The sequence below is a fragment of the Glycine max genome, chromosome 7, assembly GCF_000004515.6.
Source record: "Glycine max cultivar Williams 82 chromosome 7, Glycine_max_v4.0, whole genome shotgun sequence".
Taxonomy (NCBI): Eukaryota; Viridiplantae; Streptophyta; class Magnoliopsida; order Fabales; family Fabaceae; genus Glycine; species Glycine max.
Genome location: NC_038243.2, coordinates 4,052,730 through 4,118,800, shown reverse-complemented (window position 1 = coordinate 4,118,800; position 66,071 = coordinate 4,052,730). Strand labels below are relative to the sequence as shown.

Sequence of the window (66,071 nt, the reverse complement as noted above, 5' to 3'; positions counted from 1 at the left end):
TTTCTGAACGTAGTGTATATATATATATATATATATATATATACACCCTATTAGAGGAACTGATTAATTTGACCTTAAATTCTTAATGAGATTGGTTGTCTTTCTTGACTCTGCAAGAGATATATATTAACTTTTTATATACCAAAAAATTCGATACACCTTATTTCAGAAACAAATTACTCCGTAATTTGACGGATTTCCCTAATCTATCCGACTATTAGTATTAACAATTAATATCCCAACTGGATCGAGAGTCACGTTTATCTTCCTTTTACAAAAAAATAGGTTAGAGACGTGGAAGTAATTGCTAATTAGTAATAGTAATTAATTAATTTGAATATCGCATGCTAAAAAGAGAAAGACACACCTAGATAATTTATAATAGTACTAGTAAAGCCTAAACAGATGTCAGCTAGTGAGTTCCATTACAACGATTCTGACATTACGAAAACAAATAAATTATAACTATTATGTGTTGAAGAATGGTTCTAAATACTTATACAACTAATTTTCTTATACTTTTAAACGCATTTATTTTTTTATAAGATAGTTGGAGCTAGAGTTTGAAAAAAGATGAAATATAATGTTACCCTTTTTTTGTATTTTTTTCCTCTCTTAGATGACATAATTAACATTTAATATTTCAAAGTTGAGGGCACAAAATACCTGAATTTGGTCACCAATATTGACAATGAAGGTGTTAGGGACAGGATTGACGGTTAGCCACTTGCCATCATAGAGGACTTGCAAGCCTGGGACCTCATTTTGGAGCAGAATAGTAATTGCATTTGGGTCAGCATGAGCTGGCAAACCATACGTTAACTCTGGCTCAGGACATGGAGGGTAGTAGTTTATGGCCAGGTGCTGCCCATGTTTCCCCAGTGCTTTGTCTATGTAATCCCTTTCCAAACCCAAACTCTCTGAGATTGCCTCAAGCAATTTCAGTGATAACCCTCTCATCTTTCTACTATACTCCGCCACATCTTCCCTGAAATATTTAATAACATCCATCACAAATTAAATTAAATATAATGATAAGCTATTTTTTACAGTAATTATCCTTAAAATCATTAAATTTTTCATAAATCATGTAATTTGACATTTTTGTTCAAGATGAATATAATTATTATGGACAGTACTAAAACTTTCTCTCGGTATGTCTACATATTTCAATTCAAAAACTCTTAAACATTAGTTAAATTGAAACAGCCTTCTGTCAGTTAATTAATCGGCTGATACTAAATAATATCTATCATTTTTTTGATTAATTGATAGTATATAAGTTTTTGTCATGGTAGTAGTCTATAAAAATTAACTCAAAAAATAAAACATATATATAATATAGTACTTAATTAACCTGAAAGATGGAGGGTTGCCAGGCCATTCCTGAATGTAATCCTCAAGGGGATGACAGTGAAGTCTCAAGAAGTCTCTCCAGTTGGAAACTTTCTCAGTCTTGACATTGAAACTGGTGGAGAGTCTTGTTGTCTTGGATGGGTCATCAGAGAAATTCTTCAGCCTCTCACTCTCCGGCAAACCAAAGAACTCTTTTGACACATTCACCATCTTGCTCACCACCTCCTCCTGAATCCCATGGTTCACAATCTTGAAAAATTAAACCACCCACAAGCAAAAATATTACTTTTTGTATAATTGAGGGTAACAATAATAATGAAATTTCATCAAACCAAAGTAATAAAATTATAAGTTATAACAATATATGACTATATACATGCATGCAGTGTATATAGTTTGATATGTACTTGAAAGAAGCCATAAGTTTGGCAAGCATGCGCAATGTTTTGGATGATTTGGGAATGATTGGAGCCACCAAGGCCTTGAAGGTCGATGATGGGAATAGAAGCAAGGGAGGAGTGAAGTTGATGAAGTTTTGGACGGTCACCAATGGGCCTGATGAAGTTAGAGGGAACGCGATCAATGGTGGAGGCTAGGTCGGTTAACAATGGTTTTGTGGCGGCCATTGCTAGCTATGGATGATGATGCTGTGTATGACAACATGATGGGGTTTGTACCTGAATTTATATTGTGGTCATGGGGGGTAATCAATTGTGTTTCAGCCTTACGTAGTATGCATGACTTCAGCACTATACCCCACTGATGATGTAATAATATATAATATCTTCACTACACACATGGTAATGTTTTAAAAACATAAGTTTTATTTCATAAAAAAAAAAAAACAAGTTTTATATTCAAAATTTGTACGAATCCCAAGTCCGTATCTGACATGTCCACTAATGAATCGCAGGGCATATCCTACATCAAAATTATAGCGGCAAAATGGAGTATATTATAAAGTTAGTTAGGCTAATTATGTTTTTAATTTTTTAAATTGGAGGTTTATTTTTGGTTTTTAAATAAAAATTTATACAGATTATAAATAATATTTTAAAAAAATTAAGGAATTAAAAATATATTTTTTTATTTAAGGAACTAAAAAATAGGCACCTTAAATTAAGTGAAAAAAAAACATAATGAAATCATAAAATTATCATATTATATATATATATATATATATCCTCATTTAGTCATTTGCTTTAATCTCATACTTATTTCATATTCTTCTTATATATATTTCCTCTTTTGTTATTATATCACTTATTATATAAATGTCATATACTTTCATTTTCTTTTACTTCCATATACCTTAAGCTATGTTTGAAATGAGTGGGGGAAAAAAATGAAAAGATGGCCTCACAAAGCAGGGTGAAAATAGGTCAAAACAATCTGAATACCTCAAAACAATCAACTTGACCCGGTCTAGAAAATAACTTGGTCTGATAAAAATTTATGGAACAATTCAGATCGGAACAATTACACGGCTAATTAATCAACTCAGTCGGTAATAAGTAACTATACATATGATGCAACGATGTAGGATTTTCTGCAATTCGACCAAGTTCAATTCCATAGATTTCTATACCCATTCCAATTCCATAGCATTTTATACCCATATATTCCAGAAAAGTTCTAAGCTTCAAATAATTAAAAAAAATTGCATATTTTAAATTATTTAATTAAAACTGCGCCAGGCTACCGTTGTTTTAGAAGTCGAAATATTTAAGTGAATTATAATAATTTTATAGAATACAAGTTTACATTTTGTCGGATTCAAGAATAGTTTACATTTTTTTGGATGTTAGGAGTTTTATCAGCCCCGATTAACAACAATTATTTTAAACTAACATAAGTATCAGAAGGCATATACGACACGACAACTGATATAAATGGCAAGATGACAATCTCCTCTTCCTTTTCATTTCTTTGGAGCTAATTAATTCAACTTTTTATTTTCTTTAATGAGGAATATTATAATGTTTAACCATTCTACGTTTAATATACCTGTAATGAGCAGGGGAGGACTAGTAAAATTTTGATAATATTATTTAAGAGACCATGAATAATGTTATAGAGATGACATTTCTTTTACCCCCACAAAAACATTATAATATAAAAAGAATACAATTCATGATACATCATTAAAATGTAATAACTCAATAAACAAATTAAAGAGTATGTACCAAAAAACAAATCAAAGATGGGAGAAAAAATTATTTCTCTTGTGTATGCTATCTCTATATATCCACTTAATATTATTGAATGACCAAACCACATTATATAGAGAGATGAGGAATATGTGGTCAAGATTAAAAAAATGTATATAATTTTTTAAAGTATTCGTGTGATTATTAATTAACTTTTGATGTTAATGATTCGTATATAATTAATTGTATAACTTAAATTTATAATTCTCAATTTTTCATATAAAAAAATTGTTACTTATGAATACATCTTACATAAAATATGTTAAGAAGAAAAGCGAGTTCTGATCTTTGGACGGAGGCTATTTAACAGTAAAACGTTTAATCTTTCTTCAAAAAATTTAATTGAAGTTTTTGAAATAAAATAAACTAATTAAAAATGGCTGAAAATTTTGTCATCTGTACCTGCTGGGAATGGAAATGGGAGGGGTATTTGAGGAGTGGCACGGTATATATTCTTAATTTGCATTGTTTGTGGAATAATTCTAATAATGTTTTTTATTTATTAAAAAGAATTGATATTTTTTATAAAAAAATATTAAATATATTTAGCACTTTAATTGATACATTTATCACAAAATATTAAAATATATAAAAATACAATATTAATTTTGTTATATAATTACTCTATGCCTTTGTTTGGAAATTGGAATTGGTGAAAGGAGGTGAATGATTTTCATTTCTCAAAAGGAAAGAAAACATCTAATTTTTTACCTTGTTTTTTGTTTGGTTTTTTTAGTAAAATTGAAAAGAAGCATCTATGTGGAACCCATACAAAAAAGTGCTTCTTCTCAATTAAAATGGGGAGAAAAGGAACCCAAGATAACTTATTTTGAGAATAATTAAAAACTTATTTTGAGAAAAGGAACCCAAGACTATTAGAGGGGCATTTACAGTGGACCAGTAAATTTTGTGACTATTATTTGAGTCGTTAGATTAACCTGATTATCAGATTATTCTTCCTCAAACTTTCTCCCCCACTCCCCCAACACTCCTGCCGTCAACCACTGCTCGCCTCCGACGGAGAAAATTTCCGACGGTGATATTTCCGTAAACATTGCAAGCGCAAATTTGCCTGAACCACGTTCGTAAACAAAGCCCCACCACCATCAATAGAATTCCAAAACAAAAAATAAGTATATTTGAGAATTAAATTTTTATTATTAAGGTTTGAGTGGTTTAAATATAAATTAAAAAATTATATTTTATTAGATGACACTATTTGAATAGATGTATTAGAATTTATTTTTGTTATAATTTTAAAGAAAATTTATTTATTGTAGTTGATGATAATTTTTATTATAAATAAAAAAAAATAGGAGAGAAAAAACACATGAACAAAATATGTGAGAGAAAAGAGATTTAATGTGAAACAAAATTACTTTGTAAAGAAAAAAATGAAAAAGTGTTATAATTTCTTATAAAAGTTAAGTGAATACTCATGTTTATTATTTAGAATGGATTATAATTTTAGAATATTTTTGTGATAAGAGAATATTTTTAAAACAATTTCGTAAAAGTAAATAAATTAACTTTCTGGTACTGAATCATGTTTGTTATGCAGTGTCTTTTTTCTTAATTTGAATTTGGACAACTTTATATTTCAATACAGAAAATTCTAAGAATCTAAGTGACATCTGAGAAAAATATTTTGAAGATCATGTCAAAAACACCAAAAGGGTGAATTTGCCCATTGTGACATGAAAAGTGCGAAAGCCTTAAAGAAATTTAGAAACAAAAACAAAAAACCGCCATATTCTTGAAGGCATGTGTTCTGTTGGATCTACAACAGCCTTTCCAGAAGGCCTGCAACTACACCGCTGATCAACAATGCTGTTTATTTTTTTTCAGAATTCAGAGTTGGATATATCTATGAAACGGGCCAATAAATTTGTTAGGTAAATAGGTGGGTTTTGCTTTGTGCACCCAGCAGCACAAGATGAACATTCCAATATTACCCTTCCGTAAAGCTAATATGAATTGTAAATCCATAATAATTGCACATGTGACTTTTAAGATATTAACATAACACTCTAACCAATTGAGTTAATAGATCAATTATGTTATAAAATAATTAATGTTGTTATATACAATACTAAATTTTTTAATGTATATTTAATGCACATGTAAATTTACATAATAAATTTTATGACAATTAATTTTGATCTAATTGTTAATTTGTTTACATATATAAATTGTAAATAAAAATCCTAGGTTTAATAAAAATTTATATATGTAAAAAAACAAATTATTAACATAAATCTACTACTGTATTTTTTTGGCCTTATTGTAATTAATTTTGATCTAATAATGTATTTTTTTTACATATATAAATTTTAAATAAAAATCATAGGTTTCATAAAAATTTATATATGTAAAAAAATTAATTATTAGATCAAAATTAATTGTCACAAAATTTATTATGTAAATTTACATGTGCATTAAATATACATTAGTAATTTTAGTGTTATATACAACGACATTAATTATTTTATAACATAATTAACCTATTAACTCAGTTAGTTAGAGCATCGTGCTATTATGGATTGATAATCTGTATGATATACAGATTGTCAATCCATAAGGTTATTACGAATTCACAATCTGTATCAGTTTTATGAAAGGGCAATATTGGAATTGCCAATCTTGTGTTAGGTGCACAAGAAAAGTGTTTGGTGGACAAAGCAAAATCCTAAATAGGTTCATCTCATATTTGAAAATTCCAAGTTGATACATAATTAGTTGGGCTCCCCACTTTTTGGGTTTAGGGTTTAAGCCGAAGACATGGAATGTTGTGGCTACTGCAAACACCAATAATGAGTTAAAAATATATTTTAGATTTAAGAAATGCACTTTTTGTGAGAATTTCTTTCTAACACTCTTTTTATAATTTTTTGAAATCTATTAGGAGGAATCACTAATTTTGGTTGGTTGCACATTTCATTTAATTATTCTCTTTCCTGATTTAGAACTAGGATCCACCAAAACTACTAATTTTTAATAAATTTAAATTAATCATAGAGAATGTTTAAGAGAATGTCGTTAGAATCACTCTTTAGATTTTTATATTATTTTTTTGTTAAAATTAGTCTTACTACTTTTTAAAGGAATGATTTTCTACTATCAAACACATACATAAATTGATATGAGATTGTTTGAACTTAACTAATATTCTTGAGTTTAATTCCTAATTGTGTTATATAACTTTGGGAAAAAAATTTGCTACTTATAACTAGGAGCTTATGACCTAGTCTACATCTTGTTCAAGTAAAAAATAAAATAAATAAAGACTTTTTTTATTGAAGTCTAGTTAGTTAAAATGGTAAAACTTTAGGTCATTCAAAAATTCATATAAACCTAACATGTTGATCAATTTAAATAAATTAAATGAATATTTGTTGTTGGCATTATTATCATATTAAATATGTTATAATGTACTAAAATCTCACATTTATTTATCTTTTTAAATATTAATCATGTTGACCTACATAAAAGAGTCAAATTTAATATTACAAGTTTATTGAAAAGTAAGTTTATGTCTTTTTTATAAGTCTCTTGCAAAACATGTTTAAAAATAAATTGTCTTGATTGTTAAATTAGACCTTAAAATATATTTATATCATGTAACAAGTTGGATGAAATTCTTATAAAACCTAACATACATGTTTTCATCATTATTTGGGCATTAAATTATCTTAAAATACATGTGGTTAAGAGGCTTGCAAGTCAAACCATACTTTTATGCAGTTAGGCCTTAAAAAAAAAGTTTATGACAAGTATGCATATATTTGTTTTGTCATCTAAACTTTGGTTGCAAAAATTTTGGCATACCTAAACAAAGAAGTTATGAAAGAAATGTTTTAACTAACCTATTAAGAATACTTCAAGCATATGCTAAAACGTGTCAGATTAATGTCATGTATGTTTAACTATGTTTAATAAAGTCTAGCTAACATGACCTTATTTGTTTTATTTGTACTTGTAATAATTCTATTTTACTTTTATTATCTTCTGTCAAAGATACCCATAATAATCTCCTAAAAAGTAATGATTTTTGTTGTAATTTTTTTTGTAATTGGTGAATATATGAAAATTAAAATCATTATTTTTAAAATATAGACCAGTCTAATTTTTTTTAATTCTTAACTAAATCATATATGTTAGTTATTTTCTTGAACCCAAACCTTTTCCATTTTTACTTTTGGCATTGTGTTCACCGATGATACTGTGAAGATTGTAGACCGTAGATGAACCACTACCATAACATATCTTTCTATTTTTATTTCACCGTTGATACTAATAACTTTGAGTATGAGTCCTTTTGTTTCTGCTTTCTCTTTTGTTTTGTTGTTGCTGAATGCCACTGCGTTGTTAGCGAATAGCCACTTTTATTCGGTTATAAGATACGTTCATTTATGTATTTTATATAATTTTATTTTTGTGTTTTCAATGAATCATTTAAACTAGCGTCCATCTATTTGTGGTATACAAGAGAAGTTGAACCTTTTTCCCCATTTCTTAAATTCTTTTATGGTACATATGCTTTAATTTTTTGTCTTTTCTTTCAAGTTGGTTTCCTTCTCTTTACGGTTCTTTTATCTTTTTTTGACTTCGTTTAGTGAAGATAACTTGGACTTTTATTTTAAAGAGATGTGAATTTTATTGAACTAAAAAGAATTGAGAGAAAGATAAATTAGAGTAAGAACAAAGAATATATGGAATTATAAAGATTTTTCATAATATTATTTAACCACGTACTATTATACATGATAAATTTATTACTTTTATGATAATTATCTATACTAAAAATAATCTATATATGGTTGATATTGTAAAAAATAATAATTAATTATGCATATCTATTTGAAGTGTAAGACACATTAATAAAGAATGTAACCAACACACACTCATAATGACAAATACACTAACATAAATTAACAAAGAGTAAATACTCTCATATTTCCTATCTCTTTAATTATAAGATCATTTTTAGAAATTTATTTATCCCTTTTTATATTTTTTTTAATTTCTAGGTTATTTATTTCCCTACATATTCTTACTTAATTATACTTTTTCTTTTGGAATGATAATACAATTAATTGATAGATTTAATGTAATTAATTAAATTAATTATTTTTCTTAAAAAATATAAATTAATTGAAAGATTCTTATAATTAAGAATGGAGAGAAAGTAATCAATAATAGCAAATACACTAATTGATAGTAAACACAAAGTAACAATGGCGAACTAAGAGCAGGAATGCATGACACGATAATTTTATAACATTTTAGACTAATTATAATGGTAACTTATTTAGAAAAATATTTTCTATATTAGTTAAAATAAAAACCAATCTAAAGAATTTAGTTTGATTTTTTTTGAAAAAAATGATAAGACATTCACATTCAAGATAAATTGAGAAACCAATTTAGAAAATAAAAAACTTTCAACATCAATTTTTTCATACAAGGTATTCTTTTAAGTTTATTTTTAGTAACTATTTTTTTTATTAAGAATTCAAAATCAATAGTGAAACATTAATTCCTTTAAAACATAAAAAAAAATATTAAAGTAAATTTTACCTTTTTCATTAATATGTTTTCCATGTACATATTAGGAATTGAATTCCTAACGAGATGTTAAAGAGTCAAACTATCTATTAATCGTGTTAAACCTAGTTAATACCAATTAATCTAAAATGTCAATATCAATATTACAAAAATATTCATACATTACATCAATTTTTAGATAACTGATATAGACAATGAATGTGAAAAATAATTTTTTAAACTAGTGACGTATTCACCATGTACGTGCTTTTTAATTCAAATTTTTAGGACAATTTATTATTTGTGATTTTATGTTGTGTTAAGAAATATTCCTTCGCACTATTATTCTTTAGTCATTAAACGAAGGGACAAAAACCAAGAGAAACAAAGTTATAATTTTTGTATTTAATTGAAAAAGTAAACAAAAAATAATTATATTAAATAACTGTTATATATTTTTAATATAATCAACTGTGACTATGTGGTAAAAAAATATGAAATGATTGTTTGAAAGCTTTCTCCTCTTTTTCATTTTATCTTATTTGAGAAGAAATACCTTTTATGTAAATTCTACTATATTTATTTATCCTTTTTTTTATTCAACCAAAATAAAATAAAGTAAAATTTTAATTTTTCTACATCAGCTTCTAATATATAAACACGATTATGGGTATTCAAAATTGAACCAAATCATTCTTAAACCATTAAATCAATCCAACAAAATCAAAAACTACAAAACCCAAAAATCTAAAAAAATCACATAATTTTTTTGTAATTTGGTTTAATTTTCAGATTTTGTTATCAAAGATTGAAGTAAACTGAATAAGTTGCATATTATAATTATATTGATTTTAGTGTGATAATTAATAATAAGTATTAAATAATTTATTATCTTCATATGTTAAAAAGGAATGTATTAATACTGCCAAAATAGTATTAGATATAAATGAAATATGTTAAAAAAAAAGTTAATAATATCATTTTATATTAATGATAAATAAAAGTAAAAATAATAATTTTTAACTAAATTATGTTAAACAAAATTTAATAATAAATAAAATTTATTTTTAAATAATATAGCATAATAATTATGCTTGATAGATTTTAAATTTTGATAATAGAATAAAAAATCACTAAATTGAATTGAATCAAACAGTAAAAACTTGATTTGGTTTGATTTGAATTTAATGTTATATTTAAACCGAATAACATCTTTATTTTATATTTATTTCATATGATTTTTTGTTTAAAAACCAAATCAATCCGTACTGTGAACATCCCTAAACACAATACATGTATTTATTGAAAATTTATTTGTATTAATTTCAGATTTTTTTAAAAAATAAAATAAAATTTCACTTTTGAATATTTTTTTTTTCTTAAGATAAAATATAGGGTAAAATATGTTTGGAGTCTTGTAAAATTTAAAAAATATTAATATCGTACTCATAAGATTTTTTGTATTATTTGATCTTTCTAAAAATAAATCATATTTCTATTGTTCATTAATGGTTACTCCATTAGATGATAATCAGCTCTAACTAATAAACTTATACTTTTAATTTGATTATAAATGAATTAAATCATTTTTTATGGTTAAAAGCTCCAAAATTAATTAAACAATTTTCAATGATTAAAAATCTAAAAAATTCCAAATTTTTGTCATTTCTTAAATGATTGTCTGTCACTTTAAATAAAACAACAATCAATTTTAATATTATTTGAGTGTGCTCGATAGGATAAAGAAATAAAAATAATTATGTATGTTAACCATGTTAAAATATTTCTTTTAACAAAAATATCACTAAGGACTAATAAAAATATATTTTATTTTTAAAGAGATTAAATTAATATAATTTTTTTATAAAAATAAAATAAATATTTTTTAAATTTTATATGAAAACCAATCATATTTTACCCTAAAATACATAAAATAACAAAACATGATAATGATGTACGGATAATTAACCAATATAAGAAAAATTTTCAAACTAGAAAACAAAACCACTGCTAGAACCGTACAGGCTCGCACCTGACACTCACCAAAAACGTGCACGTGTCCACCGCACGCACGAATGGAACACCTACCAATAAAGCCCCAACGAGCTGCCACGTGGCAGTGACCAAAAGTGAGTGGCCACGCTGGCCGGATATCGCCACCACTAGGCCCAAATGGCCCACGCCTCGCGCAACCGGGTGACCGGGTGCAAGCGGTCGACCTCGCCACGTCACCGGAGGGCCCCACCATCACAAGCTGGCGACGCTTTTACGGACCTAAAACCTCAGCCATGGAGTTTGTGGATGAGATTCGAGAGAGATAAAAAAAAGATTAAAAGTTAAAGCGCCATAAAAAAAAAAACAAATAAAAAAAGAAAGTGATAAAAAAATAGGAAAAGTGCAAAGGTAAGAATCAGCACCAACAGCCAGTAACATTGCGCCACTTGTCGCGATCTCACACGCCGAAGCTTCTCCGTCTCAAAAAAAATAACGAGTCGTTAATTTCCGAAAGAAAAAGAAAAAATAAATCCACACGAAATTGTAGTGGCTGAGATTGCTCCTCGCGCTTAAACACTTTCGGGCGAGTGTGTGTAGCAGTTTCGGGTTCTGTTTTTGTTTTCGTTTCAGCAAAACCTCTCTTCTTCTGATTGATTCACTTCTCGATTTTTCTGTTTTCGTTTTCATTTTCGGTTTCCGATCTAATATCGATGCGATTCGCCATTGCCGGAAAATGAGTCCTCCGGCGAGTGTCCGGTGATGATCGCTCTCGAGAGAGGCTGTTGTTGTTGTTCTTCTTCGACGTCATGGTTTTGTTCTGAGGTATTCGTTTTCCTTTTTTATTTATTTATTATTTTAATTTTATATGTTCTGTTTGGTTTCCGAGAAAATTGAACCGAACTGCGAATGGATTTACCTCATCTGGATTTGGATGTAACAGGTGCTGTCAGTGCTCACAGCGCGACGCTGTTGAGTTGAAATTTCGCTGGTTTTGAGTTGCTTTGTGACTATTTTTTTTTCTCGGCAACCAAACAGGAGGATTCAAAATTTGCACTGATTAGTAAAGTATATTTGTGAAAGTGAAGATAGAAATGGTTGTTGTTGTTGATGTTGTGATGTGGTTTTTCTTGTTTCTGTACTAATTGTAGTTTCCCTCTCTTTTCCGCGTTTGAAAGGTTTTGGCGCTCTCGAGTTCGTTTTGGTGAGGATTCTGATTAAGGAAAATTTTCTTTTATTCTTTGGAGGAGAAGCGTCTCTCTCTCTCTCACTTTCTCCCGCGGATGATTTTTGAAATTTGTTGAAATTTTATTTTCCTTTTTCTTCTATGTAGTACTGTTTTATGTGTGACATGTGAATTGGAATGCTTATTCCAGCTTATACAAAACAGAGACGGATCTCTTCCTATTGTTCTCGCTTTGTTTCTTTTGCAGTAACATCATCACCATACCTTGTTCAGATTCTGCTCACTTTCACCAAAACGGCTTTACTATTTACCGCGTTTCGCTTTCGTGTCACCAAAAATAATGAAAGGAGGTGTTCCCTGTATCCACTCCTTGTCAGGGAAGATCTGAAGCAGCGCTAGCTGCTCACGTCCTGTAATGGACGCATACTCCTCCGGCGAAGAAGTGGTTGTTAAGGTTAGACTTATTGTGGTGGTATATGGGGAAAGTTTCTCGTGAAAGGGAGTTAGTAAAGTTTTGTACTGTTGTCTGATGATTAGTTAAGTGGCTTTTTGCAGACGAGAAAACCATATACAATCACTAAGCAAAGGGAACGATGGACAGAGGAGGAGCATAATAGGTTTCTTGAAGCTTTGAAACTACACGGGCGAGCATGGCAGCGCATAGAAGGTGATAGTGTGTTTATCATTTCTACTTGAAGATCTTCTCTTTTTCTTCCTTTCTAAACATTGGTGTAACATTCTAGTAGAAAATGGATCTTCATATTTGATTTATTCTTGATTGGATCTGTCTTTTTCTTTATTCCATGGCTTGGCCCCCTTCTTGGTGTTTCACTTCTGCTGTACAGAGCATATAGGAACAAAGACTGCCGTGCAAATCAGGAGTCACGCACAAAAGTTCTTTACAAAGGTCAATGGGTACCTTCTCACCTTGGTTTATATGTTTAAAATTTTGTTCCTTTTGTTTTAAACTTATGCTTTAAAAGACTTGTTGATTTACTTATGAGTTCCATATCTTGTTTGATTCACTTAGATGAATAAAAATTCCCTTCTAACTGCACAAAATAGTTCTGTATCTGATCTGGTTGATTTCAAACTATATCAATATTTCAAATTTAAAATATATAAACAAATCCTGTATAAATTAACAACTTCCATGGTGATATTCAAATGTCATGGAAAGTATAGCGCTTCTTCAGTATCAGAACCCAAAATAATTTTGCTGAGAAAATTGTGAAAACGAGTCAAGGGACTTGTGAGCTTTTTTTATAAAAGGGATTGCAAAAATTAAATTAAAGTAATTATTAAAGGGAATGAAAATCCAATAAACGTACCAGTAAAAAATGGAAAGAAGAATGCATTGAGATAATGATATTGGTTTATAAAATTAGCATTATTTAAATAGTGGATATTATACCTTTATTTTAAAAGGATGAGTATAATCTTTAAAATGGAAGTTTTATTTTTCCTTATCCTTTTTTCAGCCTCAATTCTTACCCTCAAATTGAATAGAACCCCCATCCCTAAATGGACATACTAATAAATAAATTGACACTAGAATTCCTGTAGAGCTTGGACTAATTTGAACAAAGAAATCCACAATAGTCATGATCAAACTACTTGGCTTGATCTTGCAATCCCAAATAGACCCTAAGCAGATGGATACTTTAACTTGCACCAACAAAGTAATATTCTATAACTCTAGCTTCATACCTAATCCACAAATGGGTCATCTTTAGCATAGTATCAGTGAAAAGCAGTAGCACTTTGGCAGGGCAATCATTTTCTCCCTTTGTTGCTGATTTTGATAATACAAAAATTTGCAATGGTAGTCTGAGGGTTCTAGCAACAATGGGGTTTATTTGTCATAATGATCTAGTATAGGTGTTCTATATGTTAGGTAGTGTGTTGGGTTTTTTTTTTTTGGTTGAGCCAATTTGGAGTTAAAAAAGGAAGGTGCTAGTGTGGACATGCTATGCATTTGACATATTGGGGAGGAGAGGGTTTTAAAATTTGCCTAATGAGGTGCAACACCTAACGTAAGATTTTAAAAGAAATGGATCTTGATGTTTGAACAACGTTGTGTATGTAAGGAAAAGTTGAAACTCACCATTTGGGGTGTTGTGTGAGGTTGGGAAAAATTGTCTTTGTTTCTGGTGCTTTGTTTAATGAGATTTCTTTTTCTGATATTATGTGTGTTAGAGATGTAATATAAAACCATTAATGTGTCCGTATAAGCTTTTGAAAATAGTTTATTCATGACATAGCATCAAAGCTTCTATGAACATGTGGTGTAGAGTTTGATTTGTTGACCACCATTCTTCTAAATAAAGATTTTTGTGTATAGCCTTTGGCAACTAGACGTGCCTCAAGTCATGCAACTTAACTGTCAAAGCCAAGTTTCACAGTAAAAATACAGCGACGATCAACAATAGACTTGCCTAGTGGAAGAAGAACGAGGTCCCAAGTACCACTACTTTGAAGGGCACACATTTCATCAATCATAGCTTGTTGCCATCCAAGATAAGATAAGGCATCACCTAAAGTTTTAGGCATAAAAACAGAAGACAACAAAGAAAGACACATGTAATGCAAGAAAGAAAAACAATGATAACTTAAAGTGACAATTTGGAGAAAGATTACAAGTTGAGCATATACCTTTACGAAGTGCTGTGGGAAAATCAAGTTCTTGAGGCAATGTCGGAGGGTACATGATGATTCGTTTCAGAGGAGAGTCGTTCCCTTCACTAGTTGCTAGTGTCTTTAGAGCAAATGACGACTTTGAAGGGGGAAAGGTAATAGGGACATACTTTAGAGGAGGTAGTGGTATAGTCATGGAGACCGAGTTGGGTGTGGATGGTGAAGACACAAAGAAAGAAACAAACTCAAAGAATGTAACATTATTTGAGACTAAAGATGAATAATTCGGGAGTAACATACTAACATTAATAACCTTGAGACTGAGTACATCCTTGGAAGACACTTATACAAGCGAGGTGAGAGTTTATCAATCCCTTGAGTAAGCTTGTTAATAAAATATGTAGACCTAAAGATATGAGGAAGTAAAGAGAGGAGAGATTGACTAAGGAATAAAATGGAGTGAGGTATTTGGTTATTAAGGACAAACAATTTCATTCAAACAAGTAATGAGCCTAACATCACCCCAAAACAATGAGGAGCATTCCCATGAATCAAGAGCTTGAGATTTTTGAACAAGGTGTCTATTTTTATGTTCAACTACCTTGTTTTCTTGAGTATAAGCACATGAAATTTGGTGGTGTATGGGATAGGAATAAAGTTGTCAAAATTGGCCCACCCGATGGTCCGGTGGGCCAAGCTAAACCAGGCTCTCAAAATTGAGGCCCTAAAAGTTGTTGGGCCAAACACGACTGGGCCTATTTTTGCCTGATATTTTCTTAGTTTTTCCTTTTATATTTATATAAATATAAATTTAGACAAAAAAAAGAGCCAATTTGGCTCAATCTGATGGTCGGGCTAAAAAATGCAGTCCATAAGAAATTCGGCTCGATTTGTATTTCATACCCTTGGCCTGCCAGGGTGGGCAGCCAACTTTAACACCTCTACATGGGAAGCCATAAAGCTTTGGAATTGTTGAGATAGATTTCATGGGTATTATCATTCTGTAGAGTGGGAATGAGAGCACCAAATTGTTTTTTATTTCTTGATAAAATGATGTAAAGATTGAAAACCACTCAGATCGATTTACCATTCAAAACAACTCAAATCTTCTATAAAGGTGACAAACATCTTGACTCTAAAGTAGGCATGACATGACACATGCCCCATGCATGAGAGTGAACCAAAACAAAAGGAAACCCATCTCAACAAATGGCATAATTTGGAAAAGAACTTTGAACATGTTTTCTAAATTGACGAGACTCACAAGACAGGGTTGGTAACTTGGACAGAATTGACACCATTTGTTTTTGCTTGCAAGACTGGGATGGCCCAATTTAGCATGGATGAGAATAGGAGAATATGCAACCAAACTAGCATGCACATAAATGTGAAATTGGTTAAGTCCATGTGACTCACGTTTGGTCCGAACTCTAATCCTGCAAGAAAACAAAATCTTTATTGAAGAAAACGGCATAATCAATAGAATGAGCGATGCAACTAATGAATGATAGATTAATCGAAGAATCGGGGACACAAAAGACATTGATTGAGAGAGGGAAGGGGCCGGACAATACCGAATCCATGAGATTATGTTTGAGAGTTATTAACTAGAGTAAACAATTAGATGTTGAAAGAGTAGATAACAGAGACTTATTATAGTGATGTGATTGGTGGCACCATAATCAAGGACTCAAGAGCCGAAAGATGTGGAGTGAGAAATAATACTAAAGGAATTACTCGTGTGAGCAAAGAGGTAGTGGAACCAGAGATCTGACTCTCATACCACTTGAAGAAGTCAGTTAGATGGTCAGGTTTGCTTGAGGATTGGTTGCCGACATAACCTTCCTCGGGGGCTTCATCAGCTATGGGAAGAGAACTTGACTCAATTTGAAAAGGCAGAGTTTTCTGACAATGATATAAAGGTGAGACAAGAATTAGGCCTATCATAATGAGTGGCAACTCTAGCAATGGAGAAAACCCATCAGAGACCAAATGATCTTGTAAAAATGTTGAAGGGAAACTCAATAGGTGAGGGAGAAGATTCAAAGAAGGGAATAGACCAAAAAAAAGTTACATCAATAGAAAGGAGGAGAGGATTTTAAAATTTGCTTCTTCTTTAAGACTCAAAGAAGAGGAGAAAGATAGAGCATTTACGCGCTTATTGTCCATCTTTGAACTAATAGTAAGCACCTCTGTTAACTTTCAGTACTGTTGATTACATCACAGTTTTGCTGCTTAGAAAGCAATTGTAACAGATAAAACTTTGTCAACTATGAGGGGGATGACTAGAGCTATATTTGTTTGATGAAGTTTGAGTGAGTCATTCAAATCTGAAGATGTGAGGTTCAGATATTCTCTTTCTACAAATGCAGATAGTGGTGTGTGGTGGTTTTCTTTTTCTGGAGCCCATTGTATTATGCTTATGCCTTTCACAGGGAGAAAATTGACAGGTCAGTCTCAATGCAATATTAGGTTTCATGAGAAGCATGATAATTTGAAGGTACCTGCTTCTACTATTTGGTGGTGAGAGAACAATCAATTTCTATATGAAGAGTTGAAAACACAACGAGAATGTACGTAGGAGCATTGAAGTTTATTGAATTTATCTGGCATTTTACGTGGTGGAAGAACCAGATTCAATATTGTGATAGAGGATATGTGGTAGAGCTTAGAAGGATCATCTAGCATTGTTTTGCTTTGCTTCATCATATACATAAAAACTACTGTTCCAGTTTTTCAATGCCCTTGATAATTTAGTAATTGTTTTCCTTCAGTGATTTTTTTTTTGTTTTAACTGGATACAAGTACTATTTGTGAAGATAAAATTTCTGTTTTGGGTAAGCTTTTCTCCCCCCCTAATTTAATTATCATTTGTTTTTGAAACAATTTTCAATGTGTTTATTTCCAAAGAATTAATGCAATATATTTCCTTCTATGTACTTATGTTAGGAACCAAGAATTGAAATGAGAAAGAAAATAAAAGATTTTATTGACTAGTAAGAAAATAAAAGAAAATATGAGAAAAAACTTTCCTGCAAGGGTTTCCCCTTCACAAAGAATTTCTCTTTTCACAAAGAGCTAATATTCAATCTACAAATGATAAGATCCCCCTCTCTCCTATCCCTCTTCCTCTATTTATATCTAATAAACCCCTCTAACTAACTAACTAACTCATTAGTAGTCTAACTATATTAACTAACTCTTCCTTCTCCTTATATCCTAACAACTTAATTGAAGTGTTCCCAACTTTCTGTCTTTGTGTTCTAGGAATGCTTAGGTGTCAAGATGGCTATTTTACATGATCCCTTTAATTAAATGTTATATGTTTGTTATTTATTATGGGGAAATAATATGAAATTTTTAACACAAAAGTTGATTACTTCAACAACAACAATGTTGCTTTTTATTTATATCCCTTCCAAGTTGACTTTCTGACAATTGAAAATAATGAGGTGTGAATTTATTATGTTTGCTAAATTAGCTGAGGGAAGTTACACGGTTGTTTGATTCACCATAACTGGCATAACAAGAGGGACCCATTTTGGGAACTTGGGAGTTTTCATGGCCCAGAAAATTATTTGATACTGGAACATGACTATCAATCTATCATATGGTGTGTTGATACTGGAGTTGAATTTGTAATGATGGATCATGGGAGGTTAGCTAGATAGATTAGGACAATTATTGCCTTCAAAATTAATAAGGATTCTTCAAGGCCTAAATGATTTTGACTTTTGAGGACTTTAGGGTTGTTAGGTTGTAAGTTATGATTATTGATCTATGAAGAGGAAAGTTGATCCTTCAATCCCAAAAGGGCGGCTGGAATTCCAGCGCTAGGATGCTGGCATGCATTGCCACACAGAAAGACCAAACTACCTTTATATTAGTGACCTCAATCTTATGTGTTAAGTGAACCAATTTATTGGAATATTAACATGGTCATGCTAATCTGTAGAAGAGCTTAATGTCTATCTACTTTGAGAACTGAAAGTTAAACAGAGGTGCTAACTATTAGTTAAAAGATGGACAGTAAACGTGCAAATTCTCTATCTTTCTCCCTCTCTCCCTTGGAAACTCATTTCCATGTTTCAATGATGGGGGGCTGGTTTGGCCAAGTAATCAATTTGATTATCTTGGTCAAACCAGCCCCCCTTTTTTTTTTATTTAACTGTGCTAGGATTCATTTATCACGCATAGAATCGAACTTCTTATCAAAGTTATGACTACTAGCACCAAAAATGTTTACCCATTCAACACCAAATGCGTGCTATTGAGTGTAGGGGCCTGGCTAAACATTTCAAAAGTATCCCTATTGCCACAAATACAACTATTCACAGCTAATCTTACATGGAAGTCAAACAGAGCCTAGCAGAATTTCTTGCAGATAAGCTCAAACCCAAGAAATAAAACCAGATGCTTACTTAATTTGACTGGGGATTACTTGTGGGGTCCAAGAATGAACAAAACCAAGCTTTGACATCATGTTTAACTTGACCATTATAGAGCTCACAGGAAATGCTATTGTCTTATGGATAATGATCTCCGACCAATATGGAACTTTCCTGAATAAAACTTGTTTTTGTACAGAAGTGAGAAATTGAAAAAGAGGAATTTACCTCCTGGAAAAAAAATGTGAAAACATTTAAAGATTAATGGCATACATTTTTTATTTACTATTTAGAAAAGGGAAGAGCAATTGAAGCCAAAGAATGTGCATTTGAATGGTCTGATAATAGGTCTTGTTAGTTGTTACTAATGCTACACTCTACTGGGCTCAATCAAAGTTTGTTATTTTTTAGAATTAAAAGTAAATAAATGATTATTATCACTAATCTGGAATCTATAAATTGCTTCCAAACAGAGAAAGTTCTTGAAAAGCCTTATAGACATTTCTGTGAACAGGAATGGCCGAAAGAACCAATCCAAGGCTTAAACATAATTTGATAGAACATTGCTTTCACATATAAAGTTGCTAACCTCTTGTAGTGATAGTGGATCACCACAGAAACAAGAGTAATCAGTGGTGACTTCTGCAAATTTTTGGGAACTGCTACCATCAATGTAGTTTCGTAGAACTGTGCTTTCGTAATGCCAATAGCTTCCTACATCTTTGGAGTCTATTACGAATCAGTGATGTTGATATACATCTTTTTGTTTAAAAGACAACCAGTTTCCAGCCCACCAAATCTAAATGCATCTTGATTACATCCACGACTGATTTTTCCCCCAACTTGATTGAAGAATATTTCTAGATGTTTTTTTTTTGAGATTTCTTGCTTGAATACACTGAAATGTCTGTTACAGCTATTTCTATTTTCGAAAAAGTATTTTGGAAATTCTTCATTAGAACAAACGCTCTACTACTCCAGTAAGTGCTTTTAATGGTTTTTGTGAAACTTCACTTGCTAATAATACCATTTGGACTTTTACTTCCAGCTGGAGAAAGAGGCCCTTGTAAAGGGTGTTCCAATTGGAAAGGCTCTTGATATAGACATTCCCCCTCCACGGCCCAAAAGAAAACCAAACAATCCTTATCCTCGGAAGACCAGGATTGGTAGCGCATCATTACATAGTGGAGCAAAGGATGGAAAACTCAATTTAGTTGAATCTTCACATGTTAACCAAGCACTGAACTTGGAAAAAGAACCACTTCCAGAGGTTAATAATTTCTTTTTTATATTTCACTTCACAATTTCTCTTTAAGTTTCTCTCAGTGAAATAATTCAGATTGTTCCTTATTTTATTAGAAACATGATTTAGATGAAGGGATAACAACTGTAAAAGAAAATAAGGATGAGAACCGCGGAGCAGTATTTACTCTTCTCCAGGAGGTACCCTGTTCCTCTGTATCTTCAGCAAACAAGAGTTCAATAACAATGTCAGTGCCACTGGGAAATCCATGTGCCTTCAAGGAGATTACACCTTCAGTGAAAGAGGTAATTCCACGAGATGAAAAAACTGAATCTTTTGTCACTATTGAACTTGAAAATGGGACGTTGGAGATCAATGATAGAAAACAGACTAATGGCACTAGTAAAGACTCCACGTTAGAGAATTCTGATGCTTTACATATGAAATTGGTCCAAAATGAGAAAACAGATGGTCTTGATTGTGCATTAACAATAGATGGGATGCAAGGCAATCAGAATTACCCTAGACATGTTACTGTGCACGTTGTTGACGGGAACCTTGGAACAAATACTCAAAATCCATCACAAGATATGTTGTTTCGAGACTCTATGTTTCAGCCAATAGGAGGGGTTAATGGACAACAAAATGTTTTCACCAATTCAGCTCCATCGAACACAAGTGAAAGTCAAAATAACACTGTGCGATCTTCTGTTCATCAGTCATTTCTTCCTTATCCTCCCTTCACACAACACAACCAAGACGATTGCCAATCATTTTTTCACATGTCTTCAACATTTTCAAATCTTATTATCTCTACCTTGATGCAAAACCCAGCAGCCCATGCTGCAGCAAGTTTCGCTGCTACATTTTGGCCCTATGCAAATCCAGAAACTTCAGCAAATTCTCCTAGGTGCTCCCAAGGAGGTTTTACAAATAGACAAATTGGTTCCCCTCCAAGCGTTGCAGCTATTGCAGCTGCCACTGTAGCTGCTGCAACTGCATGGTGGGCAGCTCATGGATTGCTTCCTTTGTGTGCTCCTCTTCATACTTCTTTTGCCTGTTCTCCTGCATCGGTGACTGCAGTTCCATCAATGAATACGGGTGAAGCACCGGCACTGAAGGCAGAGCAAGAAAAGACTACTCTACAAAATCCTCCTCTTCAAGATCAGATGCTGGATCCAGAATACTCGGAAGCTCAACAAGCTCAACATTCAGCTTCAAAGTCACCAGCTGCCATTTTATCAGATTCTGAGAGTGGAGATGCCAAGTTAAATACTTCATCAAAGGCTACTGATCATGAGACGAACAAAACAATTCCCGAGCACCTAGATTCCAACAAAACAAAGGGCAGAAAACCGGTTGACCGTTCCTCATGTGGTTCCCACACGGCCTCTAGCAGCGATGTGGAAACTGATGCACTAGAGAAGGGTGAGAAAGGGAAGGAAGAGCCTGAAACACCTGATGCTAACCAATTAGCCATTGACTTTAGTAATCGTCGTAGAAGTGTTAGCAATCTTACTGATTCTTGGAAAGAGGTCTCTGAAGAGGTATCCCAGTTACTACTTGTAATGAAATTTTTATACAATTCTTGCATGTGTTGTTTCTCTTCTCATGCCTACTTATTTTCAGGGGAGACTGGCCTTTCAGGCTCTATTCTCCAGAGAGGTGTTGCCTCAAAGCTTTTCACCTCCTCATGCTTTGAAGAATAAGAATCAGCAAATGGACAACGCCAATAATAACAAGCAAAACATAGATGACAAAGACGAAGATCCTGACAGCAAGAAATGCAGTTCTAATTATGAAGCAATGCAGAAAAACCTGCCATTTGTAGAAAATAACGAGGGACTGTTAACCATAGGGCTTGGACAAGGAAAGCTTAAGACTCGTCGAACAGGCTTTAAACCCTACAAAAGATGTTCCATGGAGGCCAAGGAAAATAGGGTTGGAGCGAGCAACAATCAAGGTGAAGAGCAAGGTTGTAAGAGAATACGTTTGGAAGGGGAGACTTCGACTTGAGGTTTGATATATGCAGTAACATAAATGCAACCTTTGGTTTTTACATGTCATTTCTTAATCCCCCCACAACGGTGTAACTATATTGTTTATTTCTAATTCTGCAGCTCACGAAACTTGTCGTGTAGATGTGTGTACCATATTAAATTACTGTGTACGCTCTTTTACTATCTTTGTATGACGCTAATGCTGTTAAAAACTCCGCTAAATAGACTTAGATAAGAAACATTAAGTATTGTTTGAGACATACATTAAGTAATTTATGATCCTTCATTCAGCCACTTTCCACGTTTTACATATGAACTATTTTTTCTTTTACAAACTCTGCCCAGATTGAATAATTTTTTTTTCAGACTACAGGATATGCTTGAATGTTGATGCATTACAATGCGACGGAAGTGATTTCTTTTTTCACTAGACTTCGAAGTTTGTCTGCTTCCTTGGTGAAGTTATGTTAATAAATTCTCAATCCTAAATTTCTTTTATACGATGATTTATATTAATTTTCCATCTTTATCAATTCAATTGTTTTACATCAAATCCTATTTTTAAATGAAAATCAATGATATTGAAAAATAAATTTAATTTGCTTGTGGTTACTAAGGCTATGTTTGGTTTAAAGTTACTATATGTTTGTGAATTCCAATGTAAAATTGCATGTTTCAATGCATAAAATGAGAATATTTTGTTGAGTATTTGAATTCTTCAGACTTTAATCCAAACATGCATTAAGTTTGTTTGTATTTCGACTGGGTATGCTTTTTGGCTAGGGAAAAAATTCTTCCTTTTACTTTCTGTACGTTAAGAAGCCAAACATAGCTAGGTTGTGGCATGAAACAATGACAAAGAGGCTCTAACTAATTATTTGCATTACAATACAGAAATTATGACAATTTTCATTACAAAAAAGTAAAAGCAGCAGTCATCATAAATTTGAAAGAAATTAGCTAGACATTTATATTGATTTATTACAGTAATGAAAGAATTTTCATTAATAGAAATCAGCCGTCCTCATATTTTTGAAATATTTTTTATAATTAGCTAGACAATTGAATATTCCTATTGCATGCAAACCAGATTTACAGGAAAAATCAGGAAATTTTCAGCAGGAAGTAAAATTTTAAATACATCTTTCCCCTAAGAAATTTCAATTGATTGATCATAGTGGTTTCAAAATTGTAAAAGACTATGAGCTATACACTATTTACAAATTCCATGTCAAAGAAATAACATTCTATACATGAAATCATGCAGTAAAGGCAAAGTCCCCTTACAAGGCCATGATAGGTTATATCTATCTATCTATATACAACATGGTATCTGTCAAAGGTAGTCTCTCGTCTGCACTCATCACAGGAAGTCAACATTGATGTCAGCAACAAATTGCTTCACCGATTCCAAAAGTGGTGATGAAAAGACAAACTATAAAAACCAGTAATTTACTTTGATAAAAGTATAAGCACTTTCTTTGAAGAGGACTCTGATGAAGATTCTTTACGAGACTGCAAGCTGTGAATATATTGTGAGATTCGCTCCTTATTAGTGGCAACAAGTGAAAATGGTGGGTTCAGTGGAAGGTTCTCTGCTTCTGCCACAATAAATGAAAGTAGAAGCATCGCTTTTGAGTAAGATGCAGCAGCCCTATCTCTGATCTCCATATATTCATCTACCTAGAAAAATGGAAGAAAAAAAATAAAAAATAAAAAACCCACTCAGGCAAAGTACTGATTAGTTTACAATAATGGCCTTTTCATGTCTCTATGCTCTTGAGGAAGACCAGAAGGTTGGTTAGAAAATTTAAAAGTGAACAATATTGGACTACTTACAGCACCACTTGTCCCAATTAAGAGAGCTTTTTGGAATATAATTTCCATTGCATCTGGCATCTCAGTTGCCTCTGCAATTGGTTTTTGGAGTACATAGTTAAGATAAATTCTTTAAAAAATATGAAAGTGTTAAGTTCAGAAACAAAAAGAAGTCCTACTATCCATATTTTGAACATGACATGATAGTTTCTCAGCACGATCAACTGCATCAATAAACTCATGTTTGGCCCACAGGGAGATAGATGAAGGATCACTAAAATTTATTTTCTGTTCTGTAGACTGTGGCAAGTTAATATCTCTGGCAGATATGGATTCATTAGCTGAACTGCTTCCAGGCAACTCACTCTTTGTAATTGAGGCCATCCAAGAGCTACAAATTTCTAGAGTCTGTTTCCATATAGCCAAAACCACCAACTCAACTGCAAGAGACTCTAGATACAGTCCTGTGTTATACTGCACAAAATAAACATTAAAATTAAATTACAAAATGAGAAAGGAAAACAGTGATAGAAAGATATTGCTGGCATAAGTATGTCACATTTTTTTTTATCATGGAAGAGGTTTGACACAACTCCCTGAAATTGACATTTGATGATAGAAAATATGGAGACGATTAAGGGAACCCAAAAGTGGCTCTATTTCATTATATTAGATCCATATACTAATCCAAAAATTGCAATAGAAAAAGAATCCAGAAGCAGTAGAATACTAGTAAGAAGTATACACACACTATATTTTAGCCACAGACAGCACACAAAAGAATCCAGTTCGGAACAAAGAATATAACCATAATAAAAAACAGAAAAAAAAAAAAAAAGATCATAGAGTATAACAACTATATGACAGAGAAAAGAACAGGAAGAAAAAGCAACATAAACCCTACGGTTAGATGGGAACAAAGTAAGCAGTAATAATTTATTTTTTCATTTGAAATTTTAAAACTGATCAATTAAAATCTTAACATAATGACCTTAGGTTTACTGAACAACACAAAGTTACCTTTTCTTGTGAAAGTTCAGCAATGATCTGCACATACTGATGCAACAACTGTAACCTGTTTGAAGGGTGCAGTGGGGAAATTTGATGTTCTTTCCTTAAGGCAGCAAATTCACAGGAAGCTGCACATGCCTCAAGTTTATTGCTTTTTAAATTTTCTAATCCTTCAGTGGAGGAAGAGGGCAGATCCTTTGTTTGTTTTGCATCTCTAACCTCCATATTAGTCCTCTTTGAAGGAAACAGAGAAATCCTGTGCGAGGAACTATCTTGCACAGATGCTTCAAAGTAGTCAGAGAAAGCCTCCAATGATGCGAAATGGGAATTGACAAAGACATAATCTTTCTCGATGGACTCCATTAAATGGGAAACTGAATAGAAAAACAAGACAACAGATGAGAAACAGTGCAAAAATTGAGTACAGGCTACACACTACCCAGAGACAATTAAACCTCGGGGTTGGTTTGACAAATGAGCACCAGCATCAACAGCCTTCCCCAGCTTATCACTTGCAATAGTTGGAGTTGACCCTTTACCTTTAGCATTCGTAGTACCAGCTGTAATCTTGCCATCCTTTCTTTGCAACAGCATGGTTTCATCAGCAGCTGAACTGACTACCATTGGATTATACTTAGAATGTGATTCAGAAATCTTCTCGGAGGTAGAGCCACCTAATTGATGATTTGTTAATCTTTCTGATTGGTGTAATTGAAACTGCTCAACATTCATGGTTGGCCTATAAATTATGAATTACGAGAGTTCACTAAAAATAGCAATGGCATGGAAAGAAAATGCAACAGGGATACAAGAAGTAAAGAAAAAAGAAAAAAAATTATGACCTGGGTTCCCGTAGGAAATTGTGATTGAAGAATGCCTTGAATGTTAATCTCTCATCTGTGCATATTACAGTCTAACTTTAGAGAAGTTCTCTACATGAGCTCTAAGTGTTATTAAAAATATATGTATGATAATTTCAACCTGAGACTCATTCCCTTTACACATTCACAAAGCAGTACAGCAGAATAAACATGCACAAATGTCTGTGACATAAAGTTGCAATAAATAAATACCTGGGTTTCGACGTAAAAGATTTCTGCAAAGATCCAAGCAATCAGAGTGTAGCACTTTTAATGCATCTGGTGGAAAGTGCAGTTCAGTAGATGCCAAAATATTTTGAAAAAGCTGCAACCAATAATGATGTTAAGGGAAAAGAAAGATACATAACTATTTACCAAAAAAATCAAAGATACATAATTATCATCTTCCTTATTTCAGAAAAAAGAAGGATAAAAGAAAAAGAAAAAAAAACTTCTTTAGACTCTTTAAAACCTGCAATTGACTATTTCCGTCAAATGGTGGCCTCCCAATCACTAGTTGATACAATATTGCCCCAACACTCCATAAATCAGCCTGCAACCGTAATGCAACTTTATACTTTTACAAAAGAAAACAGGAACAGTGTCAGTAATTACAATTTGATCTCAGTTCTATCTTTTGTCACCTTGGCATCATACTTCTGATTTTCAATTATCTCTGGAGCCATGTAATAGGGTGAACCACATAGCGTATCAGCCAATCCCTGGGGTGTAAGAGACCTAGTACAACAATAAATCGGGAAATGCAACAAATACATAAGTTTTGTTTTTTTTTCTCTATTATCTCATTGTTTCAACCGGATTGAAGATAAAATTTACCAAATATGAGCTGACCATTTGAATATTTTTTATATAAAACAAAAAAAGGAGATATTATATAGATCCAAAAATTAAGCATCTACAAGCAAAGACATTGTTATAAGATAGCTAGTGTCAAGTAAATCAATTTATTAATGATTACTTCTATCAACTGTATTACCCAATGAGCAAGAAATAACATCACCAAAAAAGGAAAAATAACAAGTAACAAGTCACTCCAGTTTATAACAACAATATAGGGGGGACAATGCTTGCATTATTTAACATCCTGAGAAACCATCCTACCTTGCAAAACCAAAATCCCCTATTTTCATAACTGGTGTAGCTGCAGTAGTTGCCAACAGTAAATTCTGCATGTTTAAGGGGGAAAAACATCAAGGACATGATGAACAAATTAATATGTGTGCAATAATAACAAAAAAAATTATATGGGCTCAAAAGGAGTTAACTATATCAATTTATAATTTATAACACAGTACATACTGACGTCGTCATTTCTAAACCAAGTGGTTCCACAAGTTTTGAGGGTTATCCAAACTTTTCAAAATAGAAGTTTTATAACTAATTTATTCTTTCAGTAATCCCAATAACTAAGCAATTTACAAGCAAACATCAACCCCCCAAATGAAAAGAAAAAAAAAAGGTGTTGAAATTAGGCCTTCTACTTGCATGTACTTATATACAATGACCTGTTTGTCTCTGCCAGTTATTTACTTCAATGCAGGCATGAAGCTATGATAAATTGATAATTTTAAGCAAAAATAAGGCAAAGCTTGTAGGTAAAGGGAAAAAAAGAGAGTTTTCCAACAAGCTAATGCAATCATTGACAGTAACAATCAATTAAAATACACCAAGACAAACATATAAGTAACATGAAAACTTTATAACCTCACAAAATACACTCAGATACCTGTGGTTTTAAATCTCTATGGATGAGGTTCTTTTCTTGAAGCACCTGCAACCCAGCAGCTACAAGAATGCCCACATTATAAATGATAGAAATTTACACATTGCATACCAATTAGCACAAGCAATTTAGCACATAGCACAGCAGAGGAGGAAAGAGAATACCATGTTTTAACAAGCAAAACTACCTAAGTAACCATTCACAAAATACAAAAGAATTGAAAAAACCTAATGTAATCAGTAAACATGAAATAATCCATAGCAACACATGTTACAAAAGATTATTAAACAACCAATTTAGTCCACCCTGAAAGATGGAAATTAGGACGTAGGTTGTGAAATACAGGATTCAGTTAACTCTACAGAAAACAACAAATGATTGAAGTGCAACCACTGACCCAATTGCCTCATGAAATGGTGTGCAACCGGTTCAGAAACTTTGCCATGGCGATGAATGTAAGCAGCAAGGTCCCCACCAGCACAATACTCCAAAACAAGGTAAATCCTGTCATTGGTCTTAAACCACGAAAAAAAAGTACACATTCATTTTTTTTTTCAAACAAGAACAATAACAACAAAATCATTACCTTTTTTTAGTTTCCCACAAGCATCCTCCTTTGGAGACAATACTATCTAAGACACTATCAGATATTAAACATGACACCTCTCCAAACCAAGGTAAATGTTGTCATTGATCTTAAATCACAACAACAAAGACACATTCATTCTCCTTTCAAACAACAACAACAACCACAAAATCATACTTTTTTTAAAGTTTCTCACAAGTATCCTCCTTTTGGCATACTAAATGCGAGCATCTCTCCCAGCAGAAATTCCACTTGTACAAAATCATCACCTAACTAACTAACAAACTAAATTACCAGCAAAACTTACCTGAATTGCCTCGAAGAGTCGAATGATGTTGGGGTGATGGATGGTGCTAAGGATAGAAATCTCTTTGAGAAGATTTTCCCTCACTTTGGGACTCAAGTGTCTCTTATCAATCTCCTTAACCGCATACTCCAAACCCGAACTTCGATTCCTTGCACGCCACACCACCGCGAACGAACCCGACCCGATTCGAGGACCCACTATGTAATCCCCGATCACTCTGGGTCCACCCAACTCCATCATCATCGTCATCACCCAAAACTATTTGTTCAACAACAACACCTAAGGAGTCATACCCACGTCTAAATTCGCTCGAAAGATTCCAACTTTGAACTTTGGGTGTGGGGAAAGACGCTGCGGAGAGTGGAGTGAGTGTGTGCGAGTGGACGAACCAAAATCCACGCTTTCTCTCTATTTATTTATCCCTCTCTCTCACCAACAAAAAAAACAACCATTTCTTCCTTTCGGATTTTCTGTTGTTAAAGATGGTTTGTTTGAATTGATTTCAGGTTTGGAATTTGCATTCCTTTGCTTGCCTCCTTGAACCAATTATTTATTTGATTTGATTTCTGTTTCTAACACAAGATTAATGGGTTGGGGGCTGTTGTTTGGAAACTTCCCAGAATTTTGAAATTCTGTTTGTATAAATAATTTGCTTTTTGAAGTGTTGAATTAATTAAGTGGGAAAATAATGTTATCAGTTTGCTTCCATTTAATCTTGTATTCTGTTTCCTTTTAAAGCAAATCTTAGTTTCAGTTTAGATTGGATCCGTTTTTCATTTATTTTTGTTAGATATCCTTCTAAGTAATAGAGGTATACTTTAAAAGCTAAAATTTATTAGATATCTTAATCTTTATATTATATAATGGTATTTTAGTTCATGCATTATACAGATCAAATCTAATATGTATGTTTTATAATTATAATTATTTAGCATAAAAGATGAAAAATATTCATATATAAATGACTTTGATGATTTAAAAAAATATTAATATCTAAATATAATAATTGTCAACATAATAAATCACAACAATTAAAATTTTAAATATTTTTTTGTTCTAATATGTTTCTAAACATCATCAGTATAATTGAGAGTATTAAATATAATTAAAACTAAATTGGGTAAGAGATAAAAAAAATTAAATTCGATAAAAGATAATGATAATTAAAAGAGATAAGGATAATTTTTCCCAAAAAAAATGGAGATAATCCCTATGAAATTGGAGAAGAGAGAAACAAATTAATTTAAATCAAGAAAAAATTGAAAAAAAATTATAGAAGAGATGAAGAAATTTAAATGAACCGATAAAGGAGGAATAAGAGAATGAAGAAATTTTTTATGATGAAAAATATTTGCATGAGTAGTTACTCTTTTCTGGATAAATGAAAATTTAACCGAAATCGAATGCGAGGAATGAGGAGGGTAAAACTCTTACAAGCTATATAGTTATTCTAATTTATGAATTTGGATGATGTGAAATTTTATTATTTAATGAAAACATTTTAAACAAGAGTTAAATTTTAAGATAATATTAATATGAAAATTTTCATATCGTCAAATAATCAGGAATCGTCTTACGTGTGACTTTTAAACTTTTTTATTATAAAAATTAATAAATGTATTATTCATATTTGAATAGTTTATACGTTTAATAATTTAACTTTTGATTTACTAATTGAAAATTTTGAACAAACTGGTTCAAATGCATATAGGGCCAACCAATGTGAGTTATGTGATTGTAGGAAGTGTAGGCAAACTATTGAATAGTGGCAATTTGCAAAACGCCACAATGGAGACTTGTGCTCAACGAATATATGGAGGGCTGAGTCATTCGGATTCTTATCACTCAAGACAAATATGCACAACATCAATGCTGTCTTTTACTTTATTATTTCCAGTGTTTTTGCAGTTAAGTCAATAAAAAAAGAGTCACTGAGTCAACCGATTTAGATTGCAGCAGCTTCACCAAACTCCCATAACATTTTCAGGTGATTGATTGGTCAGCCATCAGAGCCAACGTTTTATAATTTGACGCCCTTTTAAATTTAGGACAACTTTGATAGACCAACTTGTATGTTCAATGGTGCAAAATAATTTACTAAAATGGGAGTAATGTGAAATATTTTATCAAAATGAGATTATTTTTTTTATCATGTTATACCAAAATTGTTATGTTATTTGGTGATTTTCAATGTCACATGACTTTTTTTTTAGAAGATTGTATCTCATGTGGCATATCATGTAGTATTTTTTTATTATTAAAAAAAGGTATCACATGGATGTTGTTAGTTTACATGACAACTTCTTCAAAAATTAAAATAAATAAACTTAAAAAAACATATAAAATATTAGCTATATAGACATGTTAATTATATAAAATATTAATTACAAAATATATTATTTATAGAATAAATAAATAGACATAAATAAAAAATTAAAATAAAAATGAAGATGAAAGGCATACATTGTGCATGATAAACACTTGCATAATAAAGTCATCCTTTAAAAGACATATATTGCATTCAAAAAATTCTTTTACAACGTCTTTCTTGGGCAAGCTTGTAATCCTTGTATTCAAAAAGATATTCAAATAAATAATGTTTCAGAAGCAAAAAATTTCTATTCGAGTGGTGACATCAATGGATTGTGTTAAGGTACTCAGGTTTAGATTCTCTTGTGTGACATTTTTGTACAACCCTTGATTAAAAATAAGAGAATTTAGATAATAAGGAAGGGGGGCATGAAGTTTTCATGGTGGGAGTTTCCACTAGAGAGGATCTAAGTGAAACTTTCACTTGAGAGGACCCATTCTGTCATATACTCCTATAGATTTTTTTTAATAAAAAAAATGGATTGTGACAATTTTAAAATGTGCCAAGTGGACTAACAATTCTCAAATGACATACCACGTGAGACTTAATTCAATTTTCAAAAAATAAAAAATAAATAGTCATATGACAGTGAAAATTGTTACATGGCTTAACGATTTTTATATAATGTGGCAAAGAGAACTATACTTTACTAAATATTTCAATATAACCCTATTATTTTGATAATTTATTTCTAATTTTGAATACTTTGTGTGATGTAATTTTTCATTTTTTATTCCTTTTCTTACTACTTTTTATTATTAGTTAGATTTTTCGTGCTAAAAATTTATGTGTTAAGTTTTTGGTTGCTCAAGTGAGCTTATTACCAAAGAAAAGAAAACAAACATGACCCAATATCATGAAAATGAAAATCAAATCAATGATTTGAAATTAAGGATGGATTACTCTCTGAACACCCAACATCATGACACCAAATCACAATGCCATGAACTGAATATTGATGTAAATTTTGCTTTCTAACCAAATATTGTCAAAGCATTGGAATGCAATGCCATGAAAGTAGGGTGCAAATTCCCTGTTATAAATGGGAAAGAAAGTAAAAATAAATAAAAATTAGCCACTCAAGAAATTTTTGTAGCCTCCAAGACACGAAAACACTTTTTTGGAGCTCTAATTTTGCATTTTCTTGGAGCTTGGAAATGAAAGGAGAATCTCTTGTAATAAGACTATGAGTTGATTCTTATAACACTTAGTTCATCTTACATTTTAGATTTAGATTTGTTAAAACATACTCAAATTAATTGTCGCCTATTTATGTCTTACTTGTCTCACCAATCAAAACTTGACATGCCATTTACAGTGACACGTGATTTGAATTGAATTTTTAAATTGTCCTTAACAACTTAACACCATTCCTCTCACATAGCATGAAACAAAATAGAACAGATAATGGAACTTCATTTATTTGTAATCGCTTCTATTCCCCCAAGCTAATCTCCTTCTGTCGAAACTTGATTCGACTACATTGTGTTCTTCTGGTTCCCACGCACTTCCTAGGATCCATGAAAGAATTAATGTTTGAAGTGGATTTGTATATATGGAGACTTTTATGTGCTTCAAGATACATAAATCATTATCTATATAACTTAGTGTGTTTAGTTTGTAGTTAGTGTATTTCATAGCACCAAAACGTAACAACACGAAATCAATGAATTGCAAATATATATAAATTTTAAAGTTAAACAAACACAAACTTAAATTGTTAAGAGGACGTGATATAATCAATTCTTGCATTCTCTCTATGTTAAGAGGACGTGATATAATCAATTCTTGCATTCTCTCTATGGCCATGTGATTGGTTTCAAATTTTCATGTGAGTGGACTAAATAAAGTTGGCGTGCCGCTTGTTCAACGTAACGTATCTCCCAGAAGCAATGAAAAGTGATTTTTAGTCACAACGTGCAAACAATAATTTGTGAAGTGAAGAAACATGGACGAGAGGGTTTCCCTGGCTTTCTGAGCTCAACAACCTATTAACATGACTAGAGACAGATCATGAACATGAATGGGCATAAAATGTGCACAAAAAATGAATATTAAAACATTATGATAGCATTCGGATCACAAGTTACAAAGTTCTGACGATTGATGATTTTCACATCATAAAATATATCACATTAATATATTTGTAAATATGAATTAATCTCACTTAAGCCTTACGGTTAGTATTATATTTTATGTTCATAGATTCTCCTATCTTATCACTGTCTTAGAAATTGTATAGGGAATATTTCCTTCAAATCACACGACTTTCTTCATACCTTCTTCTCTATCTATCTACTTAAACATATTGATTACCTAATTTATATCATGAAATTCTTTATGTAAATTAATCAGTTATATTTATAGTAACTTTTTAAATCAACGTGTGTTAATAGTCATGATTAACCCGAGTCTCATTGTTAATTTGCACCTATTTTTAAGGGTAAAAGTTTAATATAAGGTAAGAAAAAAGGTAATGCTTTATCAATTCCAATGTTTAAACATAAAAAAAAAATGCTACTGTATGTGATATATGGCTGGCTTCATATATAATTATTTTATTCTTTGGATAGGTTGAAAAAATTAGTTAGAAGCTGAAAAATTTATTGGAAATTAAAAAATTAATAGTAGTTGAAAGTTAGTAGTTAAATTAACTTATTAAATTATAAGTATTTAATAAAATTAGTTGACAAGTATAAAATAAAAAATAATAAAATCATTTATTTAAAAGAATAACTAAGAAATTAAATAAATATATTAAGAGTAAAAATATAAAAAATATAAACTAATATTTAAAAAAATAATACTTCAAGTAACATTTTAAAACATATTATAAATTATTAAAAAAACTTATTTAATAAACAGTCAAATAAACTTTTTCAACTAGAAAAAAAAAATAAAAATCATCCGCTGAAATATGTTATCAAACATAACTTTTATCTTACTTTTTCTTTTTAAATAAACAAACACTATAAATACACTCTCAAATCTTTCTATTTCAAATGTGTTCAAAAATATTTTTTTGTACTTTATATGAACTAGAACTGAAGATGTTGCTTGTTGGTACAAATAACGTGTTGCACGAAATTTGACAAAGTCGCATGCCTCTGTTTTAATGTTTAAATATTAAAATTAAAACAGAAAAACAGTAAGTCTTGTTAGAAACTATTTTTGGTAATACATTAGTTACCTTTGGATGGGGATCAGCGGAAGCAGCTCCCCCACCCCCCTATTTTTTGACGTGAAATTGAACAAGAAACGCATGACAAATGCCAACACAAACACACATTTAAAATGGTTTTTATCCTTTTTTTAATCCTATTATTAATAAATTTTCTTTCCAATCGATAACAATAACAAGAATATGAAAATGTTCAGGCTTGCTTTTACGTCTTCTCCCTATTTTTTGACGTGAAATAGAACAAGAACGTAGATTACCAATGTCGAAACAAACACGCATTTAAAAATGATTTTCATCCCCCCCTTTTTTTTAAATCGTACCATCAATCAAATTTCTTTCCAATCGATAACAGTTAACAAAAATATAAATATTATTGATTATATATGTTAAGCACACAGACTGGATTCATGTTTAATGAGTACAGTTTTTATCTAATAAATGAGGGAGTTTTGAAAAGGGTAATTATTATCAAAATATTTGAAACATTCATGTACCAACCAGATTGAATTCAATCTACCAAAAGAAGTTAGTCTCCTATAACATAATAAATTAGTGTTTAAATTTTTATTAAAAAAAGAATTTACATTTAATAGTATCTTAAACAAGATTATCTCAATCTTAATGGAAATAAAAAAATCCGTACTTACATTTATATAAACTATTGTATTTTTTAATAAAAAGCTTTTTACTCCCCCCAGTTAACCCTTACAAACTAAATATAACATTTATCATATTTTTAATTACTTAAAAAATCAAACATTAAATGACTTTTATATTTTTAACAAAAAAGAATATTTTTTAACATTTTTTAATTAATTCTCTTCAGACATTGTTTAAAAACGTAGCTGGAAACAAATAAAAAGGAAACTACTTTCACATGTCCCCAATTTTTATTTATTTTTTAATTATAGCTTTGATTTTGTTATGTTTTTTTTTTATTGGCTAGAAATTGTCTTTTGAAAGTTCCAAAGAGCACGTGTAATGGTAAGCATACTTTTCTCCCGTACAAACACGAGTTGAGGTAAAGACTTGACTGACCCTGTTCTTCCCTTGACCTATATATATACTCATAACAAACCATCTTCTTCCTTGGATCTCTTTACCTTCTTCCAAAGTATTTGCTTTTATTTTTTGTTGAAAAAAGTGTTTGCTTTTGCCGTTGTACAAGGTTTGTTATTTGCTTTGTTCCAATCCTTATAATATATCCTTTCTTTTGTTAATGTTATTATGTTTAGTATTGTTTTCATGCATCAAGTTATTATTTTCCTTTCTGAGTTTCATGCGATTGCTTTTTGGGGTGGATTCATATGTGCAATTAATTAAAGTGTGCAAATATTTAGTCTCTATGGCTCTATTGCCACTTATTAATGTTTGGTAAACTTTTGGCATATCGTGAAATGGAACAATTTTTTTAGTGAAATTGTTAACAATGTTGATGATCATGTTCTGTTGGACCATAACTTATATAAAACCATTTGGTTTGCCTTTGCTGTGTGTTGTCTTTGAAGATGAGTGATGAGAATAATGAAGAACCTTGCGAAAACCGTCCGGTTCCCCGTTTAAATGAAAGGATTCTTTCATCTTTGTCTAGGAGATCAGTTGCTGCTCACCCTTGGCATGATCTTGAAATTGGTACTCTTGTTCACTTTTTTGCTTCATTGGCATTTACTTTAACATCGAATGACTTAAATCATGTTGCTATATCCCCTTGTGGCTAGGCCAAATATGCTTATGCCAAAACAAGGACTAGTTTGGTCTTACCCCACAAAAAAAGTTGTTAATGTTCTTAGGTTTCATGTGCAGGACCTGGAGCGCCTATGATTTTCAATTGTGTAAGTTCTGATTCTGGAAAAGAATACTGGTTGCTTCATTTTCTACAATAATGCTATTGTTTTCTATATTTACTTTAGAAGAACTCTAGGGTGTAACCAATGCACTGGTCTATTGTATCTGTCAAAATTAGATTCTAATTTAATCCAGGTCTATTATTAATACTAGATCGGTGGTTACACATAGATGCAGCCTTTATTGGTTTTTAGGAAAATTAAGTGTGTAAAGATCAACTACAAGCCAAAGTTTTTAAATAGAAAAAGCACGAAGTAGACATGAATTATAAGTCCAAGTGAATCACACATTACTTGTCAAAGTGAAAATAACACTGGTTGCTATAGATTCTGAACTCCATAAGGGGTATAATCCTGTAACTCTTAACACCCTTACACTCTTAAAGATTTTTCCATTTCTGTATTACATTTTGAAATCTCCATTAGTTTATCTTTTCCTAATAACAATATTCATGCAAAACTGTCACTCCATTCTTGACCAGAAATTTCCTACTATGTATGTTATTTATGCTTGTTCAATGCTTACTTGCTCAGTTGCTATTTGCAGGTTGTGGAGATCACTAAGGGAAGCAAGGTCAAATACGAACTTGACAAAAAGACTGGATTAATTAAGGTATGAACCAATTGCTTCTTCGTTTTGAAATGGGAGTATCTACCTATGAAGCACGAACTTTGACACGGACACCGGACACGACACAGACATGGACACTTCGACACGGCTAATGTATAAAATGTAGGACATGTGGACACCACATACACACACAAAGAGATTCTAATTAAATGAAATATGAGTAATATATAACAAGATATTTAAATTGATGGTGTATTCATCTTTTCAAGTGTATTGTGTAAAGGTGACTGTTTAAGTATTCAAGTCAACAAAAAGTAATTTTTGAATCAGACACCAAATGAGAAGTGTTGGACAAATGTTTGAGTGTGTCGATTGTCGGAAATGTGTCCGACATGGCGACACTTTGAACAAGAGAGGTGTGTGTGCTTTATAGGTATATACTGCTATAATCTGAAAAAGATTTTACAAAGAAATCTCTTCAAGATGATATTTTGTGATCATGTTTTTTCTACAATTCTTGTGGATTCTCAAATCTTGACCCTTCGCAATTCTGACTTGTGGATGCCATTACTCGTCTATCATTATATTCTTCTTACCTTCTAATTAATGGTCAGGTTGATCGGGTTTTGTACTCATCAGTTGTTTATCCTCATAACTATGGTTTCATCCCAAGAACTCTGTGTGAAGACAATGATCCAATTGATGTCTTGGTTCTCATGCAGGTAAATTTTTACCATTTTAAACTCATCCAAATTATACAAGAGGCCTTAATGTATAATAAAACCAAAATTTGCCATGGTTCTCTCTTCATCAGTAGTTAAATTAAAAGCTTCTGATGAATTTTTACTTGTTTGGATTATATTGAAGGAGCATACATCAACTTTGAGTCCTCAGTTAATCACCCTCTTAATTATCATATTTTTCAATTATCCACCTCCATTCAAAAGATGGTGCCAATTGCCAGATAAACTCAAATGCTGCATTAGCCATATTACCCCAAATACCATTTTAGATTAGTAATAAATTTGATGCGTATGTTTGAGCTATATATATCAACAAGGTTATCCATTAGTAAATTTACTTAATTATTGACAATGTAGGAGCCAGTTCTTCCTGGTTGTTTCCTGCGAGCCAGGGCCATTGGATTGATGCCTATGATTGACCAGGTATATTCTCTTGGCTCTTTAGCTGATAAAAAAATTGAAATTTTGTTCCAACCATTTAAACAATAACAAGCTTGTCCAATTGTGACACAGGGGGAGAAGGATGATAAAATTATTGCAGTATGTGCTGATGATCCAGAATATAAGCACTATACTGACTTCAAAGAACTTCCACCTCATCGCCTCATGGAGATTCGCCGCTTCTTTGAAGATTGTATCCTTAAAAATCTTATTCCAATAACTTGATACATGAGTTTCTTTAAGATTACTTCATAGTATTTTCATAAAAAAAATAAAAAATTGAGTGCATTTCTTAATATATTGATCAGACAAGAAGAATGAGAACAAGGAGGTAGCAGTTAATGATTTTCTACCTGCATCCACTGCCGTTGAATCCATCCAGTACTCAATGTCAGTGTCTAATTATCTATAGAACACCTAGTTTATTTGTTTTTTAACTCTAGTTTCTAGTTGAAATTGGCTTCTAGAGACACACTTTATGGCCAATAAGATAATATTCCAATAACAAAATATTGTCTATCTCGTAGATCAATTATTCTACCATGCTTATCAGATTTCTTGATTTATGTAACATAAATACCGCACCTGTAATCTGCATCATTTTACCTCACTGTTATATCTTGTCTCTGATTTGTTGCAGGGATCTTTATGCGGAGTATATTCTGCATACCTTAAGGCGATAGACAAGAATACTATACTCCACAAATCAGAATAAGCTGCAGCACTCTAGATGGTTTTTGAATACATTTTGATGAAACTTTAATTATATTGTATTTTGTATTGAGTTGGATAATATATAACAGTTGTTTGTTTTACTAAGTGAAGAAAAATCCATAAACTGTAATGCTTCATGATTGATATTTATTCTTATATAATTCAGTTTTCAATTAATACTTTGCTAATCTAGTTTTATTTTGATTCTGCACGCAGTTGTAACCTTCATTCTAAACTCTTGGGGTACTTCTGTTCTATTTCTAGCCTAAATCTTGATTTTACAATTTTTCTTTTATTGTGTAAACTTCCATATTAATAGCCTTCATTTTACAAATTACATTTTTTCTTTTATTGTGTAAACTTTCAAATCAATACGAAAACAGAGAATTTAGACACTCGATTTTAAGCTTGAATTCGGGCCTTTTTTTCGCTTGACCCATTCGAGTTTTGACCAGATTTAAGTTGGTCTAGTCACATTAATTAAATTGAAAAATATGGGTTGGAGTCAGGTTTGGACATATTTTGTGGCTCAAAAAAAAAGGTGGGCCTTTTTCCTGGCCTGATAGAGCTATAAGTCCGAATTGGGTCAAATTACTCATTTTGCTAGGCAATTACTTTATGCACTTCTGTAATTGTTTCTTGCAACTAATCTGAAATATAAAATTACATTCCGAAAGGACTAACTGGAATGTAATTTTACATTTTGGAAATTACATTTCGGGATGGGTGTTTTGCAAGCTTTTAAAGGTGCAGGAAGCAACTGCCATTTTGCTACCTCTAAATATGGGATAAAATATCAATAATTAGATAAATTAACAAGCATTTTTTTTTGGGTGCAAGAGAGGGGCTAAGGCCCCGAGATAAAGAATTTATTTAAAACCACGAGGGAAAGATATCTAAGCTATATCATCTCTTATTTCTTTTTTCTATCTCCCACTTTTCTTTTCTTTCCTTCTTTTTCTTCAAATTCCTATGCTACTCATCTTTACACCCTCCCTCCAAGCACCCTACATCCTCACTCCCTCACCCCCTTAACTCCACCTCCTCATCTTTTTCAAACATCTTCTCGTTTTCTCTTTTACAAGCATTGGTCTATCTTATCCTTCATTGCCTCCTCCATTTGAGTTTTTGTACCTCCAATACTTTTCCCACATTTTATTAGTTTTTTTTTGTCACCAATTTGTTAATTATGTCAAGATTCACCCCATTGAGTATCTTGACAACATTTTGTCAAGACACTAAACAAAAACTATTTTTCACCAAAAATATTTTTATAAAGGAAAAAAAGTTGATGGTGCAAGATCAAATAAAAAAGTGTCATTCAATCACAATTCATTTTGTATAATAAGTTTGTCGACTTTTATGATAATTACTTTAAAAATCGTATGAGTGGTGATGTGCAATTGGTTGACAATATAAAATTACTTTACACTATCAATACATAATTATTAAACTCTTAGGCCTACCTTTTCTTAGCAAATGATTTTCCAAGAAAAATATTTTCACAAAAAGAAGTGGGAAAAAATAATAATAGTTACATTGAAATTTTCTTGAGTAGTATTGTTCTGATATTTATTAATTCATATTACGCCCACTACTTGCATTAAATTTTCCCTTGACACTACAAAAATAAAATATGACTTTGAGTTAAATTAGTCTATAATAAAAATAAACTATTAATATTGATATCGTGGATTATACTAACAGATCGAATGATACATTATATAATCAACAGTTATATTCATATAAGAAATTGATATATATTATCACTACATTAAATATTAGTACATTATACCATAGTGTAATGTACTCATAACATGTTAAATTTATCAGACAAAGACTATGTTAATGATAGTAATTTTAACATTTAATTTTTTATTATAGTAAATGGCATTTTTTTAAAACAAAACTATGGCTTATATTGCGTGTATACATACATTTGATTTTTATTTTTGTTGATAGGTTACATACATTTGATCGTATCTCATATACAATAACGTTTAAAGGGATGAAGAAAAAACCAGGGATAAAATCATAGACTATCTTTATCAGAAAAACCAGGGAACTAACACTTTGGAAGATGCCGTTCAATGTATATATATATACTCCATATGGTTCCTGCTGATTAAAGAAACTTTGCCTTGGTTCTTGGTTTCTAGTCGAGAATTAAAGAACTTCGCGTCAATGAGAACATGAATTTGGGGGCTATTGGAAAGACATTCAATTGATCACATGGCACATGTTAGGTGGTTCAAAACCAAAAAGAAGTTTACACTTCTTCTAATGTATATACATAGGAAAATAAAGAGACAAAAAAGTGGTAGCCATAATAGGCAATGTGATAAATAATACAAAAAAGAGAGAGACAAAAAGTGATACAAAATAAGTATAAAATTTTAGGTGTAAAAGATAAATTTATTCGTATATTATAAATTATATAATATATATATAACTATTTTCAATTGTACATTCTTAATATTATTTTTCTTTTTTAGGGTATATTTAATATTCTATTCGTAATTACTTTAAAAAAATATTCTTTTTCAACCTTCTCAAACTATTATCCTTTTATCCGTATCTATATACTTAATTTACGCTCTTTTAAATTAACCTCTAAATTGAATTTCATAATTTTTTAAATTATTTATTATAAATCTAAAATATAATTTATTTATTTAATACGAACATTAATTATATTAAAACAAACATTTTATCAAGAAAAATGCAGGTACTAAAATACTAAATGCGAGTGACGTTGTGTGTGATCTAATTTTCAAAGTGCATGTGAATCAGGCATTCAGATTTGATGACATAAAATGGGAATAAAGTCTGATTGAAATTATCAGGTGGTTGGCGGTCCATATACATTGCCATGTCCTTGTGGCCTCACTTTCCTTACCTAACTTCCATGCTTTCAATTTCATCCATACACCTAAGCATATTAGCATATATATTACCAAATCAATCTTCAAAAACACTACTCACATAATATACCAACAAGTTGATTATTCCAATAATACTAAATTCATTTTTTGAAATAAAATTTTAAAAAAATATATATTCACATAATAAACACTTTCCCCTAACATCCCCTCCCAATTTTTCAGGTTTCATCACCCAACACCACTTATTGTTTCCTATGAAAATATACTTTACATAACCCCCTTTTGTTCCAGAAGTAAATTTTTTTGCAAAGTCAAATTTCTTATCCTTTCATTTTGGTCACACGTTGTACAACAGGCAACTTTTCACAATTATCTCCCCCACAAACTGTGCGCATGGTCAATTAGTCATTGATGTGGATGGATGTGTATGTGTTGGAATCTGAGATCAGATCTGAGCAACACACCTCATGCATCTGAGCAATACTTCCTACATGCAATCAAAAAGTCTTACCAACAAATGTTTTCATGTAAAATTCATGTGTAACTACACCCTGAGATTATGCTAGCTGGGTCAATATGCTTGATTGAGACTTTAGGTGGTATTTATTCCAAGAGGATAAGATGTATCATCCTATATTATTTTTACATAAATTTTTTTTATAATATTTTATGAATTTGACAATGGTGAAGTAGCATAGTGTGTGACTCATGGGTAATTAAACATATATTTATATATATATTTTTACTTTGCTAGTTTAAATTGGTTTTTTTCTAAAAATAATTAAAAATTGAAAATTTCAATTAGGACGACCTAATTAAGGCAGAGGCCTTATTCGTGTTTCCATAAACATAATTAACCTTGATTAAGCACATATTCCCTGTATTGTTACTTTGATAGTTTACATATTAACCAAGAAAATAAAATGTCTTTACGTATACCTTACATGCGGTAAATATTGTATCAGCTGTTCTGTTAACAATTCAGTCAATTGTCAAATATAATTTATTTTTTATTAAATTATATTTTTAATATTTCATTTGTTCAGACTAATTGATGACATCAGGTTAGATAGAGATTACAGACACATATTATAAAAAATACATATAACTATTTTATTAAACTCCTTGATAACATAACTAGTCATTAGATTATAAACATGGATTGTTATGTCATTACTTATTAATTAATGTTGTTACCAGATAAAATGATTAAAACTGTTTAAGAAGAGCTAAACAAAAAATATTAAACCCAAAATTTTGTTTAAGAACTAAACAAAAAATATTAAATCCAAAAATAAAAAAAAAAATATCCTTAATTTCTTTCGGTTTTCTAAATATATATTTTCCCCCTTTTGTATGGTTGGCTGCTGTAGACTTTTCCATGTTTAAAATATGCCGAACAATTTCAGTCTTGATAAAGTTGTTCTACAATCTAGGTCTCACTCTCACCTATCAAAGCTTTAAGACGGTTGGTTGTATATACATCATCAATGTGAAAATTTAATTTTAATTGAAAAATAATGTAAAAGAGTATATTACATTTTAATTTTGTCCTCCAAGTGATATCTAAGTAGTAAAATGCGTTTATGATAGGACAGAAATTTATTTTTTGAATGCATAGGACAGAAATTTATGAATAGAAAAGATAGGACAGAAATTTATTACATAACATTAAATAAATATATTGCGATAAATTATAGAAGAATTGCCGAGTGAGTTATGAAATTATTAATTGGATACAACTATACTATTTGATCCTAGATTTAGATCGATGAATGAAAAGAATGACATATATTATTCTTTTTTTCCTCTCTCTCAAGTTAGTTGATTGAACAATTAAATATCTAGAAATTCATGTTATAAAGTTATTTTTAGGTTAGATTGGTTTGATTTGAAGGTAAAATTTAAAGTTAAATTAATGTTTTATCCTTTAATTTATTTTTGAAGTTTAACTTGACCTTCTAATTATTAAATGTTTCAATTAGGTCTTATAATTTTTAAATGTGCTTCAATTAAATCATTGTTATCTAAATTGAAGTTAATACTATTATAGTTTCAAACCCTTGTTTTAAACTTTCTGACAATTTAAAACCAACAGTAAATGTTTTTCTTTTTCTTTTTTATACTGAAACTAACAAAACCAAAAAGAAAAAGAAAAAAGAAAAGAACAGAAGTCATGGCCACCCACCAAGATGACCCCAGAAACCCAAACTCACACCTCAACCCCAAACAAAAATAACATCCCAAATTCATAACAGAAGAGAGAAAAGGAAAGCATACACATTCATTCACACGTACTTCATACACTCTTTCGTTCCATTTGGATTTGGATTCAGATCCCCAATGACATCCAATAAAAACAGAACCAAGGGATCCCATTTCTTTCTTCTCGTGTTCCTCCTCTTCTTCGCTATCTCCTTTGGTTTATTCATTCCCTAGGTGGCTTTAAAGTTTAATGGGGTAGACTTCATACAAATTAATCTAAGTTATGTACAGTATATAATTTTTGGTTTTGATATTTGATCTTCATTTGTCATATAAATTTCATCTCAAAATTTATTGAGTAGTTATTAATTCTCCTGTAGTTTACTCTATTTATTTTCTTTATTTAGAAATAATTTCTTTTGCATGGAGCAAAAAAATATTTTTAAATAAAGAAAATAAACAGAACAAAATAACAAGGAGAATTAATTACTTAATTAATTAAAATGCTAATAATTTATAATTAATTTTATACATTTATATATAAAAAAAAACATGTACGACAAGACATTTGTAACAATGAGTTTAATTTGTTGTAAATATCTATATCTCAAATGATATATTTGCATGGTGCATGCTAATTATAATTCTTCAAACAATATTAGGCTATCTTTGAGATAGTTAGGTATCAATTTGCGCATATGTCCCATGCATATGTCATGAATTATGATCCACGCTGGGGGCCAATATTAATTAAAGAAAGAAAATTGTTGAGTGCAATAATTTATTTATAGGGTCACATCTGGGTATGGCATTATTATACGCATCTGTTGGACCACCATTATCTGACATAAGAGTTTTCGACCATTATATATATGAATATTATCCTCTTTAGCAAAATCATAATAGGACGGCAACAAAAGGAGCAGTATCTAGTTAATTAGATTGCTAGGCACATAATGTTTGATAACATCCAACTACTTGCACTTTACTTATAGCTGCCTTTCAAAAGATGTGATTATTTCGCAAATTCTGTTAAGCTAGTGAGCACTTTTATAAAGTGATTAGTATTAAACTGCAATGGCTAAAAATTGAGTAATTTTATTAGGGTATCTTATTTAACTTTTATTAGGGATCTTAAATTCAACTTTTAAAATAAGAGTATAATAAGATGGCATCGTCCCCCGTGTTGTTCAATGATTCAATTTTTAAAGAGAGAAATATAAAGGAGGAAATTGCCTTCTGATCTGAGATGGGGAAGAAGTACTTTTTGAATCATGACAATTTTATTCTTAAAATTACCAGTTTAAAGAGAGCCTCTAGTTCCAAATGAAGTTATACAAAAAACCCTTTTCGACATATGTTACTGGCAAAGTGAAGTTTAGGGTTTAAAATTCCCTTACACAATATATATATATATAGATAGATAAATTGATGCAAAGTTGTTTTACTTTAATCAGAATTTTTATCGAATTTGAGTCCTAAATATGCATTAAATATTCAGATAGATAGTTTTATAATTCATAACAGTCTTATTCAACTTGAATATATGTGCTTTATTTATTAAAAAAATGTTTAATTTATTTATTATACCATAACACGTACGGTTGAATTGGTTAAATGGGAAGTATTACATACTTTGCAATTGCATAGAAGGACTTCGCCACTTTCCACCTACATTTGTGCCAGTTAGTATGCAAGTCAATACAGTGACGGCCACACATAGCTGTAAATTGATGTGCCCCTAACTAAGGGAATCGATGTGTCATGCGTGTGAACACAATACATTTAGACCCATTTGAGTATTGATGAGAGAACTTAATGCAAGAAAGAATCGAAGGAAAGGGGGGCATATACTCCCAAGTCAGCAAAATACAGCTTGGCAGATGACTCCTATCATAATTATACTCATACAATTTTGCAGTGGAAAGCAACAAAAGCGAAAAACAATAAAGCAAGACATGGTTGCACTACATGAATAAATGAAAGACGAAGAAGCTGTAGCATCTAGTGGGCTAATCTTGCTAGAGCCTATGCAATTCAAGCTTGGAAAGCGACCTAACAGCAAGATAGCCCAACGGTTTTCTCAAGAGTGTGGACTGTGGTGTAGTGTAGTAGTAGCCACTAGCAAGGGCACCAAAATAAAAGTAGCAGTAAGGGCACACGTATAGCTAATAGAGTGGGGTTAATTTTATTTTTCATTTTATATATTCTTGTATAAAGGTATATGGAATAAAGAGATGAAAACATCAATATAGTGTGATATTATTAATAAATAATCCTATCTCTTAAGAATGTGTATGATTAGGATCACATTCATGCATGTGTATGAAAGAATATTTATTAAAAAAGATTAATTCTTTAAATAAATTTTCATACCTTTGATAGATTAATCGTTGTCTTTTAATTAAAAGATACATGATAAAAAATATATGAAAATAATGAGTGACGAATTTAAGACTCAAAATTAGTGGAAACAATTATTTTAAAAAGAAATTAAAATATTTATTATCATGCATATAAAAATAAAATATAAAATAAAATGAAATGTCTAACCAACTAAAGTATAAAAGTAACAGAAATATAAGAAAAAAAACTAGTCAATAAAATATAAGAATTAGAGCCAAAGGCGTCAAATTATAAAATATGGAGTGCGAAAAATGATACTGCTACCTATATTCTTAAGTTTCTCTCAAACTCAAGGGTGCATCCTCAAGATAACTTGGGTCCGCCATTAAAGGTAATCATGTGTTTTAAGTATGTAATTAGAGGCTCAATGTTGGAACTTTAAGTTAATGTGTATGAAAAAATCTGAGAAAAAAATATAAGAACATTGAATAAATCTCAATATCTGGAGATTAATCTTTCACTTTTGTTCAACAAGATACCCAAAAAAAGGAGAAGGGAGGTGGGGGGTTGGGGGTTGGGGGTTGGGCGTGTTTGGGGTTTCATATGGCTTTGGCTTGCTTGATCTGAAGGCTGAAAAATGGAAACTGTAATAACATATGCTTCAACAGCTACCTACCTAGCTGCAGGCTGAAGCTATACTATTTATATATTGTGTGCACTTGGTGTGGCTCTTACATTTAGTTATATATGCTCTTCAAATGGAATTATTGGGTAAGCTCGCCACAACTGAATAAAGTTCCTTTTTTCAGCAATCTGGTTGATTTGAATGTGTCCCCATTCCCTTACATATGGTCCCACACTGTATTTCTGTGGTCTACCTTTATCCCTTGCTAGTGGCAGATTTTTTGGATCATTAAATCTGTGATAGATCAATGATGTTTTGTCCTTTTGATAAACTCCCCTCCATGGGATCATTTTGTCCCTTCTGTATGGATTGGCTAATTGGCTATTTTGGTAGGGTTATCCTCTTATGATCAACTCCTTCCCGCATGGGATCATTTTGTCCTTTCTCCATGTTATGTATGTTGTTATATGTATCTCAATGTAGGTATTTATTTTTTTATCTTGATGTTTTTGTTCATATCTTAGTTTTGCACTTAGTTTACATTTCTTACATCTCTCTCACTTCCTTATACATACCCATTAAGATATAGACTTCAAGAGGGTGTGAGAAAAATATGTTTTAATATTTATGTTCTTTCTCTTTCTATCATCCCTTTCTAGCTTGAAACGGAAATTGACACAAGAACTTTTGTTTGAATATTTTTTTCATTTGCAGATGTTAACTTATAAATGATATGTATTTATATGATTAAGGCTTGATGGCTGTATTGACTTAGATGCTATACACATGTGGCTAAAAATATGTGGTGATGTTAATTAATTCATGTCTCGCATTGGTGGATGATTAATAAAATGTTTTGAAGACTATTTTCATTACCTGAAAAAATTGGATGTGAACATATAGCTCAAAAAAGATATTGGACCACCATGTGGAGGGAGGTTGAATATTTTGGCTATAAATGTTGGGTAAAAAGTTTATAAATTTGATTGAATGTATGTAGTGACGGACTCGTGAGGGCCCTGTACTCTTCACTGATCCAAAACTAAAATTAGATAGACAACTTTTTAATACGAAAATAAAAATGTACAAAATCATTTGAAGAAACACCTACACATCAACTTACATTCGGGTGCGGTCAAGATTAGTTTAGGAGTAATTATTGATAATTAAAATTATTTTGTTTAATAATTATATATATATATATATATATATATATATATATATATATATATATATTAAATTTCAATTAAAAAAATTAAATACATCAAGTATATTTTTTGTGACAATTAGATCAAGTATATAAAAAAAAATCAATTTAACATATATTATAAAATTTTATAAAATATAAATAGATATCAGCTATAAGATTACTTAATTACACATTTTATTTATTTAAATAAATTTGGTATGTATAATTATTAAGATAATATCAAAATATTTCATGGTTGAGTTATTAAAATTGTATGTATATATACACACACTTACATTTGCAGAGAGTAGTTGAAGGAATCAAAGTATATAACTCTTACGAAACTTAATTTCTTTATCATTGAGCGCACTTCAATCCATTGACAAAATACCATTTTAACTTAGCCAAATATGTTGAGTTTGAGTTTTTAAAAATATAGGTGTATGGAAAGTTTTATTACTACTTCTCCTCATATCTTTTGATTTGTATGGTTGTTGTACATAATTTAAGAAACATTTTAATGTAACTAAAAATTACCATTCCGTTCTAAAATAAGTTTCTACATAGCTGGAAAAAAATTGTTTCAAAATAAGTGTTATATTTAACTTTTCAAAGTAATATTAATATTAATCATATTAGTTTAGTATAATTACTTCTCTCTTTTAAATATTTATTATTTTTTATCCGTATAAAATAACGTAAAACTATATTTATTTTGAAATGGAAATAATATATTATATTTAGACTGCTAAATGTCCCACTTGATCTTTAATACATACACCACTAACAATAGTCCTTAAGGGTATATTCAGGAGAAAAAAACATTAAATAAACTTTAAAATTTTAGAACATTAATTGTTTTGGTAAAAAAAACATTAAAAACATGGGAAGTATATATATATATATATAATGACATTAAAGATTTATTAATATATAAAAATAAAATGAGTACTTTAATCCATGTACAAAAGGTAATTAAATTTTCATTTTAGTCACTACTGGACGTTTTCATTTTAGTTCTTGTTAATATGGACCCAAGAAAAAAAAATTAAAAGTTTCATTTTTATTCCATAGTTAATATATTTATTGTTTTGGTCCCTATCCCTATTAATATGAATGCCATATGATAGATCAGGAACAACATGACGGGACACTTAACATGTCACCTCATCATCCACTAATGACATAAAAAACATCCCCATCTACATTTAGACTAATTAAGATGATTGATGAAATACAAGGACTATTTTTTTGTAATTATATTTCATTCAAGAACCAACTTATCAATGACTTAGACTTTTAATTACTCTCAGTTACATCAATAATTATTTTGTAAAAAGAAAAATTATCTTAAAATAATTGTTAATTTTTCAATGTAACATTATTAATTACTTTTTTATACTTAATTATAGCTCTTATAATATTGATAATATGTATACAAATAATAAAAATGAATTAATGATCATAATATTAATTTTATAAATATATTATTTTTTTCATTTATTTATTAATTTTTTTTCTATATAAAATAATATAGAGCGATAATAATAATAATAATAATAAGATGAAAGAAGTAGGAACAAATTTGATTGTTCACACTAAATTCTTGCCGTGGGTCACCTTTTAGAAGTTGGTGTTTATTGTAGCTCTTAGGGTGGGATTTTGAGCTGAAAATATTTACATCCAACCAGGCACTTATAATAGTAACTCTTTTGGATGTAATTGTAAATCTCTTTGATGTTATATGGTTCTTCGTTGATGTATTCAGGGGTAGGGTACCATTTTTATTTCATATTTCATCAATATATTTTGTCATTTAAAAAAAACGCTATAATCTTGCTGAGAAAAAAATTAATAATTTTAATATTATGCTACAACTTCATCATCAGGTGCTATTTGTGAATATATATATATATATATATATATATATATATATATATATATATATATATATATATATATATATATATATATGTATGTACATATATTCTTTTTTAATCACAAAAAATGTTACAACTTTTATTTTATTTTTAAAGATTTATATAAGAAATAGTAAAAAATATTTTTTTATTAATCAAGAAAAATCAAAACAAAGTACGTAACATTCTTCACAGAAACTATTGAAATCAGGAAACAAAATAAAGATAAAGTAACATATTGTAAATAAAACTAAAAACAAAAATTTAAAATATGTTCTCAAATTATGAACTCCTAAGAATATGTTTCATTTAAGTGTATAAATAACATTATTTTGTTGTATTTTTTTACAGATAAAATAGAGGTGATAATTAATATAAAAAAATTCTTAAATAAAGCGTGTATCATTATAATTAATGCCTACCTATGCAAATCAATTCATAAAGTGCTAATTTGTTCTCAAAACACATATATTTATGGATTATAACAATAACAATGATAAAAAAGAAATTATAAGCTAGACGCTTTAGGTGAATTACAATCACATATAATATATAGTTCAAGAGAAGACTGTGACTCCGAAAGTCATTGATAAAACTTAAAGGCTAGGCTAGCTTTTTTATTTTTCTTGTTACGATACCATTATGAATGATTTTTTCTCTAACGTATACGGTATACCTTTTTATTTAAACTTGCTTTAATTTTACCGAAATTGTCAACCTAATAAAACTGATATATAATGCAGCCAAATGAATTAGCGTTGATTTGATGAGAAAATTAAGCACAACTCGACCAATAACTGTTGAGTTATCGATCGAGGCAATCTTTTTTTGTGCTTAAATGACCTATATATAACTGTCTCTGAAGTAATTCCCTGGAAATATGGCATTTGTAGCTGTCTCTATTAGAACCAATTATAGTGTGTGTGTGTGTGTTTTCTAAATTCCTTTTGTTTGCATTCTCCCTTCAATTCAAAACACTTACACAGTTGCAGTGCTATAGCTGGTTAAAAATACTGGTCGAACCTCAATCCCCTTCCTTTTTTTCTCACCCCACTTCGATTCCCCAAACTCCAATAATTGAAATCTGAAAATTGAGAGCCCCACCTAAAGGCCTGATGATGAACTTGGAAAATGATATACCCTAGAAAAATGAACTGTATAACAGCACTACCTGTACTATTTTATGCATATATAATATGGTTAGTGTCATATTTCTTTGCATTACTAATTGTTATCTTACCTGTTATTAGTATCATTTAATCTAAAGTTTTTATGGTCATTAACTGATCTAGAGCTGACGAATAATAGTTTACATTTATGTGTATTGCTAACCAGAGCCACGTGGTGTTTGCAGCATAGGATATAATAGTTATAGCAGAAGTCTACTTCCTATGAATATTTTATTTTTTTTGGCAAATGTCATTTGCATATGATTCGGAGAACATTACTGTCACAAGATGGTATATAAACCTGAAGTCGGGGAAAGGAATTAGAGTTTGATATTTAAAGACCTTAACAAAACAAAGACCTAGTATGGTATTAGTGGACGTGGGGATATCAAGTCCATTAGTTAATCACCCCACCTAAAAAAGAGAGAAGGTATATAGAAGTAGGAATTATGAAGGAGAAGAAAATGTTTTGTATTGTCATTATTATAGCTGACATTCATTTTCCTCTAATCTCAATTTTTTATAGTTTTATTATTCTTTTTTGGTAAAGTTAGGTATTTATTGGTCGAAAATTAAGAATTAATCTTGAGTTACTTAGATTTATTTAATTTAGGATTAACTTTTTACAATATAAGTTTTTTCACATATACAAACTTGCGAATAATTAAATCCTGATTGCGAGCTTAAAAAATAAGGTTAATTATCTGATTAGGTTTAGTTTTATTATTTGTTGTAACCAAGAAGTGGACTTTGTGTGCACTTATAAGCCCACCCTACCATTCACAAAGGCCGAAAGAGAAGGGAAGCCACCTCATAAAGCTGTTAGAGAGAGGGGTGGAAAAGAAGAGCAAGTGAGACTGTGTATATGCATTGTACAGTTGGGGTGTAGGTAGGACTATATAGGAGGAGGTGGTCCAAAACTCCAAACGCTAAACACATATAGCACAAGCTATAGCTATATTTGGGAAGACAACAGTTGCACTGTACCGTGAATTATTGTCATCCATACCAGTGTTACACAACTCTCGTCTATTGTGGAACCATTTATTACATGGTTCGGTGTAATACACCTTACCATTCATATCACTCTAGCATCATTATATATCTACCAAAATATATTAGGCCATCCATGCTATCTTAAGTATACATGTATTTCAGTATTTGGATAAAAAACCTTAAGGAAGTATTGTATTTACAACGAAAAAAATACTTATTTGGATATTAACTAAATCGGATTGAGAATTTAGATAAGAGGATTTTTAAATATGGATTTTGTTAACATCAGTCTTAATAATTGCTTTTAATTAAGTAACTAAAATTTAAAAACAAATTACTGTTTCTATTCTCAGTATTTTTTTTCTTCTTATAGTTGCTTAAAATCAGGCCTGACGATTTATGTTAATTAACAATGTCCTTTCTCAATAATTATCATCAATTATTGATTTTAATGTTTCCTTATTTTTTTATATTATAAATGTTTCTTTTTTAATTAATGTTCTTCTTACTTATCTAGTTGCTTAAAATTAGGTCCGAGGATTGATGCATGTTAACAACGTCCTTTTAATTATAAAAAAACGGCATACGAAAGTTTAATTGTTAAGGATGTATCCTTTTTTATGAATAATTATAAATATTCAATATTATTTATATTTTTTTTTCAAATATTTGTGTAGAAAATAGTAAAAGAGCATTTTGTTTCATTATCTTCTGTAAAAGTATTTAAAAACAAGGGGGAAAATAAAAATTAGATGACATTTTGTAATTATTTATAAAGATAAATAACATTTTCTTGATTTTTCATTTCTTCCCCCTCACTATGAAGCTCGTAACAAAGTCAATAATTGATAAAATCAACAACCAAAGAACAAGTTGCAGAAGATCACATGCTCCTTCGACACCCTAAAATCATGCATGTAGGGTAATTGGAATGCAATCGTGAAATTGATTGCTCAGAAAGTCAGGCCACCTTAGAGGGAAACACTTCCTGAGATGTTTTTGACAACTTTAAGGTAAGTTAGTTCTTAAACAACCACAATTTGTAGATATTCTACAATTAGTTGGCCATGCCTATCGACAATTTAATTAGCCTCAATTATTCTCGTAGAGGTTGAGGCTCTTGATTTGACAATGGAGATGACCTCAAAAGGTTCTAGAAGTTTCAAATTGAAGGATTGAAGAATGGACTGGATTAGAGAAGTTGTTGCTAGTGAGGTTTAGGTATTGAGATTGAGGAGGAGGTTGAGGTATTGGTGGTGTGATCATGACAAAGAGAATTGAGAGTACAGGTTATCTAAGGAAACCTAATTGGATTGGTAGAGTTAAAGGCCTTCTTGTTAAGACATTAAGAACGCTAAGCAGTGACATTTCACCTACCATTTTTTCAAACAATATTTTTTTTTATTGACAAAGGAAATTCAATTAAAGCAATTGAATAACCTATGATTTTAACTTTACTTTATTGAAATTCTTCTCCCAAACAATTTAGTTACCATGCATTAAGTAATTCTATATAAAATATGACTAATTCAATTAATAAATAAATCATTAATTGCATTATTGTTATAAGTAGAGGAATTAAATAATTAATTAATTAATAAATGTTAAATCAGTTATGTGCTAATTAGTAATTAATTAATTAAAGATATAAGGTTGATAAGTGTTCAGAAGAGAGGATTAAGGGTGAAGGGAGAAAAATAGAAAGAGAGGTCGCGAGTTGGATATTCTTTTCATTGATATTTATAATATAACTAATTATCAATAGAAAATAATTAAAAATGAACATAAAATGGTTAACTATTAATATTCACATAAATTTCTTAAGTTTAAGTACATGTATCGGATCCTTAAAAAAAGTGCATGTAACGAAGAGAAATTATTCATAAAAAATGAAGATAAATTTATTGATATCAGATGTCAAATTTTGTAAAATAACATCTTCTAATAACTTTTTTTTTTCAGAAACAAATTTTATCAATTCAATATATATACAATTTTATGTAATTAGAAATTTGTAATAAATATATAATAAAATAATAACTATTTAGTTATATTTGAATAACATATTGTATGTTAAAATACAATGACGAAACAAAGTATCAATTAATTTGTGAATTTTTTTATACTTAACTAAATTTATTTTATGAAAACTTTGAATTCAATATGTCATTTTACAAAGTTTAACACAGTGTTAATTAATCTTATAAATAAGGTTAAGATAAAATAAATTAGAATCATATAATCACTCACAAATGATTTTCAAAAACTCACTTCACGGGCTTATTATGTTAAAAAAAAGCACACTTTCACATAAAAAGATTCTCTTATTTAATATATATATATAATTTAGAAAAAGTATGACATGTTGATTATTTATTGAAATATCAAAGAGAGGGGTCCCAATGGATATTTTATTTTATTTTATATATTGGTGATGATATGGTTTTTCAGCTTTATAGGCTTTTAAATTTGTGTTAGTAGGTGAAAAAAGAGAAGGGGTGAGGGGGCGGCACCACTTTTCCTTCCCTCCCGATTGCCCTAGGACCTTAACTGGAATCTAGGTATGCAGTTCTTTTCTTTCTACCTGTCTCGTCCTCAGATCAACATGTGTGATTGTGTTTGTGACATTTCCTCGGAAATTCTCGGTATGTGTTACCAACTGCTTGCAGTTTAACAGCAGGAACTAACAAAAGGGGAATTCAAAAGAAAATAAATACTACTATTGTAGTAGATTATTACTACAATTAATTAAAATGCAAAGCATGCACGGTTACACATTAACATATATATATTATTTTGGGCATGGAAAACATTTCCTCCTTTAGTTTCTCTTTCACATTCAATGGATTCATATTAGTTGGTAAATTTGAATTTCAATCGCTTTCTATATTGCTTGTCCACTTTTCCAGCTACCAATAACAAACAAAACAAAAAAAGAAATGAAACCAGTCTTTGTGCATGTGTTAGCTCTTTTCATAGCATTATGACATCCTCTACTCTCAAGCCTAAGACACCTAGCTAGCTTATTTGAGGAAAAATGAATTCTTCTTCCTTGAACATAATCACTTCTAAGAAGAAGAAAAATTAGGTTTCTCCCTAAAGTTAAAATCAATTTATACACCTCAATTTTTAATGATATAGAAACTTTCAAAAAATTTAATACAAATAAATTTTAACTTATCAGAAAAATTTAATTTATTTTGCATTCTTAAATTCTTCTTTTATACTTGTTGAAAAGTTTATTCAAATAATAGTCGATCTAATCAAATATTATCATATGTTAGATTTGTTAATTTTATAATAATTTAGTTTATTAATTTTTACAATAATTATTTTAAATGACACATCAATAATAAATTTTTATTTATTGATAATATTAAAAAAATTATACTGATAATGTATAATCATTAAAATTTATATTTAATATAATTTTTATCAGTTGTCAATAGAATTTTTTTACATTATTAATATGTAAAAGTCTTACTTAAAGATGACCGATTAGGGCGAAGAAAAAAAAACTTTCATGATTATTTAAATTACAAGTTTTTACATGTTTTTTATCTGTAAAAAAAATAATAAAGGACATGTCTCTCTCGTATTTCGTTTATTGTCTAGTATAAATTAGTATTTTAATATATGAATTTTACAAGATAAATAGTTATAATTCATATTGAATAAATATTTTTGGATTGATTCATAATAAATGAATATTTTTAATATATGAATTATATTTAATTAAGATTTATAATGCATAATTTAAATTATGATATAATCACTTTTAGTTATTGATATTTTTAATAAAAAATTATTAAATTTTAATTTCAGATAGAAATAAAAAAAATGGTAGGTTGATATAGATAGACCGTTAAAAAGATTAAATATGCAAATAAAGATAAATGAATTAGAGTTTGAGATGGATGGCAGAAGAATTTTATGTGAAATGCATCTCTAGATGAAGAAAAAGAGATGATATTATGAACATCTAATTGAGAATAGGGAGATCGAACAAAAGTATATTTAAGGTGACCGAAGACATCTTCTGTGTAATTAATTTTTTTTATCTATAATCATGTTATAATAATAATAATAATAATAATAATAATAATAATAATAATAATAATTATTATTATTATTATTATTATTATTATTATTATTATTATTATTATTATTATTATGATGATGTTGTTGTGTAGTACAATGTTGGAAAAAAATTATTAAAAGATGTGGTCAATGTAAAAAAATACTATTAGCTGATGATAAGTTTTCATATATATGATAAGATAAAATTATTGAGTTTTATGATAATTATTTTAAAAAGTGCATCTAAAATAATTTCTAATTTGTTGATGTCTAAATTAAACTCATGTTTGAAAGGGATATCTCATTTCAACTACTACTACAAAGAGTCTGCCAAAAGAAACAATAAAGGGTATCACACTTGCAAATGGGAGTTGCCGTGCATAGAATTGTAATTGAAATGTGACTAGACTCCATTCGTCTCTTGCCAAGGCATAGCAACCAGTTTGTTTGATCCTCTTTTCTCTATGTTTCTACCTCTTCTACAACTTCAGTATGACAATGTTAATCTTTTGCTTGTCTATATCATAGATGCAATTGTGCAATTTATGGTGATTGGAGACTTTGCCCAAACCATAGAAATAGGCACATAGATCACACATTGGACCACATGATACTTACTTTTCAATAAACATAGCCATCTATTTCGTATAGAACTAGCTAGCAGCAATTTCAATTAATTGTACAGTCTACAGTATTAAAATGCACTGCTACTGCTAACAATATAATCAGCCATCAAAGAGACAAGGACATGTTTGCTTTCTGCTTTCAAGAAGCATAACTCTATATGAAAAGGTAAGTATATATAAACCACGCTTGTTATTTATTTTTTGTTTACTTCACTTTTTTACACTAGCTAGCTGTTCTCTACATAATAATTAGAAACAAAGCAAAATACTGTTCTAAACAGTAATTAATCTTCTGAGTTTCCAATTACTTTTTCAAAATATAGAATAATGTAATTCTTTCAAAGCATAATCAAATCAAATAATTTACAAATTGATGTTTCAATTCTCACTCTTTCGCTTCCAGACTTCTAAAAATATATTTAGTATTCATGATATTTTAATTTATCTTGTTGTGTACAGTGTACATATACCTTATTTCTGATGAATTCAATTGGCACGTACACTTGATGTTTTATGAATTCAAATTGAGGGCTTTGATTACAACTCCAGATTTATTCACAAACATATAGAAATTAAACAAAAAAAAAATCATGCAATTAAAGAAAATTTTGCAATCCCTGCACAATAAGTCGAAGAATTATTTCTAAGTCTTAAAATATAGGTTTGAACTTACCGACGCTAAAAAATAATTCATAAAGTACAAATTATTCCTCAGCTTATATGTTTTATCTTTACACTATTTCTAGTTAATATTGGATTTAGGTTTTTTTTCAATACTCCTTTTCATGTTCAACATTTTTGGACTTAGTATGTTGATAATATAGTAGATGATCCTTTGATAAATTTATGATAGACTTTAATATCATCTTAGAATATTGGTTTAGTCCTAATTTAATTCTATAAGACTGACTTATAATAAGATGAGAGATGCTCTCACTTATATACTTTATATATATTAACACTATTGATGATCAATTGTGTGACTTGGAATTTTTCCAATACATCCCACACGCCCATCACTTTTAGACTTGTTGTGTGAATAATATGATTAATGACCTGTTTAATAGACGTAAGATAACTCATAAGGTAAGAGTTGTTGCTACTTATATATTGTATATGTCTTATTACTATTTTTAGTTTATGTGAGATAAGGATTTTTTTTAAGAATGTGAGATTGAGTCTAACTTAATCCTACAAATTGATTTGTAAAGTGATGATTGTCTCTCACTTTTATACTTTTATTTGAGTATATCGCTAGTCTATATGATATCTCCAACATATCCCTTCATGTTGAATATTAGAAATTTTGAGCATAAAGCTTGCATGATTGAACACCAGTTGATAACAACTTGATAACCAGTGTCCTAATCAAACAAAACACATAACCAACAAGTAAAAAAAGGGGATAAAAATCAATAAAATTTGTCAAAATCAGTATAAAAAAATCAACAAAAAAGTAGTTCACAATTGGTCAATATGAAAAATGCTTAATAGAATGTTATATTGATTTTCTTTTAAAAAGATAAAAAAAATCAACTCAAAGTATTTGTCATTTTATTTTTTATATAAACTCATCATTAATAAGGACTGCCGTATACTGTTGAAACTTTTTTCTGACAGTTATACTGTTGAAACTTAAGGTTAAGTATTGTGATATATTTTATTTCAAATTTTGTGTTTAACTTTTTGTTAGAATATGTATTTTTAAGTTTACCTTGTTAAGAATGTATAAAATTATATTTTAATTTTAATTTTTAATATTATAAAATTATGATATCATGTTTTTAATATTATTTATATATTATTTAATAATAATAATAATAATGATTATGAAGTTTGCTAACATATAACTATTTATTTTTTTATGAAGAGTGTGTTATCAAATTTTAATTACAACTATTCTTAAAATACATCTAGTTTGTTGATATATATATATATATATATATATATCTTTTTTATTTACCAGACTCAAAATCGAAATCTTACTTAAAAAAATTAAGCTCAAATTACTTGGACGAATAATTTGTTGACGTTAAAAATATGTTAACATACTATAACTATGATTGATCTTAAAATATATTGGATGTAGGTTGCTAATGTATTTAAAAAGCAAAAATGTGTATATATGTTAACAAATCTCTATTAGTTTTATTTTATTAATACAAGTCATTCAATTAAAATTCAACTATTAAATCTTAAACAAATACTTTGACATATTCAATTATATTGGTCCGTTTTTAAAAACATTGTATAAGACACATAATATTATAATTAATGAATAGGTAACGAATGAAAGGTCAACCACGTGCAGGAGAGAAGCTAATTGTTACATGTACTTCAACTTGTTTTAATTTCAACTTTCTTGTTATTGCCTCAAGTTACATAGTTTATCCACATTCAACAAGTCTATAAAATACCAGCTTTCTATCTTCTTAAGGAAATTTGTTAACTCTGAGGGTGGCAAAACTGCATATTAAATTTGTTTTATTTCAATTTAATCGACAATCGGAAACAAACCGAGAATTAGTTGTTTTGTACAATCTCCTAGGTACCTGCATGCTACTTCTTATTAATTAAATATCACCTCATGTGCTTGTTTTGATATTGCAATAATTAGTGTTTAGGGAAACTTACCCACATTTGGAGTGATTTATCTTACTTGTTTTGTCAAAGCACGTTATTCACACTAAAAAAGAAGAAAAATAAAAAGAACATCTTTTACAGTCCCAAATAATTGACAAAATTAGAACTAGAATTTATTCACTCATATATAATAATGAAATAAATATTTCATTCATTATATCCTTATTTTTAATTATATATAAACTGTAAAAATATAAATTCAAAAACACTTAAAAATTCATTTTATTGATAATATAAATATAAATAAAATATACGAATAGAGGAACTAGAACTTTTTTGTTTAAAAAAATATTTTAATTAATTAATATTATTTAGTGAAGATTTAAATATCTAATTATATTTAAACTTAATTAAAATAATTAATGCAATTAAAATGTCTTTTATTAAATAATTAATTAAAGAAAAAATATTAACTTAATTTGATATACAACCTCATAAGACAAGTCATAAAAAAAGATGATTTAATGATAAAAAATACATACAAAAAGTTATCTCATTTCTAACAATAATGAATATATTTCGTAATATAGGTAGATTCGGTATTGTCCTCCACTTCCCCATACAATCAAGGTGAAATTACAAGAATCAAGCATCAGCCCGGATCAAGAACTTAAAAGAATGAATGTGGAAAACTTTATGTAGTGAAGAATTTCCAAAAATTAGGAAAAGGGAATAAATTAGGCACACAAGATGATAATGAAAATAACGATGAACTAATATAATTAAAAGAAAGAAAGAACAAAAAGGTGATATTTGGCATATTTTTGGGATCCGGGACATTAAATTTGGAGTGAACTCGGGAGTTGGAAGTTCTGAAGAAGAAGTTATTGGTTTAGAATTTATTATTTTCTGCTTAAATTTATACAGTTGAAGAATATTGAATAGGGATCGGAATCATGTGTGATTGTTTAGGAGGCAGTAGGAGAGGAAATGAAATGATAATTGAAAGAGAATATTGAAGGAAGGTAAAGCAGAGAGAAAGAGAAAGGTGTGGTGTTCGCATTCTCTCCTCAGTTATATAAGAAGAAGTTAGAATATGTACGTTTGGATTAGCCTTGAAACTATACTTATGTTGAATGAAAAACTTATGCGTTCTAATGCAAATATTTTAAAATAACTGTGTTATAACTTAGTCTGTTGACATTAGATTCAAGTAATTTCCAAACACAGAATTAGTCTATGACAACATCAAGAATCAAAGTTTGAATAGTAGTTTAAAAAGATGTTTATATGTAATGTTTGAGTGTCTTGAGTACTTTTTTAACAAGATTATTTCTAAAAAAAAGATATCATTAAGTAAAATTAAAAAAAAATGTCTCAGCTGAGCTAATTGCCTTTCCTTACGGGTGGGAGGGACCAGCACAGAGCACACAATGAATGGCACCAAAAGTCAAAAAAAGAGAAACTCAAAACAACCTAACACTGTACACACTCTCTCTCTCCTCTACTACACCGTTGGCATTGCATCCCCCTCCACTTCTCTTCTGTCTAATAACAACAACTTGTCATAGATATATTGTATCCCCTTACCACATTTAATAGTATTTTTTACAAATAACTAATAAATAAAAATAATAATAAGGAGGGTGCAGATTTAACAAAGTGAAGTAGGTCTTTGCTTCTGGTCTCTTAGTGTAGAACCGGAAGCATATATATTGTACAGGTTATTATTATTATATTATTATCGCAAATATTATGAAAACGACTAGTTGCTCACATGACCCCAATTCGCACATTATTCATGGGCCCCCCACGTAAGTGTAGTAACCCTCTTTCTCTTTCTCTTTCTCTCTCTCTCTCTCTCACTTGTTATGTTAAGAATAAAACTGGGTTGCAACAAATTAACATTTTTGGTTCTTTTTTCCTACTTGTAAAGAAGCTTCCTTTGAGGTAACTACACTTTGTGTTAGCTAAAACTCACATCATCACCCCTCCCCCATCTCCATCTCTCTTTAACCTATTCAGTTGTTTAGGTCAACAATAACCCCGTTTTGAATCTTCCATGCCTTGTCTTTCTTTAGGGTTTGATGATGCCTCATGGTCAAACATGAAGGCACCGACTCTCTCACAATTCTCTTGGTACAAAATAAACACCTGCTTTTCTTTGTTTCCTTCACAGCCTCACATATCTATCTCTACCTACTCAAATATCTTCTTAGCTCCAAATTCATATTTTTCTTGGTAATTTAATTCCTTTTATTATATATATGTAATCTTGTCAATTTCTTCAGACTCTAAGTTTTGCATTTTTATGTTGTCAAACTTCAATTTGGTTCTTTTTTTATTTATCCCCCCACCCCCACTTACTCCTCTTCCTCTTCCCTTCCCTTCATGATTTCATATTTTTCTCAATTATTTGGATGACATTGTTTAATTTTGTGAGATCCAGAGGCTATAACTAGCAGAATTGAAGGTGGGTTCAGTGTATAATTTTATGGAGTTGATGCAAGAAGTGAAAGGGTATTCTGATGGCAGAGAGGAGGAGGAGGAGGAAGAGGAAGCAGCAGAAGAAATCATCACAAGAGAAGAAAGCAGCAGTAAGCACCACTACCCCTTTTCTTCTACCTCTAATTTGTCTTTATCTTCTTCTGCTCCTTCAATATCATCAAATTATACTTCTACTACTACTACTGCTGCACGTCCTCATCACCATCATCATGTAATAAATATCCTTCACCAACAAAATCCATGGCTGGGGATGAATATTATTCATGATCATCTTTAGTCTACAGAATCTCACAATTCATCATCTGGGTTAGGGTTGTTACACCAGCACCAGGAGGCAGCAGGTTCCAATTTCATCATCAACAATAATCATCATCATCATCAACATCACCACCACCACACAACAAAGCAGCTAGACTTCATGGACTTGTCACTTGGTAGCAGCAAGGATGAAGGGAATTTGCAAGGATCATCTTCTTCTGTCTATGCTCATCATCATCATGCAGCAAGTGCTAGTTCTTCTGCCAATGGTAACAACAACAACAGCAGCAGCAGCAACTTGCAGCAACAGCAGCAGCAGCCTGCTGAGAAGGAGCACATGTTTGATAAAGTAGTGACACCAAGTGATGTGGGGAAGCTGAACCGGTTGGTGATACCAAAGCAGCATGCTGAGAAGTATTTCCCTCTTGATTCCTCAGCCAATGAGAAGGGTCTGTTGCTGAATTTTGAGGACAGGAATGGTAAGTTGTGGAGGTTCAGGTACTCCTATTGGAACAGCAGCCAGAGCTATGTGATGACCAAAGGTTGGAGCCGTTTTGTTAAGGAGAAGAAGCTTGATGCTGGTGACATGGTGTCCTTCCAGCGTGGTGTTGGGGAGTTGTATAGGCATAGGTTGTACATAGATTGGTGGAGAAGGCCTGATCATCATCACCATCACCATCATGGCCCTGACCATTCAACCACACTCTTCACACCTTTCTTAATTCCCAATCAGCCTCATCACTTAATGTCCATCAGATGGGGTGCCACTGGCAGATTGTACTCCCTCCCTTCCCCAACCCCACCACGCCACCATGAACACCTCAATTACAACAATAACGCCATGTATCATCCCTTTCATCACCATGGTGCTGGAAGTGGAATTAATGCTACTACTCATCACTACAACAACTATCATGAGATGAGTAGTACTACTACTTCAGGATCTGCAGGCTCAGTCTTTTACCACAGGTCAACACCCCCAATATCAATGCCATTGGCTGACCACCAAACCTTGAACACAAGGCAGCAGCAACAACAACAACAACAACAAGAGGGAGCTGGCAATGTTTCTCTTTCCCCTATGATCATTGATTCTGTTCCAGTTGCTCACCACCTCCATCATCAACAACACCATGGTGGCAAGAGTAGTGGTCCTAGTAGTACTAGTACTAGTCCTAGCACTGCAGGGAAAAGACTAAGGCTATTTGGGGTCAACATGGAATGTGCTTCTTCAACATCAGAAGACCCCAAATGCTTCAGCTTGTTGTCCTCATCTTCAATGGCTAATTCCAATTCACAACCACCACTTCAGCTTTTGAGGGAAGATACACTTTCGTCATCATCGGCAAGGTTTGGGGATCAGAGAGGAGTAGGGGAACCTTCAATGCTTTTTGATCTGGACCCTTCTTTGCAATACCGGCAGTGATAAAAAAACAAATTGAGATGAAGAAACAAAATAATGAAGAAGATACGAGTTTGATCTAAAGTCACCACCTACCTGGGCTAGCAGCTACACTCTCTTTTGCAGCATTTTTATTATATTTTTAATTTCTTTCTTTCTCTTTCTCTTTTGTTCTTTCATCAGCTACAAAGGAAAGAAAATGCTCTCCCAGACTTTCTTCTTCTTCTTCTTTTGATCAGTAATTAGTCTTTAGCTTTTGCTCGTTTTTGAAGTCTTTAGTACGTTTAGAACTGCTCAATGAATTTATTAGAACTCGGGATTTGGGCCCATGAAGAAATGGAACATCCATCGTTTCACAACCTAAAGAGGGAAATGATATCCATGGAGATCAAATTACGTTTAGACCTTTTTTTTCAATTGTGTATAATACAATACAAATATATATTATTTATATTTATTATTATTAATTGTTATATTATATATGTCTTTTGCTCTTTCTATTTTATTATTGCTTCAACACTATGCTCTCTCTCTCTTTCCGTTTACTGCATTTAATGATACACAGAAAAGCTTGCTGCTTTCTTCTTTCCTCTAATGTTTCTGTTAGCCTTGTTGGGTTGATGTCGTTCAACTCACTGCTCCTTCTGCTTAGTTAGGCATTTTAGCTTTGCAGATAAAGCTCAGAAAGTTGTACAGCTGTAAAAGGGTAATTTTTTCTGATCTTATTCCTCCTCCCTCCATTTAATTTCATTACTTTTTCCACTTACTATGCTGTTGTTACCATAAATAATTTATTGATTATATGAGTACTAACACAACCGACCCCCTTTTCCCTCTATCTCCCTCCACATTGCTACTTACCTTTTTTTCATTTTTTCGGTGATATGCTTTTGTCACTATTCATCAGCCGCCTTCTTGTCTGGATTAGCACCTCACACAAACTTGATATAGGTAAATGAAAATTTTTATGCCTTAAAGAGTAAGTAGCCTAATTTTGATGCTTATCTCAATGTTATGGCCTTTGATCTCTGATGCTTAATTACCTTAATTTAAGAGATACAATTTATGTAGCCTTTTAGACTTTATGGATTTAGATTCCTCATGTGATGCTTAATTAGTCTTGCTCACAGTCTTGCCACTGTTGATAGTTGAAAATAAATTAAAACTCATTGGTTACTTGCATACATTCTTTGGATTTGTCACAGATATTGCAATAATTACATTACAGCTAAGACTTTTGGATCATCGAATCAATGAGCTTTACTTTGGTGATTAAGGTGATCAATCAACTTATACTACATTTTTTCTTTTGTGTGTGTGTGAAACTTTTCCTTTCATAAAAATTGTCGTTTTGGTTCATCCGAGATGTGTAGGACGTGGACTAATTGATTTGATTGATCTATCTTATGAAGGAAAAAAAATATGCTACTTTTTTGAAATTATCGTGTGAATTAATATGAACTGAGTAAAGGGAGTTGTGTGTATCACTAATGGGGCACATTGATACATTTTGCTTTAGCCTTTAGGTTTATATGATACAAGGACTTTTTTCATGTTACTATTCAAATATTTTCTCCATGTTTATTTGGTGTAATAGGCTCATAGAAATCACTATGTTTGAAAAAAATATATATTAGAGTGGCATTTAATGCAAAATACACTGTTCATGGCATAAAAAGGAGATATCAAACAGAATGTTATATGTTCTCACGGTGTGAAATGGAGAAAGGAAAACAAAAGCAGCATATAGGACAGTAAGAGCAACAGTGTGTGGGACAAGACATACATAGGAGCAGGACCTTTCTTTTGGCTACACAGACTTGAATGTGATGCTTTTCTGTTAAAATAATAGGAGTATCTCAGATCCTTTGTGGGTAAAGTCAATTTCCATGAGCTCTCGAAAGTCTTGGAAGAATCCTCATGACTGCTGGAAATTAAAGAATGAAAGAGACTAGAAATAGAACCTTTTTTTTTGGGGGGGGAGTCAAGTTCATTTCAAATGCTTCGAACCGAACAAGAAGACAGGAAAAGATTGTTCAGATAAAACAAGGCAAAAAAAAAAAAAATTGATATCTTTGTTTTTCTCTCTAATTTTTATTGTATTATATTCTCGTCTCATCCTCGCTAAATATGGTAGTCATGATCTTGCATTTGCATACATCAAGTCAGTTAAGGAAACCAAATGATATTAGGAGAGGCACAAACAGAATATTTTATGGTCATATATACAGTAACAATATTTTGCAAGGAAGATTCGGCGGGATTCGGTTTTAGCATTCATACATACATGCATAAAATATACACATGCCATTGATCAAGCATTCTTATTAGAGTCATTGGTTTATTAAAGTTAACCATAAATTCAAGGGATTAATTATTCCCCATGTTCAATAATAAATCATTGACTTTATATTCATATGATGATATAGTATGAATATTGTGTATTAGCAACGTGAAGGTTATCATTATTTTGGGAATTGCATCATCCCTAGCTAGATAGAGTGTGTTAAAGGCAATGTTAATTTGTCAA

The 66,071-nt window shown here is 30.6% G+C and overlaps 5 protein-coding genes across 15 annotated transcripts in view; 3 read left to right on the top strand and 2 right to left on the bottom strand.

The window, feature by feature from the left end:
- Positions 1-2,010, bottom strand: part of LOC100787979 (protein DMR6-LIKE OXYGENASE 2) — a 6,888-nt gene extending 4,878 nt beyond the window's left edge. The window contains exons 1-3 of one of the 2 annotated variants that reach the window (XM_003528709.5): positions 1,764-2,010; positions 1,358-1,605; positions 667-988 (exon numbers count right to left, since the gene is read on the bottom strand). In XM_003528709.5, coding sequence (XP_003528757.1) covers positions 667-988; positions 1,358-1,605; positions 1,764-1,982 — 789 coding nt within the window. In that variant the 5' untranslated portion in view covers positions 1,983-2,010. The remainder of the gene's footprint in view (positions 1-666; positions 989-1,357; positions 1,606-1,763) is intronic. The other variant, XM_006583140.4, reaches the window with a different exon arrangement.
- Positions 2,011-11,622: 9,612 nt separating this feature from the next.
- LCL4 (LHY1/CCA1-like protein) lies at positions 11,623-22,853 on the top strand. 8 transcript variants are annotated; one of them, XM_014777721.3, is made up of 9 exons: positions 11,654-11,930; positions 12,049-12,173; positions 12,284-12,309; positions 12,565-12,745; positions 12,847-12,958; positions 13,137-13,198; positions 20,365-20,586; positions 20,676-22,106; positions 22,189-22,853. In XM_014777721.3, the coding sequence occupies exons 4-9, from the start codon at positions 12,707-12,709 to the stop codon at positions 22,573-22,575; spliced, it is 2,253 nt and encodes a 750-aa protein (XP_014633207.1). In that variant the 5' UTR covers positions 11,654-11,930; positions 12,049-12,173; positions 12,284-12,309; positions 12,565-12,706; the 3' UTR covers positions 22,576-22,853. The 8 variants fall into 8 exon arrangements, with proteins under 8 accessions (XP_006583199.1, XP_014633208.1, XP_014633207.1 ...); NM_001358990.1 differs by having other exon boundaries at positions 11,661-11,930; positions 12,539-12,745; XM_006583139.4 differs by lacking the exon at positions 12,049-12,173.
- Positions 22,854-23,703: 850 nt separating this feature from the next.
- LOC100779262 (serine/threonine-protein kinase ATG1a) lies at positions 23,704-29,515 on the bottom strand. 2 transcript variants are annotated; one of them, XM_003529819.5, is made up of 13 exons: positions 28,886-29,515; positions 28,390-28,507; positions 27,996-28,054; positions 27,371-27,435; positions 26,893-26,986; positions 26,721-26,801; positions 26,462-26,573; positions 26,231-26,285; positions 25,844-26,127; positions 25,398-25,762; positions 24,557-24,851; positions 24,399-24,469; positions 23,704-24,242 (listed from the first exon to the last, which is right to left on the bottom strand). In XM_003529819.5, exons 1-13 carry the CDS (start codon positions 29,132-29,134, stop codon positions 24,012-24,014), a joined length of 2,079 nt encoding a protein of 692 aa, XP_003529867.2. In that variant the 5' UTR covers positions 29,135-29,515; the 3' UTR covers positions 23,704-24,011. The 2 variants fall into 2 exon arrangements, with proteins under 2 accessions (XP_003529867.2, XP_006583194.1); XM_006583131.4 differs by having other exon boundaries at positions 25,928-26,127; positions 28,886-29,514.
- A 5,988-nt stretch (positions 29,516-35,503) lies between these two features.
- On the top strand, positions 35,504-38,936 carry LOC100500365 (soluble inorganic pyrophosphatase 1). The gene is made up of 9 exons (NM_001369252.1): positions 35,504-35,605; positions 35,946-36,069; positions 36,241-36,269; positions 36,829-36,894; positions 37,467-37,574; positions 37,953-38,018; positions 38,109-38,229; positions 38,345-38,426; positions 38,677-38,936. The coding sequence occupies exons 2-9, from the start codon at positions 35,946-35,948 to the stop codon at positions 38,717-38,719; spliced, it is 639 nt and encodes a 212-aa protein (NP_001356181.1). The 5' UTR covers positions 35,504-35,605; the 3' UTR covers positions 38,720-38,936.
- A 22,317-nt stretch (positions 38,937-61,253) lies between these two features.
- Positions 61,254-64,014, top strand: LOC100778733 (B3 domain-containing protein Os03g0120900). 2 transcript variants are annotated; one of them, XM_006583129.4, is made up of 3 exons: positions 61,254-61,323; positions 61,823-61,970; positions 62,193-64,014. In XM_006583129.4, exons 2-3 carry the CDS (start codon positions 61,868-61,870, stop codon positions 63,563-63,565), a joined length of 1,476 nt encoding a protein of 491 aa, XP_006583192.1. In that variant the 5' UTR covers positions 61,254-61,323; positions 61,823-61,867; the 3' UTR covers positions 63,566-64,014. The 2 variants fall into 2 exon arrangements, with proteins under 2 accessions (XP_006583192.1, XP_003529866.2); XM_003529818.5 differs by lacking the exon at positions 61,254-61,323 and adding an exon at positions 61,338-61,614.
- Positions 64,015-66,071: the final 2,057 nt, after the last annotated feature.

What these genes read in the sequence shown, in the direction of transcription:
- LCL4 (XM_006583136.4), top strand. Translation starts at nt 12,707, where the DNA reads ATGGACGCATACTCCTCCGGCGAAGAAGTGGTTGTTAAG. An exon ending in AGCATGGCAGCGCATAGAAG is followed by an intron (nt 12,959 to 13,136) that starts GTGATAGTGTGT and finishes TCTGCTGTACAG; the next exon opens with AGCATATAGGAACAAAGACT. An exon ending in CACAAAAGTTCTTTACAAAG is followed by an intron (nt 13,199 to 20,364) that starts GTCAATGGGTAC and finishes TTTTACTTCCAG; the next exon opens with CTGGAGAAAGAGGCCCTTGT.
- LOC100500365 (NM_001369252.1), top strand. Translation starts at nt 35,946, where the DNA reads ATGAGTGATGAGAATAATGAAGAACCTTGCGAAAACCGTCCGGTTCCC. An exon ending in TTGGCATGATCTTGAAATTG is followed by an intron (nt 36,070 to 36,240) that starts GTACTCTTGTTC and finishes TTTCATGTGCAG; the next exon opens with GACCTGGAGCGCCTATGATT. An exon ending in CGCCTATGATTTTCAATTGT is followed by an intron (nt 36,270 to 36,828) that starts GTAAGTTCTGAT and finishes TGCTATTTGCAG; the next exon opens with GTTGTGGAGATCACTAAGGG.
- LOC100778733 (XM_006583129.4), top strand. Translation starts at nt 61,868, where the DNA reads ATGGAGTTGATGCAAGAAGTGAAAGGGTATTCTGATGGCAGAGAGGAG. An exon ending in CACAAGAGAAGAAAGCAGCA is followed by an intron (nt 61,971 to 62,192) that starts GTAAGCACCACT and finishes CATCTGGGTTAG; the next exon opens with GGTTGTTACACCAGCACCAG.
- LOC100779262 (XM_003529819.5), bottom strand. Translation starts at nt 29,134, where the DNA reads ATGACGATGATGATGGAGTTGGGTGGACCCAGAGTGATCGGGGATTAC. An exon ending in GACTCTTCGAGGCAATTCAG is followed by an intron (nt 28,508 to 28,885) that starts GTAAGTTTTGCT and finishes TCGTGGTTTAAG; the next exon opens with ACCAATGACAGGATTTACCT. An exon ending in CTGAACTTTCACAAGAAAAG is followed by an intron (nt 24,852 to 25,397) that starts GTAACTTTGTGT and finishes TATTTTGTGCAG; the next exon opens with TATAACACAGGACTGTATCT.